General features: G+C 39.9%; 3 protein-coding genes and 3 long non-coding RNA genes across 8 annotated transcripts; all 6 read left to right on the top strand.

The window, feature by feature from the left end:
• Positions 1-38378: 38378 nt before the first annotated feature.
• LOC124255678 lies at positions 38379-39100 on the top strand. Its single transcript, XR_006892728.1, has 2 exons — positions 38379-38619; positions 39038-39100. It is a non-coding gene; the product is annotated as an uncharacterized LOC124255678 (long non-coding RNA).
• Positions 39101-40325: 1225 nt separating this feature from the next.
• Positions 40326-43294, top strand: LOC124255665. The gene has a single exon (XM_046689561.1). The coding sequence runs from the start codon at positions 40340-40342 to the stop codon at positions 43292-43294; it is 2955 nt and encodes a 984-aa protein (XP_046545517.1). The 5' UTR covers positions 40326-40339.
• A 993-nt stretch (positions 43295-44287) lies between these two features.
• LOC124255677 lies at positions 44288-45268 on the top strand. Its single transcript, XR_006892727.1, has 2 exons — positions 44288-44787; positions 45206-45268. It is a non-coding gene; the product is annotated as an uncharacterized LOC124255677 (long non-coding RNA).
• Positions 45269-51040: 5772 nt separating this feature from the next.
• Positions 51041-55783, top strand: LOC124255660 (lachesin-like). The gene is made up of 4 exons (XM_046689560.1): positions 51041-51106; positions 53467-53745; positions 54002-54298; positions 55610-55783. The coding sequence occupies exons 2-4, from the start codon at positions 53484-53486 to the stop codon at positions 55648-55650; spliced, it is 600 nt and encodes a 199-aa protein (XP_046545516.1). The 5' UTR covers positions 51041-51106; positions 53467-53483; the 3' UTR covers positions 55651-55783.
• Positions 55784-55795: 12 nt separating this feature from the next.
• Positions 55796-57971, top strand: LOC124255664. The gene is made up of 7 exons (XR_006892723.1): positions 55796-55907; positions 56412-56567; positions 56821-56842; positions 56988-57034; positions 57131-57223; positions 57543-57716; positions 57842-57971. It is a non-coding gene; the product is annotated as an uncharacterized LOC124255664 (long non-coding RNA).
• A 2884-nt stretch (positions 57972-60855) lies between these two features.
• LOC124255658 lies at positions 60856-71333 on the top strand. 3 transcript variants are annotated; one of them, XM_046689553.1, is made up of 12 exons: positions 60865-61032; positions 61774-61837; positions 62041-62379; positions 63600-63881; positions 66473-66565; positions 67010-67111; positions 68540-68677; positions 69375-69396; positions 69598-69641; positions 69928-70017; positions 70202-70291; positions 70629-71333. In XM_046689553.1, exons 1-12 carry the CDS (start codon positions 61027-61029, stop codon positions 70655-70657), a joined length of 1299 nt encoding a protein of 432 aa, XP_046545509.1. In that variant the 5' UTR covers positions 60865-61026; the 3' UTR covers positions 70658-71333. The 3 variants fall into 3 exon arrangements, with proteins under 3 accessions (XP_046545511.1, XP_046545509.1, XP_046545512.1); XM_046689555.1 differs by lacking the exon at positions 69928-70017 and having other exon boundaries at positions 60856-61032; XM_046689556.1 differs by lacking the exon at positions 67010-67111.
• Positions 71334-71742: the final 409 nt, after the last annotated feature.

The raw sequence follows: 71742 nt of genomic DNA, 5'->3' as shown, positions 1-71742 counted from the left end.
TCAAAACTGATTTTGCGAATTGTTTTCCAAGTTCTTTCAACCATTCTCATAATGGAGTCATCCTTTAATACGAACAAGAAACACAAATCGAATCAAGTGAACCAACAAGACACAGATAAGACTTTGTAACAGTGGCCAAACATGAATTGATATTCCATAACGACAAAGAAACATTATTGTTACTTGCTTACTGTCCTTACAATACTCCTAATACTTTCTGCCTGTTGGATGCTCATCAGTTTCACATGCAAGTAGGACATTGTGGTAGTGACAATCAGTCTGAGACATACAATGCTTTATTTACAGGAAGAAAACAGGTCCCGATCCGTTCGTAACTCAATAATTTATCGTAGGCTTACGAATGGCGTAGCGCTACGAATGCTTCGTGGATCGGAACCCAGGCTCCTAATGTAACACTACTCAATCGATCGCACAAGGACTCATGGAAGCTTATCTGATTGACAAGGCGTTCTGATAATCAATTAGTCATGCAGTTTGGATCGAGCAGTTACATTATCACTGTACATACTCCTCTCTATTTAACAATGCAAGGCTGTTCAATATATAGGTGTTGTGTCAGCAGAGAACCATTGATTCTGTATCAAAGTGTGACATTACTAAGTTAACATAATAGAATAAATGCGACAAACCCCTTTCACCACGCCAACAGATATCTGCACAGGAAGAGTCGCTTGTACGAATACGACAACAGAGAGAGTATTTAGTGAATCACTATGAAATTGTGACGATACCAGGTGTTCTCCTCAAGGCATCTATTCATAGAATGTTTAAGATTTTTCTGCAGTTATATTTTTTCCTTCTATTTAAAGAGGCATGCGGACGCAGGGAATCTAAATATATTAGGATGTCCTTCTGTGGTTGGATGAGTTTTGCAGTTTGGGTCAAACAGTTATATTGTTCATACCATCACCATTATAAAACAGTACACGGCAGTTTACTATAGATGTTGATGCAAGTGTTAGAAGAACAACCTTCCTATTCATTAACATCAAAGTGTTACATTAAGACAACCAGGGTGTGATTGATTCTTGTGGCAACATAGTTTGCCTAAGATATTTTACGAGAGTTTCTTTAGATTGCAATAAGGCTCTTGTAAAGATAGTGTTTAACCAGTATTTGTAATGATAGATTCGACTGTAACCAGAAGGCCGATACAACGTAACTCTCGAGTTTGTGCTCAGACCTGACAGAAGCCGCATCCTCACAATTACAGGTCGTTAAGGCCAGACGCTCTATCAGCGAGGTCACTGCTTCTCTCAGGTTAAGCTGCATCAGCCAAACCTCAGACGTGTTTGGCTTATTAATCACGCTGTCGATCATCAGTGGTTCTGAAAATCTTATTTTTAAGTAGTCAATTACATATATTGAAATATTCATACGCCCATGTGAGCCCTTCCAACACACAGCATTACCATAACGATAAACTGAACTAGATGCCCTGGTGTCTTTCAGTTCTAAACCTAAGACGCGCACGTACGACAGCTGTATTTGTAACCATGAATCATTGGTTTTTATTTGTAGATAGGTTGGTTGTTTAACGCCGCACTGAGCAATATTCCAGTTATATGGCGGTGGTCGGTAGATAATCGAGTCTAGGTCAGTCAATCCAGTGATCAACCGCATGAGCATCGATCTACATAACTGGATCGTTCCATGCAATGAAACAAAGAACAATGGAAATATAAGAAAATATATATAGAGAGAGAGCGAAGCACACTCGTTTATTTGCAAGCTTCCCTAATGGTACATGGAGCTATACATTTAGGTGATGAACACTGACTTGTTAGCCATTGTGAGGCAAGCACAAAGGTATACAAACATATGCACGACAAAACAATACAGTGTCTTTTGAGGACAAAACAGGTACGTGTTACAAAAATACTACCAATCAGTGGTGACACGAAGTGCCCGGGTTAAAGGAATCTTGAGATATCAGTTGCACAATCGCAGCATTATGTGATCAGGCAGTAGCAGTATTTAGCCAGGGATAAAACATTATTTTCACACACACTCTGGTCTGCACAAGTCGACATAGCTGTTCCAGATGATATACATATGTGGACAAATTCGTCGTCCATGCATACATAACAAGGTTTGACTATTGAAGTGGCATTTAGCAAAACCATCTACAAAAGCTTCAGAGACTGCAGACCACGGCAGTACTGCTCATCACTTGGTGCCCCAAGATGTTCCTCAAAATACTGCGTTGGCTACCTTGGAGACGGAGAAACCTGCTGCTGGTACATGTGCACCAATCACTCCCTGCATGGGGGTGGTGGGGTAGCCTCGATGTTAAAGCGTTTGCTCGTTCCGCCGAAGACCCAGGTTTGTGTCCCAACATGGGTGCAATGTGTGAGCCCATTTCTGGTGTCCCCCGCCATGATATTGCTGGAATATTGCTATTAACAGCGTAACACTAAACTCACCCACTCCCTGTATGGGCTTCTGTGTACCCGTAGGAACCTGCACGGTTTTTATCCAAAGGCATTTCATTCTCATTTCTGGTACGTTCTACATATGGGGGCCACCGGGTTCTCCATCTACCATGAAGCTTGCAGTATGTGTTCTTAATACCGATGAGACGTTTAATTTTAAACAACTCACTTTTACTTTCACTTTTAAAAGGTGTTTTAGAAAATGGACATGGACACCTTCTAGATGGGTTCAATTCCACATACATTGCATGATGTAAAAAGGTGCCATTGCTACAAGTCCTACAGTTTTCGCTTGTATACACTTCTTTTCTACCGGATTCTATTCAAACGAGACCAGAAGCGTCAACTTTAAATATTTTGTTAACCGTACGTTGTCCATAGTGTTCCCCATCCCGAGCCCTGATGGATATTGTCTTTTTTTCCGACGTGAAATAATCTACAGAAACTTATATCCTGATTGCGTTATGATTACTCTTTCTGGTGACCTCAGAAAAGATCAGGTCCGTTTGATCTTTTGCTATCTAATGTTAGAAAGCTTGTTTCCAAAGAAATTCGATCAATGTAGAAAAATCACCTGGGTTCTACTTCCACGTGATCTTGCTCCATTGCTGATTGAGTGACTGGTAGGTGAGCATAATGTTACGCCGCTTTTAGCAATATTCCAGTAAAATCACGGCGGAGGACATGGGCTTCACACATTGTACCCATGTGATGAGTGAACGCTCTAACCACTAGGCTACCCCAGTGCTCATTAAGGGTGACGTAAACACATCAAATGAAAATATCAATCCTTTCTACTTACAACGAGGAGAGGTCTTTGGATACACACCTTCTTTAATATTAATATGAGCGACGTTTCGGTGTAGCTACTAACACCGTTATCAAGCAAGTAATGTACAACGAACTAAAATTGTTCTGTTGTACAGGTGTTGTATTTTATAACACCCCACAATCATCAAAACTGATGCTGTCGGAAATGAGTAACTGTGCATAATATAACCTGGTGCAAATGTTTTCATCGGAAATGACAACGATAAACTATTTCAATATCCAGTTATTTCAGTCTTAGCAGATAATACAAACTGGTTTCAGTAACTGTTACATATCACCGACATGAGACTGCGTGGCCGGGTCCGCCGTGCCCAGGTCCTCATCACTGAAGGAAATCATGTTTCAGTACCACGTTACTGATTCCACTGGTCATTTACCTACAGGTGATGCCCACGTCTTCTCCGTGACCACAGTTGTGATCTCTCCATTGATTGTGACAACACTGGTCATTCACTCACACATGATGCCCACGTCTTCTCTGTGACCACAGTTGTGATCTCTCCATTTATTGTGACAACACTGGGACAGATATGTTTCATGTCCAACACACTTCACATTATCCAGTTGTATGGTGCCAGATCCCTGTCCATAGAAAGATGAATGCCGGACCAATGCGTTGGTTCTGGAAATATGTCAACGGATATTGTTAATGGCAGATTTGTTGAGGTGCAGCTTACTAGTGGATGATTGGAAGACACTTGTAGAAAGTACAGACTTCAGTTCAATATCTATTGATATTACTAACGGTTGTTGTACATTATATACGCCTGAGTGGTTCAGAGTTGCCTGTCGTGACGAACAAATATCAAAAGTTATCCGCAGAGCACTGATCAAACGTAAAGTATTCACAACAAATTTCAATTGGAAATTGACAATAGCTGTTGAATTAATTGAATATTTTTTTATGCACCCCTCCTCCTAATGTTTTCGTTGTTACATATGTATATATATACACCTGTTTGGCAACTGTTCAGGAGTCTGAATTGAAACTGAGCTCTCACAAAATCTTACATGTCGTTATCCATAATATTTGTTACGATTGTTCCCTCTGAATAAATGATCCAAAGTGGACATGATGGCTGTGTATGTGATGCAGCAACACAGGTAAGTCTTAGATAAGTTCAATATCAATAAACATAGTGTGACAGTTTATCATGTTGGGTAGTCTATTACACTCCAATCCAAGTTGTCTTCAGATAACGACTTTAATTCAGAAATAAATAGGTGAATTAGACATGGTCAATATTAATAAATACATAGTTAGCATGTTATACTTACGATGGCAATCCCAGTTGTCTGCAGACAATCCTGGCGTTTAGATTAGTACAACCGTCGTCACAGACCGTTCCCCATCCCCCGTAGTAAACCTCAAGACGACCATAGTGTGAGCCGCCAACAAGTCGAATTGACCTGCCATTGTGCTGTGTGGCTTTATCTGTAGAAAATATTTTTATTTCAAATATACGATCGTTTCAAAAACAAAACAGTTATATATAATATGATATAATGTAATGTAATGTAATGTAATGTAATGTAATATAATAATAATTCGTAATTATTGTCTCTGGTATATACCATGTATATCAATATCCCCTTCCAGAACCGAATCAGAAAACCGAATCTGGATAACTTTCGTTTACTCAAAGATCGTTTTGACCATAAAACATATCCAAGGATTGTTTAATACTAAACACTGGTGCTTTAATCTTAATGTTTCCTCCCCAGTGAAAAAGACATGACCTATCACAGTGGAAAACCCTAATCAACTTTCAGAGCAATTAGGATTAGGATTTACACTAGTTTATAAGGACATAAAACAGCCCAGGGCCGCGTTCACAAACCGATTGTAGCGCTACGACTGACGAAGTCTATGTTAAAGTATGGGAGTTACGATCATCTTTGTGTTACGATCGCTTTGTGGAACAGGGACCAGGGTGTTTTAGGACCTTTAGGTCCATATCAAACGTTAAAATAATTGTATATATACTAAAAGGCAAAAAGAAACGCAATTGTTTTAGGAAATTGTCAAAATTCAGTATTGGACATTTAGTATGAAATTAACATTGCGAATACATTCCCTGGGCTTACACGTATAATTTTGTGAATTATTCCATTAATATTACCTCATATCAGGTTACTAGTGACTTTTAAAACATATCGCTCAAACACACCATGCTACCGAGAAATCGAAGTTTCACGGTGAAATGAAAATGTACGTGCATTTGCTGTGCCTGAAATGGCTGTAAAATGGTACAGATTTTTGGTCTCTGTCACTATTCGATAGCCGACTTCAAGGTGCCAAGATTACATGCATGTCAAAGGGACCAAGCTATTGGTAGACTGAATGCAGGGAAAAGCGCGGATGACGTTTCCCGTCCATGTTACGACCATTTATCGGCATAAAAGTTGTTATGCAACCATGCAGACCACTGCTGACCGTCCAAGAAGTGGTGGGCCAAACGTGACAACGCACAGACAAGACCGGTTCATCTGACGTCAACATCAGACAGATCCATTCCTCTGTGCCAGTGAAACAGCCCAAAAGGACCATTAGAGCTCACCAACACCCCATTAGTGGCCGTACCGTACGACGTCGACTGAAGGCCAACAACCTGAAATGTCGCCGCCTCATTGTCCTATACTGACCCCACGTCATCGTCAGGTTTGTCTTCAGTGGGCAACACAACATCTGAACTTGCGTCAGAGACATTGAACCGTGTAATCTTCTCGGACGAGAGTCGATTCTGTCTTCCCCATGCTGACGGACGTGTCAGGATGTAGCGAAGACAAGGTCAACGTTATGCTAATCAGTGTGTGATGGAAAGGAACGCGTGGGGCGGCCCGAGTGTAATGGTATGGGCAAGTATTGGCCACAACCAAAGATGTGGGCCAGTTGTGTTTCAGAATATTGACCTGGGAGGGGGGATAGTGTGAATGTTCAGCGGTTCATTGATCAGGCTCTCCAACCCCATGTTGTGTCATTTTTTGCCAGACATTAGAACCGCATTTACCAGCATGACAATGCGAGACCGCATGTTGCAAGGGTAACACAACAACAACTGCAACATCACAACATTGCTGTTCTGCCCTGAGTCCCGACTTAAACCCAATTGGACATTTGTGGGACGAAACTCAAAGATGACTGAACCAACTTCGTCCAAGGCCAACAAATGCTATTGAACTTCGAGCAGCTACAGACAGTTAACAACATACCACTTAACTTAGTTAAGGATTCTCTCTCTTCTGTCTACATTTGGTAATTTATTTGTGATGAAAATGTACAGTTCGGACCTGTCATAATTGTTAAAGGCACACTGATCTAGAACAATAACCTTGGACCAGTTGTTGCTTTTGTTATTGTTTTCAAGCGACTACCTGGATGATATCCGAGAATTCTTGACTGGGTTGCGATCTATGCTGCGGTACCCGCAGGCCCTTCTGGTAGTATAAGGCGTATTCTCACATTACGCAGTCTTGTCTCGACATGGCTGAAGTACTTACAATGTGATTCTTATTTCCAGTTTTACCTCAACCAGTGAGTGAGTAAGTGAGTTAGAACTTAACCTCACCTCGGCAATGATTCAGCCATATAGTGACGAGAAATGTTGGGCATGCACAATAAATACAAGTAGGTAAATAACCAGTCATCGACGGACAGTAAAACAACTAGAGTATCACAGATATGGATATAAAACCAGCGTGGGAAATTAGAACATTTTAATTAAAGCAGACAATACAGTATAAAACACAGGCTATTGATCGCCAACAACTGAAGGAAGATCACCATACCATTTACCTCAACCAATATTTTGGTAATGAAAGGCTTACATGCATTTGTTATTTCAACCTGAAATTAGCACTATTTAAATGACTGTGGTTTAGGTCTGACTCTGCACCTGATCATCTAGTGATTGATGTCATCAGCATCTTTCTATGCAATTAGGATAGTATGACATGCATCAAAGAAATAAACGAGAACCACTGATAGGACGATAGACACATTTGAGAGATAATGAAGATGATTTGAAGATAATGACTGTCATGACGCCAATTATAAGCTACAACTAAATTATAATATATATTCTGACATCCATAAGTTCTACAATTAAAAGTAAAAACAAGAGGACATAGACTAAAACCACCTTTCACACTAAGGTATGTACTTGTTTCAAATATATCCACTAGATATACGGGTAAGAAAGACAGGATGTGTGCTACTGGGTTGATAGTAGTTTCGTGAGGCAATATGTTCAAGATCTGCTACAGAAAAAATAGACGGGCAACAGAACGCATGGGCAGACTTTGTCCATTTTTATAGGCCCGCAATTCGCGTTAATGGGTTAAAGTAATAGTTATAAAGTTGTACATACTTGACCTGAAATACATATTTTGTCGATTGCAGGTTGCAGATGTGTCATTGAAATCAACAAACAGTGTACACAATCCATTTTCAGCACTAAATGTAAATGCGGCACAGTTTTGGTCCGACTGACACTGGACACTGCACCCAGCAGTAGAGTTTTCTCCGGTTTCTCGGTGACGTGTCATGTAAACCTGTTCCACTAGTGTAAAACGTTCGTCTACACACAGTGAATTAGTTTGTACCAATCTACCAAGATGTAAGACAACGAAGATCCGTAAGAACATGGTCGAAATGTGCAGCGGTTCTTCCTGAGACCTAGTTCAAGGACATATGTCCAGCAACAGCCGGCAATTAGCTGATCAACACCAGTTCTGACACACTGAGTAACTTACATAACTGTAGCAACACGATTATTGGCTGTCAGTATTAATTGAAGTCCGTGGTTCTGCCTCACTCTTATTTAGGGGAGCTGATTGGAGTATTCTGACCAATCAAACACAACAACACAACAGCACGCTGATCTCATTGGTTATTGTGTTATCAGATGAGATGTCGATATAGAAGCATAAGCACCTACCCGAATGAGCAATTTGCATACAGCAAAACAAATTATCAATCAGCTCATAGGTAGTAACTAACGATCAAACAATTCCAACAAAATGTTTCTTGTTTCTTTAAAATAAGTACTCATCACATAAGTCCAATATAGATGTTTTGGTTCTTGTCCAACACACAGAAACACACCAACTCACAAACACTCTTCTTCACGTGTATTCCTCGGACGGACATTATCTGGTCATGATAAACAACGGAATGTTGGAAACAATTTAGCCGGAAGTCTGTTATGCACGACGGACAAGCAGTTCTACTACCCAACACTGTCAATAATGATATCAGTGCTTTAGTCAATATACTGTGCTCTTTGTGAATAGCTTTTGCAGTAGTCATGCTAGTAGTTTAGTTTAGTGTCGTTTCCGGACACACACATCTTGACTAGAGTGTCATTCGGGCATTTCCTGGCTTGTGATTCCCTATCCATGAGATTGGATATCACGTATCGCTGATGGCCCATGCCATTTTGTACACAATGAATTTACACACTTTTTGCATGCTTTTGACATCTGAAGTTCACACAGATGATATTGAAAATTGAAGAACGGTTGATTATTCTCAAGCCCCTGAATGTTGTAAAGTAATTCTTATCAATACGAGGTGGCAGAAAAGGGAGTAGATTGTTGGGCTCTCAATGTTAAGGAGTTATTATTCTGTATGGACTTTGGCTTGCATCGCTCAACGTCGATAGTTTGGTGGTAGACGCGTTCATGGGAGGCATCACATTTCATGGTCGAACACTAATGAGTACTATACGACTTTGCAGCCCTGTTCTTGTTAGTTATTGTTCTAAATCAGCGGGTTATTTGCAGAAAGTGTTCAATATCCAGATCATTCAATGCACGAATCTGTATCGAATCGTTGCTCATTCTTAACGCCAGCCTACATCAAATATGCTGTGGTAGTTTTTGTAGAAGTATCTAAATACACTCAAATGGTTAGTGGCCGTACATTCCATAAATGGTAATAGAAGAGACGCAGGAGTTTGGTTACAGCAATCCAATCAACACATACTAACCACAATTATGAATTAGTAATGTTACACTTTCTGCAAATAACCCGCTGATTTAGAACAATGACTGTCAGTGATATTGCTGAGGGGTTAAACAGTGTGGTCGTCACCCCCAAAGCGCAGCATCGATTGACCACGATCTGACAGTGATGGGATCCCGATAATAGTTTTGTAAAACAATACTCGTAGGCTGAATGGAATATTCTCAATGTGCAGGGCTGCAAAGTCGTGTAGCACTGAATGGAATATTCTCAATGTGCAGGGCTGCAAAGTCGTGTAGTACTCATTAGCTCCGGGTTAATGGCTACATGTGGAGGTAGGCGGCATCACTCAGCCCGATATTTCTGTGTACACTGACTACGGCATGTCACCTGTGAAGATCCGGGTTAGAATCGATGTTCAGTAACCCATGCTTGTCGTAAGAGGCGACTGAAGGCATCGTATCCCAATTGCGCAAATTGATGCTTATGCTCTTGATCACTGGATCGTGTGGTCAAGACTTTATTATATACAGAAAGCCTCCATATAGCTGGAATAGTGATGATTGCGGCGTAAAGCAACAACCAAACCAAACAAACTAGCTACGGGACGTCATCAGGACTCAGTGAGTTAAAACTGTCCCCAATACCACCATAAGAGAAAGGAGCTTTTAGACCTCTGCAATGCTAAGTTTGTAGATTTTACCCATCTTTGTGATACTGATAAAGTAGGTCTTATACCCTCACATCCGGTCGTTTAACATACTGCTGCCAAAACCTGCCATGCTATTTTATCCAAGCGTTCCAGTTTCTTATACACCTGATTATTTTTAACATATTGTATAAAAGTTTTTTTGTTTTAATCTTTTAACCATACTTATTTGTAAACTTTTTTTGGCCTGTGTTTTTTTTATCTGCAATTTAGTCTCTCATAGCCCCATAGTGGGTGGATCGATATATTTTACCTGTATATTTTATTATTGTATATATTCAATATTGATATGTGTCAAGGTGAGACTTAAATACAAAATCTGTCTGTGTGTGTCTGCCATCAGTGTCATTCCAACCTCACAGAGACACGTTTAAACATATACACAAAGGAATCGCAACACAACGTTAAATTCAAAATCCGTTTTGTTACTGACATTCAAAAAATCAAAATATAATTTTTACAGTTGTTTGTATCACGTGTTATTAACAAACATATGTTGGTTTTAATACATACTGATAACGTCGTTTGTATTGACTTTAAGACTACTGAGTCTTGTTTTTCATGACCACGGGTGTCACTAATACTGCATTTGACTTCATCCCTAGTGTGAGAGAAAGTTGAAAGTGAGTTTAAAGTCACTTCCGCAGTATTCCAGCCGTATCGTGACTATAAGAGTTCAGAGCATGCTTAAAAGATTGTTTTCAATGTAGATCACCTTACTGTGGAGACTATGGAGACATATAGAACCTTTGCTTGATGTTTTGGCTCCATCATGGGGCTTCAATTACTAATGACTGTTGGCAAATTCTGTCTTCTCAATAGAACACATATGCTACGAGTGAGTGAGTGAGTGAGTTGAAATTTACAGTCACATCGGCAATATTTCAGCCATATCGTGACAAAAAAAGTATTAGATTCACCATAAATACATATGAATATGTAAAAGGCCGGTCAATAAAGGAGAGTTAAATCAACTAGAATATCACAGATATGAATATGTATCTAGTATGTAAATACAAAACAGTTTAACTATAGAAGACGATGGAATATAAAAACAGGCTATAGATTGCTAACAACTGAAGGAAGATCACCATACTAGGGACCATGAAGACCTACAGTAGATTTGCTACCTGAGTTGACCCTAGCTGGATTTACACCAGCCCTTCAGCTGGCAGCTTGTTAAGACAAATTAGCAATAAATTAAAATAACATATATTCTACGGTTAAAAATAATGATAGGTTTAAATTTACTTTGAATGTTTTGAGACTTACGTCCCCCAACAGAAAGACAATAATTTTCAGTCCCCTGTGTGGATACAGCCACTCACAATCTCAGCTGCTCAATTAAACAGCCAATTTTAAAATACTTATTTATTTACAAATCATCTATCCAACTTTCTGTAACAAGTCCATTTCTTTTTAAAATGCAATCCCTTACTGTTTTTGACATTAAAATACTTATCCCTTGTGATTGAAAATCAATACAGTCAAGCAGGACATGCTTGACCGTGATTCTTTTATGACTAGGGCTGCAAAACGGAGGATATTCACCTTTTAATAACTATTCATGTGTATACCTTGTATGGCCAATGCGACATTATCGCATAATGACCTTCTCAAATCTATACTGACAACCCAAGTATGTGTAACCGATACTTGTCCCACTTCTTTTGCATTAGATCGCGGATATATGATCTAATCACGGCTTTATACTCAAAGTATGGAATAAGAAGTGGTGTCACAGTTTTATTCAGTGCTGCCTTAGCAGCAGCAGCCATCGTGTTACAATTGGTTCCAGCATTTCTGCGTAGCCATCAAAAGACGATGTCGAAATGGCAAGTGGCAGGATCATTATATAATTCAATAATTTCCATTAAAAATGGATGTCGAGAGCAAAACTTGTTAATAAGCTGAAGGCAAGAAAGAAAGTCTGAAAATATTATGTATTGGTTATATTTAGAATGTGTATTAATATATTGAAGAGCTGATAAAGTAGCGTTAGCTTCTCCTTTGAAAATAGAACTGTTGCTAAGTAATCACATATTCTACGATTAAAACCGTGGTAGGAATAAATATACTTTAAGTGATATGGCTTTACATACCAACTCCGGAGTACATACGATCTTACGCTACTCCAACAACCTCCAAATGTATTAGCCACTAACAATCAAATTTATTCTACCAGATATAAAAAGGAATTAGCAAATATCAATGTGTTATGACAATATGACACATACCCGATTCGATTCCTGACTATTGATATAACACAGTGTACAACTAATTATAAGTCATGTGATATTACATTACTTGTTATACGGCACTTTCCGATCACAACCAAGCCTGTAAAAAGGACCTTACAATGCTCTTACAAACAACAACATTGATCTAACAAATAACAAGATTGACCTTACGAACAACAAGATTGACCTTGAAAACAATAAGATTGACCTTACGAACAACAAGATTGTCCTTAAAACCAACAAGATTGACCTTACGAACAAGATTGACCTTAAAAACAAGATTGACCTTACGAACAACAAGATTGATCTAACAAACAAGAAGATTGGCCTTACAAACAACATGCAATCATCTGCCAATAACTTCAGTTCGAATTACTTTTGGCGTTGAATCTAATTGTGTGCACATGCAAGGAATACAGTTGGAAAACTGATACAATGGAGTCGATGTGTTTGTTATTTCAAGTTTGATGAATCGAATCATGTCCGTTGGATTTAAAACTGAACTGTAAGTTTCGAAAGACCAAAGGCAGGTGACTTGTCTTAGCTTTGAGTAGTAGAGGCAGTGTGTTGAGTGTCACGTCTTTTAGACGTATGAGGAAGAATATATAAGTACTCGTCTCTTCTATATTGTAAGTTGACTGAATGAAGATGCTCAGATATGCCAAACGTGGGCTTTCAAATGACTACATTTTTTAAAGTGTTTCAAAAAAATATCATACTATAGACAAGGTAAGATAAGAGCTTTAGTAAAGAGGTCCGTGACCTTTTGTCTGACTGGGAATGTATGTCTTCGACGTTACTAGATGATGTGTCGAAGAGATATTTTTAAACTAGCATTTAACTTAAAATGATAGCACTATTCGGGACAATGCAATCTATAAAGGGGCTTTAGATTGCCAGCAATCTTCTTTAGCTACCTGCATTGACCCTAGCTGGATTTCCATCCACCCGTTTAGTCGCTGGCGTTAGTTTAGCCAAGCTTAAGCCCAAATTACAATTACAAATATTTCTTGAATGAGATGAACTTACGATGACCCACCAGGGTTACACTCATTTCACAGTGCTTCAACCCTTTCAAAGGTACAGGGCCTGACAAGAAAGGTGTAACGTTTACTGGAGTGTAAGTGATAAGCGTCTGAAGGCGTAACAAAAAATGTGTACCATTTATTTGAGTATAACACACACGACGCACGCACACACAGTATCAATGTTGAAATTCTGTAAACGAGGCACCCTAAATAATATGAATAAATTTCAAAATTTTCACAATGTGTGCAAAACGCAAGTCTTCTGAGACTGAAAGCATAAATTTACCTACCCATAATTTCCCCAGGCTCTGTACATTCGTTCGTTTTTCTATCGGTTCAGTTGTCCTATCATAATGTCGTATCTTTGAATGGTTAATGATGCGGACAATACTTTTTGTACAAACCTTTTAGTGCAACGTGGATTAAAATAGCTTGTAAAGTTCATTCACATGAACAAACTGGGGAGGAGAGCACTTCTTCGAGATCCGTAGGTATACTGTAACATGGAAGACATATATGCTGCAGACATTTTGTTGTTAAAAAAGTGACGTACTGTCCTCATGTTTAAAAATATCTAATTCATTTTCATCTTGAAGTGTAATTTGTTTCTTGGTGGGACTCCTTGACAATTCGATAACCATCGTTTACGATCGAATACTTTCTTTTTCAGCAATCTTGATTTACAGGAAATTCGTTTCCATGTATTTTCTATTTCAAATAGCCTTTTGGTCGGTCTTTAGACAAAGGATGTATATTTGCTGCAGAGGGTGAAAGGAAACATTCCTTGTAATTCTCAAGAAAACGTTGGAGTGTGAGTAGTTTCTCAAGTTTCGTTCTCCTCTGTGACGTTTCAATCGTTTCAGGGGGCGGTGGGGTAGCCTAGCGGTTAAAGCGTTCGCTCGTCACGCTGAAGCCCCAGGTTCGATTCCCCACATGGGTACAATATGTGAAGCCCATTTGTGGTGTTCCCCGGCCGTGATACTGCTGGAATATTGCTAAAAGCGGCGTTAACCTAAACTCACTCAGTCACTCACTCAATCATTCAATAAGCTTGATTTATTAGGCACATCATTGTTATTGAATGGACACATTACAGAGACGTGGTCTCGCGGGGAAATCGCACTTTAAGGGAAAGAAATCACTGTCCTAATTGTCGATTGGAGCCACGGGGTCGGCAATACGAAGATTAACAGCATGTTTAAACAATGTATGTTAAATCAGTTCAACCAGAATGGTACACACTAAGCCTGCTTCTATTTGAAATGCCACGTTGTGTCATGTGATATATTTGCTCCTTGTTGCTGCATTTATGTCCTCAAGTACCAAATTAAAAGTTGGTTGCTTATAAACAGTTGGGAGAACTGAAATTGACTGTAAGCTTATTTACCACTCTTACACCAAATTAAGAATTTATTCAAATGTCAGTGGCCTTTGCGCTTCAGATTGCAACCTAGTTGAAAACATAACGATGCGTGACGTTATATCATTCACGAGAGATTCACGATAAGAGAGAGGCAGTTAGCTTAAGCCTCTGCGTTTACGATGAATATTATTTACACGCCCAGTTATCATAGGCTTATCGACTTATTACCGATACCAATTTGCAAAAGTGTATTGTTTGTATTTTAATTGAATTGACGCATTATACAAATATGCCTCGCAGGTAAGTTGCACATTTACAGAAAGATACCATTTTCATATTTATACATTGAGCGAAGGGGTTGGAAATTCGTAGGTTAACATTATGTTTGAGAAGGATTGAGACTGCAACCTTGTGGAAAAGCTAATATCACTGCTTTCTTAGCCGAAAGTGAGGTTATATGATTCATCAAAGTGAAATAGAATTGTTCCTTTTAGCCAAATGTCACATGCATGTTGATTATAGATCATACATCTGCTACAATCAAATGCTTTCAACAATATGTAATTATTTGCTTGTAGCAACATCAACGTAGAGAGAGATGGATCCTACCAGAGGATCTCACAACACACTTATAATAGTTCGCGCAGTTTTCATCATGGTGGTTGGTGCAACATTTGACCAAGAGAGACAACCAGTCGGACCAGAAATGTGCAAACACCATTGTGGCCAATTCGGTGGATGCATACTTTGCATGTTTCTAGAAAAAAGACTTGCCTGCATTGCTACAATGTCCAAATATTCTCCACAGACCAAGGGAGAAGAGGCAGTCTATCTAAATTTCACCAAGGTATCAGATTTTAATGTGACGTACATTGATGGGGAGACATTAGTGTTGCCATTTATGATCCACAGTTAAATGGAGTGGCCCCGTGGATCCGGGGTTTAAACAAAATTTGGACGGCATTCAATTTCTACCAATAGGAAACGAGTTCAGTCTGCGTATTTTAGCTTCTGCCAGAAGACACTGGTGTCAGCAACAGATGTAATTCAACAGCTATTGGGCGCCAGTTATATGTAATACGAATACACAGTGACATTTAGAAAGTGGTCAAACATATGCTATATTTGGCATTACACTTTCTCAGTAAAGTACAGATTCTAGTAGTAGTCGCGTTGGCTGAGCGGATTAGACGGCTGACTTTGTGTGAGGTGCCTGACTCTGAGGGATTGGGTTCGAATCCCGGATGGGAATCAACCTAATACAAGTACTAGAATCTGTTAAATATGTAATAGGTATGAAACTATGACTTTATTCAAATATTTATGCGTCTATCCAAAGGAAAGACCGGGATCAATTTCACAAAGAAAGGACAGAAAATCAAGGATTCTTCCTACCAGATCAAAAGGCTTCCGATGTATAAAACGTAAGTGTTCATTCATTATTTGAAGAGTAACTACATTGCAATGATTAATCAAGTTTGCAATAGTAATCAACTACTAAGGTACTAGAATCTGTACTTGTGTAATCCCAAATATAACACATGTTAAAACTGCTAAGGTAGTTTAATACGTGATATATTATATATAAATGGACGAAGCTATGTTTTTTTCAGTTATGTATTGTCTACTAAGCTAGGGTAGTATTTGCACTTTCTGTAGTACTCATATTTTATTATATTATTACACAATGTTTATATAGCGCACATATATACGCAACTAGTACATGCTCAAGGCGCTGGAGTGTTCACCTGATCAACAGATGTCATTTTCTTACATTCTTTCACCCAACTCAACTCCCTAGGGAGTATTCAACTCGTGCAGCCTGTTAGGCGCAACGAGTTATCACACATACTCATCCTCACAAGCAGCTTGCAGCTTGCAGCTGGGTGGGACACATAGACACAGCACGTTACTATACCTGCAACTAGGTTTGTTTGTCCACCATCTGGTCACCTACCATATGATGAGTGGGTTCTTGAGTGAGTGAGTGAGTTAATATTTAACGTCACATCGGCAATATTTCAGCCATATCGTGACGAGAACATTCCATTCATAAAATATTTATCTATTTACAAATCATTTAACAAACCTAATTCTTTTTAAAAAAGTGAGTTCTTGAAAGTGCACAGGGTTGTGTACTGCACACTAGGGTTGTGACAAGACTGATAGGTTTACACACCCGGTCACAAGTAGGGATCGATCCGGGCACATTTCGCTTACTAGCGAGGCGCCTTAGACAGGTCACCCACCTTGTCCATCAAGGGCTTCTATAGCTACTAAGCTGATTGTATTGTCTAGTTTCCCAGTCTGTAGGTCTACCATATCATACATCATGAATTTCACTCTATAAATCATGTCCTCTTGTAGCCTGACTGAGCGAGCTTGAGTGTCAGGGTGAGCTACCCTTGTCAAACAAAGCGCCGACGCCGACCTGGCTGTCATTAGTGTGTGCAAATGAAGCAAAATATTGTTATATGTAAGGCGAAAAAACAATATCTGTATATCAGTAGTCAATATACACATTCCTATTATTACAGTGATTACAGAGGAAAACACACGGCTCTTGGTCTCATGCAGCAAAGCAGGTTCGAAGACACCATTACGTGCGTTCAGCCTTCTGGACCGCTCCATTACAACATATCGCCATATAGATACACAATATGTCACTGCCGTTGCATATGTACAAACATTGCGACAACTTTTGGTGGCTACTTACAGACCGAGATACATCCGAGCCTTCTCATTACATACAAATGTCAGTGTTACTGTAAGGAGTAATATTTACACCCATGCAATGGTAGTGGACAACGCTCAGCAGCTTGTGTTCCTATCTACAGGATATCCTTACTATGACGTTCGTAGTATGACACCTGATGGGAGATATTTCAAGAACATCACCTGTCAGATTACAGCATTCGTTCTTTGTCTTGATACAAGACGAGAAATCGTGTATGTTGCTGGCCCTAAATCTATCAACTCGTTCACATATGATGGGCAGGATGGGCAGTTGATAACCGAAGCACGTGATGTCCACGGTCTGACTCTGGGTGAAAATGGAGACGTGATGTATTACAACGTCTACTCCACTGTCATGAAATTGGAGTTGTTCAAAAACGGAACGGGAAGGAGGATAACCGGATCCCAGAATCAGGTTTCACGTATTCTCTATAATAAAGGTTGTTTATATATCAGTTTCATGGAGCACGAGTACATCCATGTGTGGCATGGGTCAAAGCTTTCACGTGTAAAGGGAGGTAGTCCAGCTGGTGGGGCTAGATATTTGATAGCTCTGATTCCAGAAAGTGCCTGATTTATTATTATTTTTTTTGCATGTACATTATTAGGCTCACATGAATTATATGAGTTTAGAAATTAGTTTTAATGTACGTAACCTTCTGTTCACCAGGGCGTTCCAATGAAATACTTATCATGACGTATCTGACATCATCTTCCTCGTCATATTCGGACACACTAGATGTTTAAACAATCATTACACTTTCCAGATGCTTTGAATAAAGGATCACAAGTGTCAGTTTATATCTTGTGGGGCATTTTCCGTGAATCCGTCATGAGTGAACCAATGTTATAAAGTGTCGCGATTTCAGGGCTACATCACATCAAATGTATTTATACTGTAATATTCGTGTGGCAATAAAGAAACAAGGCATAATTGACATGTTTTGTTGTTGTGTATTACCAAACAAGATGTCTGTATTACAGATAGACAGACAGACAAGTTTATTCAGTAAAAGGACACAGGCTCATCATACAGTCATTTGCATATGATATGATTTTTTTAGAGGAAAAATTATAAAGCGCTGAAGTACAAGATACAAAAAATAATAACACCTTATATGATACAGTCATTATTTGATTTCACAATGTTGATATAATTGGCATTTGATCAAAATAAATGGATCAATGTTTTATTGTTGTTCATTAAAAAGCATAATGCCTGTATTACATAAGCAAACGGAAACATGTTTAATGAACCGTTTTGTGTTCTCTACATCAGTTTGACACCACAACCTAATACGTGTCTCACGCAATTGATCCCCAGTGTTGTCGAATATGGTACACCTTTGTTATGTGTCTCCAGTTAAAAGTTACAACCCAAATGCACTACACGTTAAAACAGAAATTAGCACAGATCCATTTTGAAAATGAAATGCATGTCAAATACCCTTTATAATAAAACAATTTGTGAACTTGTTTCAGCTCCCAATTTTAGCCAGTCGAAATTGTTTGATTATTTCCTCTTGAAAACATGGCTGCAATTCCATGGCCTGCAAACAACTCGACTTTCAATGCAGTTCAATACAAATCCCTTCAATGTCCCACCCTTTGTGTAGTATGTACCGAATTCCAGTGACGTTCAATAAGAAATGCATTCAATATCGCTTTTTGATTAATGTGTACTAAATTCTAACCTTCCACAGTCAGTTATCAGAAACATAATATACTGGGCAAATAAAGAAACTGTGCATACAAATATTTAAAATCTAAATTTATCAAACCGGTGTAGACACATACGGATTTAAACTCAGAGATTAGTGACATGTATCCGACATGCATGCACGTGCCACGTTCCGTGACGTCAGTGGGTTCGTCCTTGAGCCGTGCAATACGTTGGTGCACGTGCATTCCGGGAAAGAGAAACAGAGCAAATGAATGCCACACAATACTGTTACTTTGGAAAGCTCAACCCCTGCCCTTGCGATCATTCAAAAAATTAAACGGCTTTGAAACGCATAGCATGCCAAGGCTCACGTGCACAACGTCATGAGGCTATTGGGATGGTCGTGGGGGAAAGTCTCAACGACAAGTGGCTGCACATTTCCACTGCCACCGGAACACCATTTCTGCACTGGTGAGACGCTACCAGAACACAAATGACGTCATCGAGCGGCCACGTTCTGGACGTCCACGTGTAACAACGCCAAGACAGGACAGATGGATAAGGGTGACCCATCTTCGCCACAGGTTTCAGACTGCAGTGATGACTGCCCGAACCATCCCATAACTTCGCCGTATCCACCCCAACACAGTTCGACAACGTTTACGTCATCACGGGATCAGACTACGATGTCCCGCCATACGGCCTATCCTGACACAACGTCATCGACAAGCTCGCCGAGTGTGGTGCCGAAATCATGTCCGCAGACCATTATTATGGTGGAGAAATGTTGTTTTTACAGATGAGTCCAGGTTTAACATTTCCCATAGTGATGGACGTCAACGTGCCTATAGACGCGTGGGAGAACGTTATGCACAGGCCGGTGTCTTGGAGAGGAATCGCTTGGGTGGTGGTTCCGTGATGATTTGGTGTGGAATAACAGCACGCCAAAGAACTCCTTTGGTGATTGTTCAGGGCAACTTAACTGGGCTTCAGGGATCAGATTCTTCGACCTGTGGCAATTCCTTTTCTGCAACGTCATGGCCCTGGGTTAACATTCCAACAGGACAATGCCCGCCCTCATACGGCAAGGGTTGCTATGGATTTCTTGCAACACCACAACGTTGACTTACTGCCTTGGCCTGAAAATTCACCGTATCTCTCCCCGATAGAGCATGTTTGGGACGAGATGGATCGACGTCTACGCCGTCTTCCTCATCCTCCAGATAACGTCCTTGACCTTGCAACAGAACTTGAGAGAATCTGGCGTGACATCCCACAAGCCTTCCTTGCACGTTTGATAGGCTCTATGCCACAGGCCCCCACTGCGGGTCAGAAAATCGATAAACTAGGCCCCGGTTTAGTATCAACACCCCCTACTATATAATACATAAAGGTTCATCACTGAAATACGGCGACATGATCGAAAACCGGACAATTACGCACACATCAATCAATATATCCTATTTTAAAGGCCTCACCGGGATCAAAAGCTTTTGTCCATATTTCCTATGTGTGTCGGAGGCATATACACGTGCTCTCCGTGGGGGTGCATTTGTTGGAGGTTTTTTAATTGCCAAAGACCGAGTTGCTGTGCCGGAAGTATACCAAACTAGGTCGTCAGCGCCGGGCTTTACGTCCTCCGGCGATCTGATTGGCTAACACTTTTGTACACAATACACACGCCATTTTTTTCACCCACGTGTTGACAATGTCGACGAGATGCTTGTTTTGTCTTCAGATCAGCTGAAAGCGTATGGTGGTATTGAAACGGGACACAACTTAGTTGTGTTAGGGCAGGCAGGCACAGAAACAAGTGTTCTTATCAAGGAAACAACGGAGAGACTAAGAAGTAGGGGAGTATGTGTATCAGTGATCGCTAGCACTGGTATCGCTTCGTCCCACATAGGAGGCAATGCGCTTCATTCCTGGGCTGGTCTTTTAGATGGAAGATACAACAATGACGAACTTGTTGAACTGTTTGCTACACCTGGATATTCTCAGACAGCAAGGAGGATCAGTGACACGCACACACTCATTATTGACGAGACGAGCATGGTCAGTGCCCGGACTTTCGAGCAGGTATGTTGTTGTTGATATCGTCAGACAGAGATGGAGGAAAGCTGTATTTGTGCTTCTATAACTTTTGAATATGTCACAAGTGAAGGTTTATTGTTTACTTGCCGAAATACCCTGACATTACACTTGACTTATCCAATTATTTTGATAATGAGAATAAGGATTAAGGTTAATGTCATTGTCACCCTCTCTATGGAGAGAAAAATAAACATTGTTTTTAGCCCTTAGATGAGCAGAACTATGTTGTGATACATGAAGTATGAAATCTATGATTAACTGTCAGTATAATACAGGTCTAAAGTTATTTATGACATTTACTGTAACTGCATAAAAATATAATGATAAACTTATAAAATTACTGCAAGTTTATCAGAGTGAAAGTGTCTTTATTATTTAATGACATCCACATATAAATTTATCTGAATGAACTATAATTCATGAGAAATCTATGTCACACACTCAAATTGTCGTGAATGACCTTGACATTAATTAACACTGAGGTTATGTACAGTGTGTTTCATAGTTCTGGCTTTACATTGTGACACACATCTTTCTCAGTGAAAAAGGGAGATAACTGTTTTTTAAGTTAATAATAATAATAAGGGGACATTTGTAATGCGCTGAAGTCCACACAACGGAGGGGCATGCTCAAAACACTGCAATCTGATTATTATTACCCCGTATAACCCAAGCTGCCTCTTAGGCAGCTACAAGGTTATAGTCACATGACTTTATCTTTACGCACAGGACCACACACCACCACACAGACATTCTAGTTACAATTACGATTTATGTTCACTTATTATGCATGCATAAAAATGCTATTGATTTATAAGGCGTTTAGCTTTATAGGTTGTGTCTTATTACAGTGTCAATGTCAAATTACTTTTCTTTTCCTGATAATTATGTATGGGTTTTTATTGTATTATGGAAATCATAGATTGATGTCCTTTCTTTCTTTTGCAGTTGGAATTTGTTGTGCGGCATGTTAAGAAGAAACCACTGGTGTTCGGGGGTTTGCAAATTGTGGCAGTTGGGGACTGGTGGCAACTTTCTCCGGTTCCAAATATGGAGATAAAGGATGACGGAAAACATTGCTTTCTCTCCGATGTCTTCAAAAGGACATTCAAGCACAAACAGACCCTTTCCAAAGTTTTGAGGCAGTCTGAAGTCCAGCTCAGAAAATCAATAAATGAACTGGAGCGAGGATGTGCATCTCAAGAGACATATGACTTTATCCAATCTTTATCACGACCATTTGTGCCTAAGCATGGAAGTTCTACATTCCTTTTTGGAACAAACTTTGAGGTGGACTGGCACAATGCCAACAAGCTTTCTGAACTGCCAGGAGACATCAAACGGTACCACTCTGAAGATAGTGGAAATGGCGACAAACTTAAGAGAATCACAGCCAAACAAATCTTATGCCTAAAAGAAAATGCTCCTGTATTACTGTTAAAAATTTTAGGTAAGGGTGGGTTTGTCAATGGGTTGATTGGTCATGTGCAATTCCTTGAGGCAGATGGACCCACAGTCAAGTTTCCAAATGGCACCTTGAAGCTTAGGAAAGAGACATTTGGTGTCTATTGTGGTACAACCAACGGAAACATTGCAGAGAGGATTCAATTCCCCCTTACCCTGGCATTTGCCATGACCATTCACAAAGCACAGGGAATGACATTGCCCAATCTGGTGATAAATTGTCGCAACATCTTCAACCCGGGACAGTGCGGTGTTGCACTCGGTAGAGCGGTTTCCTCCGAAACTGTTCAAGTTGTGGGCTTCTCTAAGGAATGCATCAAGAAGCACCCAGCAGAAGTTGAAGGGTTTTACAAGGAGGCAGGAGACGCTGTACAGGACGATTTGACTTGTTGCCAGCATGTAAGTACAACCTGAACCTTCATTATTCACTTTATTTGCAATATTTATTTTATTTACATTGTCTTTGTTATAAAGGACATGAGGGAAAATGACCATGAGATTATATGTGCAATAAGACTTCATTTTCAATAAAATCAACACATCCAACCATCTTTTACAAACCTCTTCATTAAGTTTTAACTCAATCCCCAAATTCATACATTACCACTTACCTTATACCCGGGACATTTTTGGTTAGATGTGAACATTCATAGCATATGAAGACATCACTTGCATAACCGCACTGCCACAATGAGTAGTTAAGTGGATATTTCCAGTATTCTTGCTGCAGGAACAAATGGCACTCTAATGCAACATTGAATGTCAATATTGTTTCTTTTCCAGCTTACATTTTTACACAGGGTAGATGGGAGGACCGAGGAAACGTTTCAGTTCGATGACTCGGACGACTCTGACTTTGATGAGGTGGTGCTGAAAGAAATAGATCGCATCGAAACTTCGAACAATCCCAAACATATGGTATGTGGCATATCACATTTTCAATGTGACATTGATTCACAAAAGTTAGGGCTCAATCACCTACCATTATCTGTTGTATTAACTATTTTCATGAAAAGCATTGTAGTGACAGTTTGGCTCATCTGAGGACTACTATAAAACTTAGCAGGTAGAATCACAACATGCATTTAACAATGACATGAGGAAATACCAAGTGTTTTTGTTGTTAAAGTTTATAAAATAATGCCTGTTTGAACACCTCTTACCTGGTTACTTTTGCTGTATGGTCAATTCAATTACTATATGAAATAGAACTATGAACTGAAAAGCCTTGTTGGGGAATTATTTAGTACTTGGCCATATTGTGTATATGTGTGTAGCTTTCATTGGCAGCAGCTCTGACAACAAATTTAAGTGTCATATTGTTTTCCAGGACACACCAGCTGCAGAGGATGGGGAGGACACTGGGGGCCATTTCACAGTGAAAGACACATGTTCCATTCTTCAATCTTTGAAGAATTCCGAAGTATTCACCCAGGAACAGACAAACTTCAACAAGGCAGTGGATCATGTGATAACCACACCACACAGATTAAGAAGCTTCTTCAATGAACAGTTTCATATCCTACGCAACATGTTATGTGAAGATGATTCCTCTGCAGTGCGAAAGATGACAAGCTTCCTCACCAAGTACCATCACCATGTGTCATCTGTGGGGTTTACAACCGCATGTAAAACACTGTTCTCTCCTGCACCCCCTAACAAACTCTTGTGTGCCTCCATGGCTTCTACAATTCGGAAAAAGGTTGTAGAATTAGTGCAGCTGGAGAAAGTAGAGTCTGAACAGTCTGTATCAGCACCTGTTGAGATATCTCAATCAGGATATAGCAAGGTGAGATATGTGGCAGGCTTCACTGTTGCCAAAGTAAAGCATCACAACATGAATCTCGTGAGAAATGGACTCTCATCCAAAAGCTATGTGATGGATACAGTAGCCAAAACAAAAGTTGATTTGCTACAGTCTGTGATAGTGCAGCAAAGTGACATTCTCACCACATCCAAATATCCAGACAGTTTGACAGACATTTCACGAAAACAGAACCTAAATTTTGGACTTACAAATATTTCAGATGATGTATTTAAATTCTTCTTGAAATTGGAAAAGAAGAGGTTGCCCTTATACTCTTCAAAGAACTTGAAATGCCACGGTTCTACTTTACTAGATATGATTCATTCAACACTGAAGAAAGATGAAGCTCTTGATGTATTGAATATATCAACAGCTGGATCAGCTGACTATGCAACAGAAACCTATGGTATGTCAGAAGAGGCAGATCACAACATCAAGAAGCAGCTGTTTGAAAGTGTTGTTGACAGATACTTGAATGTCACTGATGCAGAATTCAGGCGTAAATTGCTGAGTGAAAAGCGGAAGAGGTCTATGGAACACCGCAAGCAAGTTCTTGTGAGCAAACAAAGTTCTTCAGGCACACCAGCTTCTTTAAATGTGAAAGGAAAAAGTTTAAAGTTGACAGTGGCCTCCATAAGAGAAGACAAAACTCACATCAAAGAATGTTCCCATCATCTACTCAAAGGCAGTATCATGCACAGCAATAAGTCCGAGTTGAACGCTTTTACGAAAGTAGAACTCATGATCATAGGATCTGCTTATGGTCTCTCCCTTCAGAAACACATGAAGAAAGATCTCATGACAACAAAATTGTCAGAGAAGATACTGTCATCTGATGGCATGGTTAATGTGTCCACTTTTGAAACTGATGCTGGTGAAGGGAAGACACAAGACACTCGGACTGAAGAAGAGGAAGTCGTTGGCAAGAAGAGTGGGAAGGATAAAAGAAAAGGAAGGGGAAAAGGTAAAGCCAAAGGCCAAGGAAATGTAATGCCAAAACAAAGGAGAACAGAATCTTCCAAGGATGATGAAGACCAATGTAGGGTCTGTGATGGGGTATTTGGTGATAACGAAGATGAGCCCTGGGTCTGCTGTACATTTTGTGACAACTGGTATCATAGATCGTGTGGAGGCATTAAAGGATCCAAAGAATGGGAACAAGCTTCTGGAGAAGGGGCATCCTGGTTGTGTCCGATGTGTTCTTAGGTTACCTCAGATTTGGACAAGTATGCACAAAGCTCAATAGGGTAATAATGATCCAAGGGTCTTAAGAGAAAGTAAGCGTTCAGCCATTACTGAAACTCGTAAACATTGGACATGGCTAAAATACAAATATTTCTACCTGAGATGATCATTATAAGCTATGATTACTTCGAGCAAGTTGGTCCATGATTCATCATGACAACATATGACTTTAAGTTTTGAACTTACCTGAATTTGTTACAGAGATGTGTGAAAGGTTGTGCACCCATGTTACTGGTTTTCCTTTTTCTAGCTGTGTTAGACTTGAGAGAGATAACATTCTGGCCCAGTATTATGCTGTTGGTAGCACTTTGGTACTGATAGTAATTGGGGTTCGCACCCGCTCCATTGTACAACCCACGTTGTTGGGAAAAATGGTTTTCCACTATGTCGCTGTCGACATATAATGGTGTTACTGTGACCTTCAGATTCTTGGTGACAACATCTACTAATTTCATGAAGCCAGTTAGCAGAAAGCCAACATCTTCTCTTGTCACCCATGACATGAGGTGATTTTGCGTTTCACTTTTCTCCCAAGCAACGAACCAGGAGTGAATGTTCCGCAGTTCAGATATATGGCAGTCCGACAAAAATATATCAATGAGCTTACTGGTTTGTTCAAGCAGTGAGATTGCACCCTGGAGAACTGAACCAGATTCTTCCAAATTCTTCTGGTATTGCCTCATCAAATTGAGCATGTCAGAGTCCAAAACTTCTTCAGCAAGATGATTGCGCATCTTTTCTGCTGAATTAGGCCTAATGTGCTCATTTGTTAATTTGTGATGAAGAGACAACCCATGTTGCTTATCCCACTCATGACTGTCACTCCACATTTTCCAAGAAATGAGTTTGCCATCAATCATGAGGTGTCTTGTGTGATACTTCTCGATCCCACTTTTTAGCAGATTGTTCCTGATTTTTTTGAACAAGTGTGATGGGTCAGCTATGAATGTCATAAGGCTACCGGAACACGGGTTGAAAGTGGACATTTGAGAGTCCACTGGTGATCCTTCAATATGCATTTTAATGAATGCCCGATTTGTGGCAGCTCCATCAATGGAGCAATATAGGACATGAAAGCCCCACTGCTCTAGCTTTTCAATGACATCCCAAAAGGATGTATACAACTGAGGTGCATTCGCTTGATTTGTTGGGTAGTGAGCTATGGGAAAGCGAAACCCTGTTAGACCATTGAAAACAAATTGGAGTACATGATTGGCCAAAGGAATGTCATCATCATGTTTTTTTGACTTTGAAGCTTCCCACTCAACACCATTTTCACTCAAACCAATTAATTTGACCTCCCCATTCCTTCTAACGATCTAAATATCTTCTTGTATGGACATTTCATCGAGCACGATTCCACCGTAATACCCATGTTTTGGCAGATCTCTGCTTTTGGCCTCAAGAAACATCCATTTAAAGGCATCATTGTTAACACCTGCATCCTGTTTAACCGAGTTTTTGTACCTTGACAGTGTAACAGCGCTCGGCAGAAGGAGGCAACCACTCGATATAAGCTGCTCATATGATTGGGGACTTCTTGTCCAAAGTGACAGACAAAGCTTTATTATTTCAGGGTCCAACCTTCTACAGTGTTTGTCAGATACACTTGCATTTGTAAACTGGGCAAAGATCATGGAAAACTGATTTTCACTGAGATATGGTGCAGTAGTTCTAAGCATCTGAATCATTTGTTCTGGACTTGGTGGTGTTTGGTCTGACTCTGTGCTAGTTTGTGTGACTTCAGTGTCAGTGTTGTCTGACTGTGTTTCAGGCTCTTGTTTTGGTCTCCATGCTTTTCGACAGGTTGTACATGTTGATTTAGTCTTAAATGACTTGAATGGGATAACTTTTTGACATGATACAGAGTACATGGCATACTTTTGGTCACTGTTTAGCTGGAGAAGGACATTTTCCTTGATGGCATCTGGAATATTGTGAGCAGAACCCACCACTACTCCTTGACAATACCTCAAACTGTTGATTGAGGAAATTAGAAATGACACAGATTGCTTATTCATCTCAATTATTGTGTGAAAGTCCTGTGTGTTGGCCAACTTGTCTTCCAGAAATACACATTTGAACATCTCCAAAATTAGAAATTGTTACCTCGAGGAGTATTTTATTGCCATAACATGTTAAGCCTGTTGGTTTTGAAAATGTTAGATGCTGATCATCTCTACAGAGTATAAAGTACTCTGTTGGCACGATGGATGTGATATCTTTCAAGGAAAGGTTACTGGTTGTATTGGATATGCCAGTATTCAGACATATTCCTCTGTAATAATGACTTCGTTTGGCCCAGTTATCATTGTCCCGAAGTACAACATTTTTCACTAAAGGAAAGATGGTTCTCATATATCTTCCTATGGTCTTGATGTCTTTTATATGTGGAAAATTACTTGTAAAATTCTCTCTGACATCATTCACAGGAATTTGGTTTGATGCATCTTCACGGTAGTTGCTTTGGAACCTGTAATTTCATATCATGATTGATTAAAAAGCAAATTTACTATTTGTTCAAATTCATACAGTCAGTATCCGTCCAATGCAGCTCGCTACATAGATTATGGAGTAATTTTACCATAAGGTCATGTAACACTCTGATGTATGTATTGACAATTTTTATCCTCATTTGGTGCCAAAGTATTTCAACACAGAATTCCATGTTCTGTAGAAAAGATTTTTTTTATGTTTTGTTATGTTGATGTCATGTAATTTCTTGTTTATTTTCATGTCATCGAAAATTCACCTATTCATTACAGATGTATGTGCTGTTTCTGTTTCATTACCAAAGAACCTGTTTCTAGTTAAACTGTGCTTAATTAATACTGATGTCATGATCACTTTGATACTACCTGTATATATGTTCAAATATGTTGAATAGTGTGTTCACACATCAAAAAGCCACAACCCTATGTTATATTTTGACTCCATTTTACAATTTTGTTTAATAAATTTTATAATCAAACTGTTGTTTTTGTGTTTTGCATTATTCTAACAACATGAAAGTGATGAGCAGTCTTTAAATGATAATTATTCTGGATGAAATAAACCAGAGACCACATGAGTTGTTTCAATATTCATATTCATAACCAATTCCTACATAATAATCACCATTTGGAATCAATGATGAACTGCTCGATCCCTAGTTTACTCTGTCCAGTAAACAAAGATACACAAGAATAAACAATAATTTGGTAATGGAATAAGTTCTGGGTATTGGAAATTGGCACAAAACTCATTTGTTATATCAAATGCTCGTGTTGAAAGGCCACTGCATAAAATTGCAGATCTCAAATTAACTTTGTAAAGTAAAAGTAAAAGGTAAAATATTGGAATGTTTTAAACACTTTTGTGGTTTGAAATTATGCTGAAAACTAGCAATTCAAATTGACCATGTGTCAAAACAGAGAAGGATATATTTTCAACATATAATTATTTCATCCAATACCTAGATATATTACAACAACAAAAATGGTCACCAATTATATTCTTTTTTACATTGTCAAATTTCACACTGAAATATAATTATGTTAATATTCTATGGCAAAACACATTACACTCACTGAATGGATTTTTATGTGTGTGATTTTTTAAAATAATTTTACTCGTTTTTAAAATTATTCTTACCAAGATAAAACATCACACTGTGACATCTTGTCAAAACTTTATGCATTAAAGACGTTTGAATTTCCCTCTCATTTTTGCACGTGTATTTGTAGTTTTTATTATTAGCCAATCAGATCGCCGGAGGACGTAAAGCCCGGCGCTGACGGCCTAGTTTGGTATACTTCCGGCACAGCAACTCGGTCTTTGGCAATTAAAAAACCTCCAACAAATGCACCCCCACGGAGAGCACGTGTATATGCCTCCTACACACATAGGAAATATGGACAAAAGCTTTTGATCCCGGTGAGGCCTTTAAAATAGGATATATTGATTGATGTGTGCGTAATTGTCCGGTTTTCGATCATGTCGCCGTATTTCCGTGATGAACCTTTATGTATTATATAGTAGGGGGTGTTGATACTAAACCGGGGCCTAGTTTATCGATTTTCTGACCCGCAGTGGGGGCCTGTGCTCTATGCGTCGTCGATGCACTGCTGTTTTCAATGCCGATGGTGGACATACCCGTTATTGAGCTTGTGACATGGTCGTTTGACCCTGTCCCGCTTGTGGACTCGTGATGTCATTGTGATTGACTTTTCAATTGAAATTCTCCCGAATTGTTATGGTCTCATGATCCCTCCATTAAAGTTTAAATGTACCTTTGACATTGTTATCGTACTTATCAACTGGGATAATATTTTGACAATGCAGTTTCTTTATGTGGCTAATACATTAGCGTATTACCTTCACAGTGAAACTGATCTTCATTTTAATCTGAAATATTCCATGAAAATTCCAGTAAATGTTGTATACAAAGTTGATAACATAAATTGTGTCTTGTAATGAAAATGAATCATCATATATGTAAAGTTGTGTTGCTAAACTTAACAAAGTTCACAAATCACGACAAAGTAACTACAACGACAGTTCAAAACAGTGTGACAATACAACTTCAATGACAAAGCAACTTCTCAAACACACACAAAAGCGCACGCGCATACAAACACAAACAACCACACTGTTGAATACTAATTTCCGGCTTTGGCGTTGACCAGTCAATGTTAAACGCTTCTTCCCTTAAAGCATATATGTTTTGCATCCTTGCGAATTTAGATCCATGCACGCCATCGCATGCACTGGAGTAACGCTCGTTATTGTGGTAGGTACAACGTCAGATATTACTTGAAAGCATAGAAATATTGTATATTGGATATTCAGATACACAGACGCCATAGTATTCAAAGAAGAAAACATTGATATTCTTGTAGAGAGAAATTGAGATGATTCCCTAATAGAATATACGCACAAAGTGTCCATACATCATAGCAGGTACGTGGAGTAAATCTGGTGTTTAAACATAGAAGACAAGAGGCTTTTCACTTAAAGCATGTAACACAAACATACTTAACACAAAACCATTTGAAATAACACTTCAACAGATCCCAGATATTCTATAGTTTTCATTACAGGAATAGTCGTAACAAAGTGTTAGAAAAATATACACCATCTCTCAGACACATGTTGCCCTGAGAGACAGGCAGCAGAAATCAGTTGGAAAAGGCATTTTAAAGAACAGTGTAGAATCCGCCAATATTCACCCAGTCAGTACGACGATGTGTATTATCATGCCGGGGCCACTCAGAGGACATATACGATATTATGCAGTTGGAAATCCCGGAAAGAGTTCCTTACGTACCCCCCACCTATTTTAAGATTTTATTTTTTTATAAAAAGGGCGCTTTCAGTTTTGTACCTAATTTAGGTCACATCTGCATCCCGTCTTATTGTGAACACTGTCTTACATTCACGCTGACATCGAGATCGATCCCAGGTATGTGAAAAAGTTGTATCTCATTTTCAGTTTGTTTTCGACTTTATGGACCTCTCCCATGTTATTAAGGTACTTTTCATTACTTGTATATCATTTTTTTGTAATTTATTTTGTTGAAAAAATTAGGTGGGGGGGTACGTGAGGATCTCTAACCAAAATTCGCAAAAGAACAACATATGGATCTCTACAATAAACCTTAAATCTATATCTTTGTTTTTCCGGATCTCTCACAGATAGCGGTTTATTGTTCGATTTACTGTTTACATAATCAAGTATAAAACATTAAGTCTCTGTTGTGTAGATTAACCGATGCATATTTTTCACAGACTCGGGTACTTTCTGAAAACAAACAAGCCACCATATGTCATAGGAAAATACATTTCGCAACATATACGTTTATGAATGTTATTTCTGATGTACACACCCACTTATCATATTCTTGTCGACGTATTTCAGATACTGACTTGTAAAGGTTTCATTTTTTGCATTGTAATTTAATTGGCATACCATGGAAATGTGCTCACAACTGTATGTGGCACTTTTTGAGAAATGTATCATTCTCCTTTATTCACATGTTGAACAAAGGTGTCGGAACGATGTTTAAACCATGCACGAGAAACCGATATGATCAAGATTGAAACTGCATTGATTGGAAGTGCTACTCATTGCCATTTACATATTTGCTTATTGTCGCTGTTTGAGATCTCATCATGATTTATTTATACAAACCTTTTAGTGCGACGATTGATTGGATTTGAAATTCATTCCTACGAACAAAGTGCGACGAAAGAACACTTCATAAAAAATGTAGGTATATAGTAACATGGAAAGTGTGAACTATGCAGATTGTTTGTAGTTGCATGAACAACAGGGACTTATTTTCCTTGTGTTTTAAGAATCTCTTACTTCTTTTTCACAATGCAATGTAACTGGTCACATCATGAAATGTATTACTTTCTACGAAATTCGGTAACCCCCGAATAGGTTAGAATGTAATTTGTTTGTAAAGAACCTCTGATTTCAGGCAAAATTTTATTCTGGTGGTTTCATTCGAGCACTGGTTTATATTTGTATGTATTACATTTACATTACATTCATCAAATTCTTGTTTACACTGTAATTGACTGGTTTTTTACTTCATATATGTTCGATCTACTTCTGGTTTCACCAATTGCGAAAGTGAAGAGAGATGGCGAAAGATTGTATTATACAGATCCCCACAAAGAGGATCAAACACAGTTGTATGAAACGTTGGAGTAAAGGAATAGTTTTGTAGCATATTTCAAAGAGAGTTTGACTCGGCATTGGTTAAGAAAAGGTTCTTATGCCTCAATGGCTCAATGTGTTCAAAAAGTAACTCATAAGAACTCCTTTACACCATTGATGGCTGCGATATTTAATACCAGCATAGGGTCCTTTCATGGCTTATATTTTCTGCAGAAATGTACACAAAATATAGAAATTTTATACCCATTTTCATGTGACTATTTGTGAATTTTATTGATGCTCATCTGTATATTTTGTTTGTTTGTTTGATGTTTGGTTAATTGGTTTGTTTGTTGTTCAACGCCACACTAGTCAATTTTCCAGCTATGCGGTGGCGTTTCACATTTTAAACCCGAACCTCAGAGGCGTGTTTTCTCCTATACTTAGTGTCATGAGAGGTGGTGTTATAGATAGGGCCAGACGTGGTGGAAATACTACTAGTGCCAGTAGTGGCGGTTTTCTCGATAGACCAAGAGGTGCTGGAAGTATTAGAACCAGGAGCGGTGGTGGGAATATCAGTGCCAAGAGAGGTGGTTGTATAGATAGAGCCAGTAGTGATAGGAATATTAGAGCCAGGAGCGGTGGTGGAGTCAGTGGGGCTGTATATATACAGCCAGTGGTGGTTATATAGATAGAGTCAGCTGTGGTTATACAGATTTTGCCAGTTGTGGTTCTACAGATAAAACCAGTGGTGGTGGCGCATCAGTGCGCCAGGACCACTCCAGGCAGGAGAAACCTCCCTTTGTACGTCAATGAGTATGACATCAAGGGTTGGTGTAGTAGTTGTGGTTATACAGATTTTGCCAGGCCATTGGGTGTTCCCAGCTAGCTCAAAACTGAAATTCAAGGGTATTAAGGGGATTAGGGCTGGGGGATTATAGTCTGTATCTGAACTGTGTTCACCAGGTACATATGAATTTTGTTCACTTTGTGATTTTAAGTTCTGAAATGTTTTTTTAACTCTTGTTTCAATTGTTTGATTTGACGAATTGTGTTCACATTGTTTTTATGTGGAGTAAATGTCAGTATAAAGTATTTGGGACATCATTCACCATGGCTGATGCTAACGTTCAGGTCAAGTTTGTATCTCATCCTAAAGGTGGACGTATATTACTCCATGCTGGTTATGAGTACACCATGAAGAACAGTTACAAGGAGACGATATACTGGAGATGTAAGGAACATGTGTTTTTTTCGAAGCATTATAAAAAGATGCTTTCAACTACTTTAGCATTTTCTTATCTGAACATTGAGATTTATTTTTGGCCACAAACTAAGGTCGAAAAATGTAGATATGTTTTTCAAATTCTGTAACATGGAAAGTAGGAAAGATAAAGTACTTTTTTGTTAAGAGACGTTCAAGAGACGTCGTTCCTAGTGTCGGGGGATTAAGATTTGGCCGTGTGACATGTATCTGAGAGTCATGTTTGTAAGTTTGAACATTTAGAATGTTTTGTTGTGTCAACGGATTATCGACACAAATCCAAACCAAATGGGCAGACAGTCTTCAATGTGCGTTTTGTTCTACCTACGTGATTGTAGAGATATTGTTTTTATTCATTTAGGTAGAACATGAAGCTGTACTCGTTAGGCAATACCGCAAAATACTCCAATATTTGTATTCAAGTACTTATTTCATGTCGTTAATTTTGAAATAACATGTTTTGAACATATTTTATTTCAAGAGAAAGAAAAGGGATTGGCAAACCAGATCAGTGAGCTTATATAAATGCCTCTCCCGAACATATTTACGGAAGCTATTTACAGAAAATCAATAGCCAATGAAATATTAACATGTATTGGTACCACACGTTTGCTCGTTCAGTAAAATGTGTTTTTTATTTGTTGAACTGTTTTAGTAATTTCTTAAGTCATGTTAAATCTTCTTGAAAACTGGATGCAATGGTGAACAGAGGAAATCAACTTTTTTGTTAGTTTCAGAGTCTACACTAACATTACCATATATTACCGAATGTATGTCGTATCCATGGTGATAAAAGTACATTGAAATACGTAGGTCATTATGCAACGGACAGGTGAAGAAGTAGAGTGCAGTTGCTATTATGTGATTTAGACGGGATTAAGTTTTGCAAGTAAGTCGGAGTTTCATTATGTACAATTTTGTGCATCAGTTTTAGTTTTTGAATAGACCTTCTTTCATCCAAAGGGTAAAAACTGGTTTCAAAATAAATTTCCTCATGACCGGTGCCGCGTACAGCACCACATATTGTGCGTAGAGCATCTAGGGGTAATTTTTCAAGGGAGTGACTTTGCTCTTTACTGCACTTGTCCCATATATGAGAACAGTAGTCAAAGAGAGGAAGAATAAATTGTTTGTAATAGTGTCTAGGCTCTTACGTGATAATCTATATTTCAAGGACCTAAAGCAGTCGATCATCGGGGATACTTTCCTTTTTGGCTGTTCTCACATTACTAACAGTAGAATTTCTTAGTTGTCTAAATTTTACCCAATCATTGGGATTATTTGTTTGTTTAGCTCTTCTATGTTGTCTATTTCTTTTTCGAATCAGTTTTCTAATGTTATTAGTTATCCATAGTTTGTCATTTTTTCTGATAGTTACTACTTTATTAGGAATATAAGTTTGGTTTAAATCTGTCAGCAAATTAATGAAATGAGTAACCTTGTTAACATCTTCAGATTGGAGGAGCAACTGCCAATCTTGGGACATTATACGTCTATTCAAGCTGTCTTCGTCCATTAAGTTATAGTTAAAAATTCGTCTTTTCTGACATTGTTGTTTTTGCTTGGAATATTGAACATTAACGTACACTGGACAGTGGTCACTACAAATAGGATCAAGGATTCCTGAACAGCTGACACTTGATGGACTAGAAACAAGTATAAGTTTTATGTTAAATTCACCCACAATAATAGTATCCATATTAAGATCGATAGCATTATCAATTGATTCCTCGATCAAATTCCAATAAAAAGCAGTCTTGTCAGCTCGATAAAATCATCCTATTAATAATGTATTATTTTTGCTATTTAACTGAATCAGAATGGCCTCAAGTCCGGGTTAGGAGAGGTCATCTAAGACTTTAGCAACTAAATAGTCTCTAACGTAAATGACAGCCCACCACCACGTGTGGGTCTGTCATTCCTAAAAGGAGAGAAAATCCAGGAATATGTAGAACGTCATTATGAATATCATTGCTAAGCAATGTTTCAGAAAGACATATAACATCATAAAGTGTAAGTACTGCAGTAATTATGTCAATCTTACCCTTTAAGCTACGAACATTTAAATGAGTAATGTTTAATGTTGTTGTATTCAGAGGTCCTGGAAAAGGGTGTACATCTCCGCTGCATATTAATAAATACAAGATAGTTAACCCTATTTGAACAGAGGTATCGTATATGCACAGTCTCACTAAAGATCTGGCAGTACAGTAGAATGCGATGAAGAAATTGGAAGATATGTGCAACACAAATAACCCCACCACACACCTGTGCTGAACTACATCAACTGGCATCAACAAACATGTAAAAACAATCAAATGTAGAGAGGTGGTGGCGGAAGCCTTCTAAGGTTAGACAAATGAGCAAAGAGTTGTTTTGAGATTCAGATTTACAAGTTGATAGCAAACGTGTAGTAAACCAAGCTACAATGAAGAAGAAAGAGTAAAATAAAGTAAGAAAGCACGACATGAGGTCGTCAAGTACACTGAAGGACAGACAAGTCAAAAGAAGTAAACATGCAACCTGTAGATGTTCACAAGTACATAACAACATCCATGTTATGAAATGCTTGTTATGCGAAGGAGTTATCAACACCTGGGGACTATCCCACTAGTTGACATAACACCATCCATGGTATGAAAGGCTTGTTGTGCGAGGGAGTTATCAACACCTGGGGACTCTCCCACTAGTTGACATAATAACACCATCCATGGTATGAAAGGCTTGTTGTGCGAGGTAGTTATCAACACCTGGGGACTCTCCCACTAGTTGACATAACACCATCCATGTTATGAAATGCTTGTTGTGCGAGGGAGTTATCAACACCTGGGGACTCTCCCACTAGTTGACATAACACCATCCATGTTAAGAAAAGCTTGTTGTGCGAGGGAGGTATCAACACCTGGGGACTCTCCCACTAGTTGAGAATAATATGGTTATATGCAGACAAACAAGTCAAAAGAAGTAAACATACAACCTGTAGATGTTCACAAGTACATAACAGCCTCCATGTTATGAAATACTTGTTGTGCGAGGGAGTTATCAACACCTGTAGACTCTCCCACTAGTTTATAATAATGTGGTTATATGCAACCAAACAAGTCAAAAGAAGTAAACATACAACCTGAAATAACATGTCTTGAAAGTATTAGTGTGTTAACCTTTCCCGTCTTTAACTGACACAAACATGTCACTCCTTTTTACACATCAGTGTTCATGTAAATTGGAGAAGGAGGGGCAGAATCGGTCCGGCCTATAGTATGTTTTTACTAGTCTATCTTATTTACATGCTCTCTTATCATTAGGTCGTAAATTCATTTATGAATAACAATTTGAAAAGAATTGTATTATAACTGACTTTTGAGAGAAATGTGATTTCACACTGGGGAAATGGCACCGTGCGTTCCAGAAACACTGTGCTGATTTTTCCATCACAAGGGATATATATTTCAATGTAAAAACAGTCAAGGATCTTTTTAGCCATGTTGATATTTAATTTTGAAGTATTAAAAGAAAAAGAACTGTTTATAAGTGTTAAGAAAGATATGTTATAGACCGATATATTATAGTTCCGAAAGTGTTGGGATAATCGTTCACTAGTTTTTGGTGGTCAAGATGCTGTTTTTTCCTCCCCTCCTGTAATGCTTACGTCTTCTTCTTCTTCTTCATCGGGGGCATCACAGAAACTACCTGGATATTTATCCCAGTATTATCTTGTAATACCTGTGGTATCTGCAGTATCTGCATAAATTAGTATAGATTTGGATACCACTTCTGGATATTATGTGTTCGCGTCGACCAAATCATCAGTGACATGTTACTGTTTTTCGTGACAAAGCTGTCTTTTTGTAATTGGTGGTTGGGTTCCTGTTTAGGAACATTCCAAGTATTTAAAGTTTGATGTCTCGTGTTTATCATCAGAATGTATCCGACAAAAATCAAGCTTATCCCTTTTAGACTTGGGGTAAAATGTAAATCAGTTTGTGTGCATTAAAACCATCTGAAGCGTGCAGGCAAGATTCTAACTAAGATATAGTTTGTATGTGTGTGTAAGAGCGTGTCAAGCAATGACACATGACATCTGTTATTTATCTTGAATGCGACCTTCTGGTTTGGAAAAGAAATTACACGATTGTAGGAAAATGCCTACTTACAGGCATGTACATAGACATATGGGAGAGATTGTAATCCGCATGAAGATGTCAACATTATTTATTTTGATGTTTTAAAGATTAAAGATGAAAATGCAGCAGAGAAGGTTCGGGTGATCCTTGCATCCTCACCAGCTCAGGGCCTCTACACGCAGCCCAGACAGCAAATGGGACTTCTCCCAGGAAAATACTGCCTAGTCGAACCCACCAAGAACACTGCAGCCTTCTGCATTACCCAGAGTGTCAGAAGGGCTGTGCTCCCAGTGGAGAACCCGGGCACTCTCCTGATCTGCGCCAAGAGATCAGGGGGTACCAAACCAAGGACACCGAGAACAATGGGGAGCCTGACGACAGTGTACTTGGGATGCAAGCGAGAAAATTCTAAGGCGTATTATTATTATTGGATATTAATACATACAGTACATATCCACGCACTAGTGCATGCTCAAGGCGCTGGTATTTTTTGAAGATGTCAACATACTGTTAAAGTGTAGGAATTATGCGCTGTAATCTCCTTACATTTATGCATGCTTGAACTGGGAGGTTCTGACGGACGACTGAGGTCCCCGAGTTCCACCATCATCTCAGTAGCAGTATACGTATCGGGTTACCGAGTTAAATCTACGAGAAACACTGGCCAAATACATCAAATCTGTGCTATAAAATGATCTTTTTCTTTCATGTTTTCCCTTTAGTTATAAGTAACTGTCAAGATCACATGTGGTTGAGCTGTATATACGTTGGATGTTTCTTATAGTGTGGTTGAACTGTATGTGTCGGTTGAGTGAGTGTACGTGCAGTTGGGCTGTGTGCGAAGTGAGATTGCACGTGAAAAGCAGGCAGTTTCTGCGACTTAGTCATAAAAGTGGACGGTTTGATGTGACGGGTGCAGTCGTGATATGATAGAGCGGAGCGACGGTGTGAAAGCTGAGCCAGGAAAATTATCATGGCGTGAGTAAATTTTGCATTTAATTATGGAAATTGTTAGATTGTATTTTTATGTCCATAATGTTGAATTGAATAGCACAGTGTCGGTCATAGGTTGATATTTAAACATCACTCAGGCGAAATGTAAACATGGCAATTGTTGGTCACTGTAGTGAGTATGTATAGGCATAATCACTTGTCTGTGTTGAATAACACGTGTATGTTATTCTAAGTGTAATTATGCTGACATTGCTCTGTGTATTATCATTCTGAGTATTTAATACTCTGTATTGTGTTGAATGATTGTGTATTGAGTATATTACACTCGAGTAGTAAGTGTGTATAATCATTCGAATTGTGAATTGAATGATTAGTGTACATTGAGTATGTGACGCTCAAGACGTAAACAAGTGTGTGTAACAAGTACTTTGTCTTTGTGTAGTGTCGGGGCCGTATTGGCTTGACGGCCTGTGTGCTGGCTAGTTGAGTGTGGCGGGTCAACACCAAGTATGCTGACCAGCGAAGTAATGCCTCTCACCAGTGCCTCTCACCAGTGTTGTGACCGGACGTTGTCCAGTGCCAAGTATGGAGGGCAGGGTAGCCTCAAGGTATTGCCGGTTGAGTGTGGCGGGTCAACTCCAAGTATGCTGACCAGCTAAGCGATGCCTCTCACCAGTGCCTCTCACCAGTGTTGTGACCGGACGTTGTCCAGTGACAAGTATGGAGGGCAGGGTAGCCTCAGGGTATCGTCAGACAGGGTGTGACCGTGTTCGTGAGGACGTGAACTGTACATACCATTAATCTGTGCAACCTCCTGTATAGGAGCCGATCGTCAAATAGATATGGACTGGAATATTACATTTTGTAAATGTTTCATTTGTATGCCTATATTTGATTTGTGTATTGTGTATAGGAGTATGAGTGTATTGGGTACCGCTGGTGTAATGGAGTACTGAGTGTGTATTTGAGTGATGTACTGAAGGTGTATTTGAGTGATATATGACTGAGATGTTTGGATGAATGTATTTGAGGTGAGAAAGGGGTGTGCAAGCTGAATATTTGAACTTTTCTTGATTTTCCATTTCATTTTGTTTTGAAATAAATTATATTTATTTCAACACCACCTTTGTTTTATCTCGCATTGTGACATTTTGGTGGCAGCGGTGGGATTTGTTTTTTTGTCACATGTGAGATATGTAGGTCCATTTAGTAATTTCCAAATTACTTTTCGTATGAGTGTGGTACGCTCGTATATTGGGTGTCGTGCGCCTGGTTTCCTTCACATTTTTTCATTGCTTGGTACTAGTGGCTGTAGGGTGCTGAGGTATAACGGGTCCCTTTGTTCAAACCTTACCTTGTATTAGATAGTATACATTTTTACCTGTAGATACTTTGCTTAGTTTCACTATGGATTTAGTGGGCATATGTAAATTGGGCAAGGAGTTAGGTTATACAGGGGAGAATTTACAGCAGTTTGTAAGGGAACAGACAGATTTAGAGAGGGAGAGGGAGAAGGATAGATTAGAACGGGATGACCGGGAAAGGGTTCGGGAGATGAAGAAACTAGAGATAGAGAAACTTAGATTGGAGAATGAGGATAAGGAAAAGGAAAGGGTTATGAGGTTAGAGAGCATGAAGTTAGACTTAGAGGAGAAGAAGCTGCAGTTAGAGGGGGGAGAAGGGTACTGTAGGTGAAGGTATAAAGCAGGAAGGTAAGCCTCCATCTGTTACTTATGTGCCTAAGATGCCACCTTTTGATGACCAGAGAGATAACATCGATGCTTATTTACAAAGGTTTGAGCGTGTAGCCAAGTCACAGGCATGGCCAGAGGTTCGGTGGGCAACCTTTCTCAGCACCTTATTGAAGGGTAAGGCACTTGACGTTTACTCTCGATTAGACCCCGACAAGGTGGAGGTCTACAAGGAGGTAAAGCAAGCATTGCTGAAGCGGTATGAGATGACTGAGGAAGGGTTCCGACAGAAGTTCAGGACAGTTCGGATAGAGATGGGTGAGACTTTTACTCAGTTCTTAGTTAGAGTTGGGAATTATTTTGATAGGTGGGTAGATCTTAGTGGCAGTGCTAGGACTTGGGAGGGAATTAGAGATTTGTTGTTGAGGGAGCAGCTTTTGCATGGTGTTAGTACAGGCCTTTGTATTTTCTTGAAGGAGAGGAAGCCAGAGTCTGTTGGGGAAATGGCTAGGTTAGCAGAACATTTTGTGGAGGCTAGGGAAGGTGTTACGGGTAGATCTGTTCATCCAGTTAGTCAGGGTGGTGATAGGTTCAAGAAGGGCTCAGATAGTCAGGTGAAGAAGTCAGTACAGAGTGAGAAGAGGGATTCCAGAACGTTTGTGCCGATGCATGAGCGGAAATGTTATGGCTGTGGTGATTTGGGACATATGGCATCTTCTTGTTCTAAGTGGAAGTCCAAACTTAAGGGCAATACAGGTGCTGGTAGTGTTGTCATTGAGAGTGTCAGTGATGTGTCCGGTGAGCCAGTTGTAGAAGTAGGAGAGAAGAGTGAGATAGATTCTCAAGGTGTGGAAGGAAGTGATACTAGTGTTACAGATCATTCAGGTGAGGATGACGCTCTAGTGACGTCAGGTACAACGTCAGGTACGATGTGTGGTATGTGTGGGACTATGCCAGTGCGTGTTGGTAAATTGTGTGGCCATTCAGTGAATGTCTTGCGTGATTCTGGCTGTAATGGAGTTGTTGTCAAGAGATCTCTTGTGGATGAGGATTGCTTTGTGGAAGGTGAGCTTCATAACTGTACCATGGGTGATGGTAGGGTTTGTACTGTACCAGTAGCATGGGTTCCTATAGATTCACCATTTTACAAGGGCACAGTTAAGGCAGCATGTTTGGAGACTCCTTTGTTTGATGTTATGTTAGGGAATATTCCAGGTGCAAGGGCTCCTGAGGATCCATTACCTGAAGAGGAAGTAGTAGAGGTTGTTGAAGCTGTTGGTGCTGTAGAGACTAGGCGTCAGAGGAAGGTTAGGGAGCAAGGTATGAAACCAATGAAAACATTTCAGTCTGTTGGCATTTCCTTGAGTAGGCTAGAGTTTATTCAGAAACAGAAGGAGGATTCTGGGTTAGACAAAGTCCGGAAGTTGGTGCAAGATGGTAGACAGAAGATGACGGAGAAGGGTGTGTCACGATATTTCAGTGAGAATGAGATGTTGTATCGTGAGTATGTGAGTCATGATGGTTTGGCTGTTGTTCAGGCTGTTGTTCCTACAGAGTTGAGGTCAGAGGTTATGAAAGTGTGTCATGAATCTTTGATGGGTGGTCACATGGGTGTGAAGAAAACGCTGGACAGGGTTATTTCACAATTTTATTGGCCAGGTGTGCAAGGTGATGTTAGGAGGCACTGTTTGTCTTGTGATGTTTGTCAGCGTACGATTCCAAAGGGGAAGGTTGGCAAGGTTCCTTTAGGTCAGATGCCATTAATTTCTACACCTTTCGAAAGGATAGCCGTAGACTTGATTGGTCCTTTATATCCAGTAACTGATAGAGGCAATCGGTACATCCTAACAGTTGTTGACTATGCGACTAGGTATCCTGAAGCTGTAGCTCTTCCGAGGATAGAAACTGAGTATGTTGCAGAGGCTCTTTTGGAGATATTTAGTCGGGTAGGTGTCCCCAAGGAGATGTTGTCTGATATGGGTGCTCAATTTACGTCATCAGTCATGAAGGAGGTTAGTAGATTGTTGTCCCTCAAGCAGTTGACCACCACTCCATACCATCCTATGTGTAATGGGTTAGTTGAGAGGTTTAATGGCACTCTGAAGTTGATGTTAAAGCGGCTAAGTGCTGAGAAACCAACTGATTGGGATCGTTATTTATCAGCTTTGCTTTTTGCTTACAGGGAAGTACCTCAGGAAAGTCTAGGATTTTCTCCATTCGAGTTGTTGTATGGCAGGAAAGTGAGAGGGCCTGTTCAGGTGTTGAGGGAATTGTGGACAAAAGATATTCCAGATCCAGAGACTAGGACAACCTATGAGTATGTGTTGGACTTACAGAATAGGTTAGAGGAGACAATTGAGGTAGCTCATCAATCTTTGGTTAAGGCATCAGGCAGGTACAGGAAGCATTTCAATCATAAGGTGAAGGTACGCCAGATGAAAGCGGGTGATAAGGTGTTAATTCTGTTACCTACCAATCACAACAAGTTATTGTTACAATGGAAAGGTCCTTTTGTGATAGAGGAGAGTTTTGGTTCTGACAATTATCGCGTTAGAGTTGGGGATAAGTTGAAGACTTATCATGCTAACTTACTCAAGAAGTATATTGACAGGGAATCTAGTAGCTGTAGTACAGTGGTCAGTGATGTGAGTGTGAGTTTACCACAGTATGTTTGTACAGGCATTGTTGATGTGGGAGATGACAATGTGGAGTCAGATGTAGAAGGGGATTTGCCTGAGATTGTTTCTCCACCTTTGAAGGCTAAGGAAACTTATCTTGATGTGAACATTTCTCAAGATTTGTCGGATGTGCAGAAGACAGACGTTAGGGAGTTGTTGGCAGAATTTTCAGATGTTTTGACAGATTTGCCGGGGAGGACCAACTGTATGGAATATAAGGTCAGGTTGACTTCTTCAGATCCAGTTAGGTCACGTCCTTATCCAATACCTCATCATATGAGAGACCGTTGCAGTAGAGATACAGACTATGTTGGACTTAGGTGTTATTGAACCTTCAGATTCACCTTATGCTTCTCCAATTGTGCTAGTGAAGAAACCAGATGGTAGTTACAGATTTTGTTCAGATTACAGAGCCATTAATGGTATCACGGTTTTTGATTCAGAACCAGTCACTTTGGCAGAAAGTCTCTTTGCAAGGCTTAGTAAGTGTCAGTATCTGTCTAAGTTTGATATCAGTAAAGCTTATTGGCAGATTCCGATGGAGGAGGAAAGTAAGGCATATACAGCGTTTATCACTCCAGATGGGCTATATCAGTGGACAGTTATGCCGTTTGGTATGGTTAATGCTTCAGCAGTCTTCACAAGGTTAATGAGGAAAGTCCTTAGAGGGGTAGATCATGTAGACAGTTACATTGATGATGTGATTGAAGGAACTGATAGATGGGCAGATCACATGGTAAGTTTGAGAGCTATTTTCAGTCGTTTACGTCAGTACAATATCACTGCCAGACCCTCAAAAGTGATGATTGGGTACCATACTATACCATTCCTGGGACATATTGTCGGTCAAGGTAATATTTCTCCTGACAGTAAGAAGTTAGCAGCAATCTTGGAATTGTCACGACCAACCACAAAGAAACAGGTGAGATCTTTGATTGGTTTAACTGGTTACTACAGGCGGTTTATTCCAAACTTTGCAGCCATTGCAGTTCCACTGACAGATTTGACAAAGTAGGGTAAGCCTAATGTTGTTGTTTGGACTGATAGTCAGGAACAGGCATTCCAGACGTTGAAGAAGCTCATGGCAAGTGCACCAATTCTAAAGTTGCCGGATTTGGAAAAGACATTTCTGTTGCGGACAGATGCATCAGATGTTGGCATTGGAGCAGTGCTATTACAAGAACATGAGGGTGAGAAGTTTCCATTATGTATGTCAGTCGGAAGTTGCTGGACCGAGAGAAGGCATATTCTACCATTGAGAAAGAGTGTTTGGCTATTGTGTGGGGTGTACAGAAATTGAGCCGGTTTTGTATGGGAGGAATTTCTGTTAGAGACAGATCACCAGCCTCTAGTGTGGATGACCAAGGCTAAGTTGGCAAACGGGCGAGTTATGAGGTGGGCCTTAGCTTTGCAGCCGTACAGATTCTGTATCAGAGCGGTGAAGGGTGTGGAGAATGTCGGGGCCGATCTCATGAGCCGGTGTCCACCGTGAGTTTATTTTCCTGTATTCAAAACTCCAATGTGATCTGTCCTAGCGTATATAATTATTTTGCAAATAATTATCAAGGATGGGAGGTGTGTCAAGATCACATGTGGTTGAGCTGTATATACGTTGGATGTTTCTTATAGTGTGGTTGAACTGTATGTGTCGGTTGAGTGAGTGTACGTGCAGTTGGGCTGTGTGCGAAGTGAGATTGCACGTGAAAAGCAGGCAGTTTCTGCGACTTAGTCATAAAAGTGGACGGTTTGATGTGACGGGTGCAGTCGTGATATGATAGAGCGGAGCGACGGTGTGAAAGCTGAGCCAGGAAAATTATCATGGCGTGAGTAAATTTTGCATTTAATTATGGAAATTGTTAGATTGTATTTTTATGTCCATAATGTTGAATTGAATAGCACAGTGTCGGTCATAGGTTGATATTTAAACATCACTCAGGCGAAATGTAAACATGGCAATTGTTGGTCACTGTAGTGAGTATGTATAGGCATAATCACTTGTCTGTGTTGAATAACACGTGTATGTTATTCTAAGTGTAATTATGCTGACATTGCTCTGTGTGTTATCATTCTGAGTATTTAATACTCTGTATTGTGTTGAATGATTGTGTATTGAGTATATTACACTCGAGTAGTAAGTGTGTATAATCATTCGAATTGTGAATTGAATGATTAGTGTACATTGAGTATGTGACGCTCAAGACGTAAACAAGTGTGTGTAACAAGTACTTTGTCTTTGTGTAGTGTCGGGGCCGTATTGGCTTGACGGCCTGTGTGCTGGCTAGTTGAGTGTGGCGGGTCAACACCAAGTATGCTGACCAGCGAAGTAATGCCTCTCACCAGTGCCTCTCACCAGTGTTGTGACCGGACGTTGTCCAGTGCCAAGTATGGAGGGCAGGGTAGCCTCAAGGTATTGCCGGTTGAGTGTGGCGGGTCAACTCCAAGTATGCTGACCAGCTAAGCGATGCCTCTCACCAGTGCCTCTCACCAGTGTTGTGACAGGACGTTGTCCAGTGACAAGTATGGAGGGCAGGGTAGCCTCAGGGTATCGTCAGACAGGGTGTGACCGTGTTCGTGAGGACGTGAACTGTACATACCATTAATCTGTGCAACCTCCTGTATAGGAGCCGATCGTCAAATAGATATGGACTGGAATATTACATTTTTTGTAAAGGTTTCATTTGTATGCCTATATTTGATTTGTGTATTGTGTATAGGAGTATGAGTGTATTGGGTACCGCTGGTGTAATGGAGTACTGAGTGTGTATTTGAGTGATGTACTGAAGGTGTATTTGAGTGATATATGACTGAGATGTTTGGATGAATGTATTTGAGGTGAGAAAGGGGTGTGCAAGCTGAATATTTGAACTTTTCTTGATTTTCCATTTCATTTTGTTTTGAAATAAATTATATTTATTTCAACACCACCTTTGTTTTATCTCGCATTGTGACAGTAACTGCACATCTGCACTTAAAAAATGTCAACGAAACAAATAAAAAACTAATAATTTAATGTACGTAAATGTGTGTGTAAATAAGCTGTTGTGTGGACTTTCTGACTGGTGCCACTACAGGGCAGGAGAATAAACGTCCCTCGTCAGTCCACAAAACAGTCACGTAGTCCTTCATTCAATAGCGTGAGTGACGGGAACTACATCTACTGTTACCTACTCAGTCACCCGACACTCGGTGGAGGTATATTTCATTATATTAAGAAACTACTGAACTACATATTTGTAAGCAACATGTTACTTCCGTGTTGAGCTACCAGGGTACACGGGACGACAAACTGAAATCTCAGCAGGTATGTACAATGTATATACTCGTCACAAAACATCTAATGTGTCCACGTTTTCTTCTTTCACCATGTTGAACATGTCAACTGTGAACGCCCATTCTACATGCCAGTGTTTAGGAGTAACCCACAATATCTTCATCTATACTCGTATACATTGACCCTGTTTCTGCTGTTACTTGGCTTCCACTGATACATATATATGTATTCATCTACTTTGACCCACCGGTACACGTGCATATGTCACAGGTGTACAAATTATCTGGACGTGATGGATTAATTAAACACATACCATCCGAGGTATTGTTACTAGCTGAAACTGGGGGGACTGGGATTGTTCATTGGTGTAACAGCAATGCAGAGTTGTGTCCCTTGGTCCACACAAGTCGCCAGCTTCTGTTTACACCAGTATTGGAACTACATAAAACATAGAACACATAGTCGTGTGTGTGTGTGTGTGTGTGTGTTGTGTGTGTGTGTGTGTGTGTGTGTGTGTGTGTGTGTGTGTGTGTGTGTGTGTGTGTGTGTGTGTGTGTGTGTGTGTGTGTGTGTGTGTGTGTGTGTGTGTGTGTGTGTGTGTATGTGTGTGTGTGTGTGTGTGTGTGTGTGTGTGTGTGTGTGTGTGTGTGTGTGTGTGTGTGTGTGTGTGTGTGTGTGTGTGTGTGTGTGTGTGTGTGTGTGTGTGTGTGTGTGTGTGTGTGTGTGTGTGTGTGTGTGTGTGTGTGTGTGTGTGTGTGTGTGTGTGTGTGTGTGTGTGTGTGTGTGTGTGTGTGTGTGTGTGTGTGTGTGTGTGTGTGTGTGTGTGTGTGTGTGTGTGTGTGTGTGTGTGTGTGTGTGTGTGTGTGTGTGTGTGTGTGTGTGTGTGTGTGTGTGTGTGTGTGTGTGTGTGTGTGTGTGTGTGTGTGTGTGTGTGTGTGTGTGTGTGTGTGTGTGTGTGTGTGTGTGTGTGTGTGTGTGTGTGTGTGTGCGTATAAACATATATAAACAAAGCACACATGCTGAGTGAGAAACAAATAGTCCCAAGCAACATAATTTCAGTTTGTCAGATGATTGCCGCACAGAATATTTGTGTTTGTGTGTGCATGAAACTCCGAGTTACAAATATGAAATACTCTTGTGCATTAAACATACATAAATACATCAGAAAACAGAAAATGACCCACTTGAAGTCAAACAACTCCAGTGGGCTTTCTATGAAAACACCTTTTGATAAGCATGTAAAGGTAGCTTATGTGAAAGGAGACGCATGCGATTTGTTGGCAAGGGATGAATGTGTAATACCCCTGTACACAAAACACGAGGCAAAGACGAGCAAACAATGCAGGGTAAACTGGGTCGCATTGTGCAGACTGTATCATATAACATGTCATTGTCAAATGCGTGCATTAAAACCATCTGAAGCGTTGAAGCCAGATTCTAACTACCGATACCCATGCAAGGACCCAAAAGGTGTCTTGCTTGTGAACGTGCCATCTGTTGTGTATCTTGAACGTGTCCACTGTTTCAAGATGGACACAGGTGTAGGAGTTTTGTTGTTCTGCATTTTTGCAGGTGCTTCGATCGTCCTGTGTATTGTATAATCATTGTTAGTTCTAATCATTACTGAAGACAGTAACTTCTGTCACAAGGTCACAAGGACAGCCAGAGTGTTATCCATTAAACGTGTATATTGCATTTACGCACACAGAAGCATATCAGATATATCAGAAAGAGAGACCATTTTGCAAAAGTTACAAGGTGATTTATTTACTCGGACAGCTGATTATGTTGTAAATGTGAAAGTATTAGTGATCCCCATGTGTTGTAACCAGAGATATTGAGTCCCAAGTCCACCATTTTGTTTTTCTTTTATGATGCACCTGATCTATAGTTGTTCAAACACCTGGATGACCTCATTGTGTGTGTGTGTGTGTGTGTGTGTGTGTGTGTGTGTGTGTGTGTGTGTGTGTGTGTGTGTGATCTTGTACTTACCTCGTGACGCAGGTGTGTCACCTCATTACGCAACAACTTCGGCAGGCTATAACATCACACCAGGGCTAGTTTCTGTCTATAGCATTTGGAAACACAATTGAATGTGTATTATGTAGTAATTATTGCATACAATAATTTTTTTTTTATCTGAGTGTATAAATTTACCTGACCCCCTCCACCTCCTCCTACACTGTGACAGAACACCAGGCTCTTCCATCAATCACATGCCCCGCCCTCTGTAGACCCGGGTGTAGCTATAGGTGGTTACTCAATGAAACAGTCTTCAGCAGTGGAGCCGTGCTTCAGGGACAAGCTGACAGATACAAGACAGGCTCCTACAGATGTCAGACTAATAATACTTACGGGAGTAGTGACAGTGTTACAGTTAGTATTGATGTTCAGTGTAAGTACCAGGTCTACACTGGTGACAGTGTTACTGTCAGTGTTGATGTTCACTTTAAGTATATAGTCTACACTGGTGACAGTGTTACAGTCAGTGTTGATGTTCACTTTAAAGGTCACATGCAACCAAAAAATCAAACATAATTAAAACACAATTATCACTTATTCATGACATATAATATACATTGCTGGTTATGAAAAAACATATAAACAAAATTATAAGCGTACAATCGCAAATCAAAAGTGCAATATTGTGTACTTCGGTTTACTTCCCAAGAAACGAAGCAGCCGGGATACCGAACCCAGTCAGAGCGGGTGGGTGTGCACTCAAGTGTAACGGCTGGTTCATTTGCAGATGCCCTCACGGGTCATTGTGTGTGTATATATAGAGATGTTGGGTTTTGTAAATACATGCTCATTTTTTGTGTATAACATTTTGCAATCAACAGAAATCATAACATGTCATGTGTTCAAGTATCACACCTGCCTGTCTGTGTAATTACATAATGTGACAGAGACCGAACTCGGGCCATAAATCAATGCATTTTGTTTATGGTGTACAGCCTGATTGGTGTTAAGTTCAAATTGCATGTGGTCAGTGATAGCAGCTGTGTATTGAATATTGTCATTAGCAGACAGGCAGGCAGACACACAGGTGTCAATAAAACAAGACATTGAGTTTAGTCTGTGACAACGACATATCTATATCACAGTTGGAAATTCTGTCAACGCTAAATAATGGCATTGCTTTTAAGTATCGAACTGAGAAAGTGACTCGGTAAGAAGAACGTGTGGTGAAATAGACAAATGAAATTATATAAACAGTTAATTTACTGTCATAACATATAAAAAGCTCGCGCCTGTGAGATATCAACAAAACATTAGAAAAATAGCTCACACCAAAGCCTTCACCGAGTATTCACCGGACAACCGCTTCCAAGCTGCGCGAACCTACTTCACTGCGCACGTGCTATAAGCGCAGCCCAGCTGTTGAAACCCGTTTTCCCCAGAAAAGTCTGGGGGAAATTAGTGAAACGTTTGAACTCCGATTTCGCGCGGTTTTTTTCATCGCGTTATTTTTCAACTTTATAAGTTGAATTTGCATTTTTGACGATTTGTTTCGGTAAGTCCATACCTAAAGGTATCAGAATCTGCAAAGTTTTGTTTTACGTTGCATGTGACCTTTAAGTATGGAGTCTACACTGGTGACAGTGTTACAGTCAGTGTTGATGTTCAGTGTAAGTATATAGTCTACACTGGTGACAGTGTTACAGTCAGTGTTGATGTTCAGAGTAAGTATATAGTCTACACTGGTGACAGTGTTACAGTCAGTGTTGATGTTCAGTGTAAGTATGTAGTCTACACTGGTGACAGTGTTACAGTTAATGGTGATGTTCAGTGTAAATATATAGTTTACACTGGTGACAGTGTCACAGTAAATGTTGATGTTCAGTGTAAGTATATAGTTTGCACTGGTGACAGTGTCACAGTAAATGTTGATGTTCAGTGTAAGTATATAGTTTACACTGGTGAAAGTGTCACAGTAAATGTTGATGTTCAGTGTAAGTATGTAGTCTACACTGGTGACAGTGTTACAGTCAGTGTTGATGTTCAGTGTAAGTATATAGTTTGCACTGGTGACAGTGTTACAGTAAATGTTGATGTTCAGTGTAAGTATATAGTTTACACTGGTGACAGTGTTACAGTAAATGTTGATGTTCAGTGTAAGTATGTAGTCTACACTTGTATGTTGCTGCACAGTTGTTCTTTTTCCTAATGAAAGAGGGCATGTTTGTCTGTCGAACATCGGTATTTATGCCATATTCATGCACGTGCATTGGGACCACAATGACGTGTTTCACGTTTTGAAAAGTGTCCGAGTCATACGAAGTTTCCGGACAGCTGCGTTGTTACCGGGACCATGTTCGTTTTGGCGAATGTTTCTGCTTGAGTTCAAACCTGTACCACTGTGTTTGTTAAACAATTATTTTTGTCCGATAGTGTATTACCTTTCGCCTTCTGTGTAAATAGGGCAATGAAATCATTTCCTATTTTCTGTCGCAGACGGTCCTTCTGTGTCTGTTGCTGCCCCCACTCAGACTGTTACAGAGGGACAGACTCTGACTGCGACCTGCTCTGTCAACTCTAAATCTGCAATATTTGTGACTTGGACAAGGAAAGATGACAGCAGCTTTACTCCTCAGACTGGATCTACACTGGCCATCAGTAACATACAGAGATCACAGGCAGGGACATATGTGTGTACAGCTACCAACACCCTCAGTCCTTGTGTTAGGGGGACAGCTGTCCTTGTGGTACCACATCCTGACTCTGTGGAGGTGACAGCGGATATTTAGTGTATGTGTCATTGTTAGAATACTGGACATATGTGTGTACAGCTACCAGCACCCTCAGTCCTTGTGGGGGGACATCTGTAGTGAGATCTGACTCTGTGGAGGTGACAGCGGATGTACAGTGTAAGTATCATTGTTAGAATACTGGACATATGTGTGTACAGCTACCAACACCCTCAGTCCTTGTTTTGGGACATCTGTAGTGAGATCTGACTCTGTGGAGATGACAGCGGATGAACAGTGTAAGCGTCATTGTTAGAATACTGGACATATGTGTGTACAGCTACCAACACCCTCAGACATCTGTAGTGAGATCTGACTCTGTGGAGGTGACAGCGGATGAACAGTGTAAGCGTCATTGTTAGAATACTGGACATATGTGTGTACAGCTACCAACACCCTCAGTCCTTAACGTAGTGCCATTTGGGTTGTCTTTATCATTTTTGATCATAACTGATTCATCAGTGGCTTGAGTATCGCTATGTTGTTTAGGTTCGTATCCGAGAAGAAACTGCCCTTGCTATTCTTTTCTGAGAGCCATTTCCATTATTGTGAACGACAGGAGTGTGATTTACAATGATCAATTTTACTGATTTGTCGATCACTTCCTTGTTATTAGAGGGTGTTAGATGTGGGCCTACATTTTACCAGAGAACTTTCTGAATCACAGAGTATTATCTGATGTTGAAGTAACGCATATGTGAGACAAGAAATAAGGTCATTTATCTGTTCCTATTTGTTGATATACAGCAGTTACTACATACGATACCACCAACCATACCGAAAGCATCAAAGTGAAAAGAAAAATGATGGTCCACTTAATTTTAAGTCTGTAGTTTTATGAGTTTTGAAACCATAAATGTCAGCATTTTTAAAAACATCTGTTAACTGTAGTTATGCAAAAGATCGGAACATGACCTCTCCAACAAAGCTGTAGACAGGCAGCAAAGTAGTTAGAAATGTAGTCCCACATTAAAGATTTCCCTTCTCTTCTTGTCAGATGGGCCCACGCATCTAAAACTGAGTAAATCTTCCCTTCTTACATTTCCAAAAATACAAATGAAAAGCCTACAAAGAAAGAAAACACACATTCTGAAAATTATGTTTATACGAAACAAAGCAAAAACACGCATGGGAACAGTATCGTATTCACACTGAAGTTGACATGGCTCTTCATACACAAATACACAATTCTAAAAGTCTCATCCAATAACTTCAAAGATATCGCCTGAAACCGTTCCACAAAAGGAATATACTTTCATGAATATTAATGAATCTACATCGTAGTTAGGTGGGGCAAGTGGGCCTGTCTTTTGCTTTACAATTTGTTTTACTTTATTGGGACTCTTATTGCAGTCTGTATAAATGAGTGACTGTAAGAAGATACAGGTTCTCTGTTTTCAGGTCTGCGGTCCTTTATCGTTGATTTAAAAACCGAACGCGGTTAGCTGAATCTTCACTCTAGCATGACTGACAAACGTTCTAAAACCGGACTCTTTGGCGCAAGAACACAAGGCGTAAAGGGGCCTTCTTCCTAGAAATTGCTTTGAATCATCCAGTGGAGGGACAGGTTGTGAACATCATAAGACATTTTCAACAGCATAAATGCTTTATTGTAGGAACCAATATCCTTTTACTTGTAACAAGAAGCATAAATAGATAAAAATACAGTTTACAGCGAAATATTAATCTCCCCAACTGTATGACAATCGACTCGCCCCAATTCAAGCCATGAACTCCCTAAGTTTAGTCGCCGCCAACTTTATGCACGGAAGTAATTGACAACCACGATACTATCCCGAATTTGGAAAAGACCCGATATGCCAGCTTTTATGTGGGAAACATCGACAGTGGAAACGGAAGGTCTGCGCATTACGGCCGGGACGTGTGGGCTGAATTTGTCTTGTCGAAGTCTTGCCCGCTAGATCTAGACCTGGTTTGAAGTATGGCGGAATACTGCCGCTTTTGCGCTGCTGACGAGTTTTCCTGCTTTGAAGTTGCTTCAATGGGATTAGGCTCAAGAAATTCTGCGTCAAACCTTTCGCTTTTTACTTCAAAAAACATCAATGATGTTGCCGAGGTAGAAATCACAGATGTCCGACATGTTTGTTTACAAATAAAAGGTTCCACGAGTTCATTGTATTCATACGCGGTGAATCGGTCACTTTAATAAGCGGTCCTTAGACTGCCATTTAAGTAATTTATTTTAAGTTCCCAGCCAATCAGAATCGAGTATCACACCATGTCGTACTAGAATTCATGTTTAGAACATTCGCCCGTACGATATAGTCAGGGAGAGTAACTTCCTTTGAACTTATGACAATGCCTCTCAAAGAGGCACTGACAATGCGGTTTCACCATATCATAATGCGTTAAATAAAACACACATAGCAAATGATACGTCCTAATAACAACATTAACCTGGCCTTGTTGTGGGGTCTACAAACAATGCAATGCAGCCTTTTTTATCCTATTTTTTTTAGATCAAGCGAACATAAGCATGTTCACCGCCAATTTACGAAGTGGCTCAGTGACAGTTAACGAGTCTGATGCAGTGGCATTCCGATGCCAGACTGACAGTAACCCAAGGTCAGTCATCACGCTACTGAATGGATCTGATGAGCTGATAAGGACAGATAACTCCCTGACGACAGAATATAGACTGAAGTCTGCAGAATGTAGACAAAGAGGGAACTACTTCTGTACTGCCACTAACAACATCAGGGCACCTGTCACCCAGATGTTAGAGTTGCTGGTACGATGTGAGTACATGCTATTGTAAGATACTTTACTCTTTCATCCTCATATTACTATTGTAACACTTACTAAGTCAACGTCTTTTTTTCATTTATTATTTAAACACAGTTCTTGACCAACCACAGAAGACGATTAACACATGTGACTCAATGGATCCTTGGTTTTCATTCTTTGAGTCATTGCCTAATGTTTTGCATAAGGTTCTCCTTGACAAGGTGAGCTCTCAACACATTTATAATGAATTTCCATTCACTTCGTTAGGTTCTCCACGACTTGATGTCTCAGAGTCCCAGCCACTCAAGTTCGCTGCTACACTGGGTGGTGACGTGTCTGTGTCTGTGTCAGTCCTAGCCTACCCCCTTCCTACATTCACCTGGAGGAGATCCATCAGCACCAGCCAGGACCTCACTGGTTCCTCCAGCCCTGTCTCAGACATCTCAGTCACTGCCAGACTACACCTTACTAACCTCCAGCAGCAGGACTTCGGGGACTACAGTCTGACAGTTGACAATGGAGTGGGCGGGTTAGTGACATACGGAGTCAGCGTAGTGCGAGCAGGTGAGTGGCTTACATGTGATACCGCTTTAACGATTCACCCTTTACAACCAACTTCCCCAGCCTTGCGTCATTCGGGGTGATATATTGATATATAAAAGCATAGGCCACTTTGGGGCAATACAGTAAGGGAAGATACTGGCACTGAATTAATTTTAGAGCTGGATAGTGCATGATGACGTGAAAGTGATTTTGCATCTGTTCGAACACTGTTGTCTCTTCATCACCAAGATGGAAGTAAGATGGGAGCATAACCAAACATATATTAAACTCTCCACATAAATTAACTAAAAACTGAATTCTGTATTGGACACGTGTGTACGTGTGTGTGCGTGTGTGTGTGTGTGTGTGTGTGTGTGTGTGTGTGTGTGTGTGTGTGTGTGTGTGTGTGTGTGTGTGTGCGTGCGTGCGTGCGTGCGTGTGTGTGTGTGTGTGTGTGTACGATGTCCACGTTTATAATGCATTCCACTGTTTTGTACATGCAGCTTGCTGATGAAAGTGGTCCATAATGCGAAGGATAGGTATAGTTTCGTTCAGTTTTTGGTATGATAGCATCATGCTACTTAAATACGATAATGTTCGATAGTTTTCAAAAGCAAGATTCTGGTAACTGTTTCAGCAATTGATAATGCATTCAAATATATCCATGTACTATGCATGTGAACATTAGTTATTTAGTTAATTAGTTGCTAATGGCTGTACCTTCAAGCGATGTTGTAGCTTTAATTATGTGTCCCTCTCAGCCTCCATTTTCTTTTTTCAGCGTCCATTATTTTTCAGTTGTAGTATTTGTGTTCATGTTAGCTACTCGCATAAGTTTAACACCCATCAGTGCAAGAGGGATGGTGTAAATCCTGAAGTTAGAGTACCATCAAAATGGCTAAAGTATTCTTAAGTCCTCATAGTTCCTTTTGTGATGTCCTAACTCCACTTTCTGGTGGACTGCTGCCCGTATGCATTATGCATTGGTTTGAATAGCGATTTGAAGTATATTGACGGAATACCATATTTGTTGTCCCGTCTTGATAATGCTGGATTAGTGCTAAAAGCGGCTTCACTGCTAGTGTTAAATCTATATCCGTGATAGTCCTGTCGTGTTACTATCGTTTGTCCAGAGGTTTCATAATGTACGTTTTTTGAACTGGCAATGTTTGAGTCACGATGTGACTTAAATACTGCCGATGTGACTGCAATTTAAAACTCAGTCATTCATTTAGGAATCACCTATTTTGTTCATTATATCCATTAAACTTAACATGAAAATAAAAACATTCTCAGATTATAACATTCGATTTGTTATTGATTTGTTGTAAGGGCCACCGATGATGCCTACACAATTTTCGAGATCTGGATAATGCAACAACGTCGTCGGTGTGGTTGTCGTGGCTGCCTGGGTTCAATGGTGGACGCACTCAGACGTTTCTAATTGAGTATCGTCAGTTTGCTACAAGAACGTGGACTGTTAATAAATCGTATGATGACCTAGGCGAGATGATGGTCGTGGAAGTGACCGGGCTTACACCAGGAAAGATTTACACATTCCGACTACTTTCTAAGAATGACTTTGGGGATTCTGACAGATATGTCCTTGTAGAAACTACGACTGCAGGGGGTATGTGTCACTCAAAAAGAACCCAACAAATTACTTCATCTAGTTGTCAGTCAGATCAAACTTGTCCGCTCCAGCACCAAACTGATGTCTTACAACAACGCATGTTCTCTCTGGGTCGATACTACGCCATATCCTCACACTGATAAGCCATCTCATTTATATCAGAGTAATTTCGACTAACTAGTATAGTCAGTGTATTTTAATTAATACTAAACGGAACTGATTTTACATATCTTGGTGCAACACAGCATCGTGTATCATGTGGTGATTATAGGTCTGTGTATAAATAGTCGAAACCTATTACTGTATCTAATGCTATGTTCTAGGAGACCATATCAATGGATTAGCATTATCAGTTTGACTAAAACCAAGACACAGCTTTACTCGTTGAATACATGTTATATTGGTGATTCGACAGAAGTAATAAGTAGTAACTGGGTGTCACCAGTGTACAGTGACGTACGGTAAGCACTGTTCCGTTATGATGTCCCTGTTATATTGTAGATCCACCAACCCAGCACCGGCTCCAAGTTCCAACTTTTAGTACTGAAGTGACAGCAGTAACGGCAGGAGGCGGCATACTCCTCACCCTGGTCATCGTGGGAATTGTTCTCATGGTACTCCACAGAATCGGGTAGAGATTCGGAAAACAACCCAAAGGTATAATAGATACATTTCCGTTGTCAAAGGATCGAATATTATTTCGAGTCAATAATAATATATTTTATTGAGTGATGTGTTTGAGAGAACGATTTCTTATTAGGATGTTACCACCATTATGTTTCCAGAAATGGACATATATTGCACCAACAGAAAGTATGTTAAACGTTACCAATTCTCTGTGGATTTCATTTACGATTGACGTGACTGTCTCCATTTGTGATGTGTGTTGTACACGATCTTTGTTTTACAGGAACTGGAACAACGGAAATAAGGTAGTCAATATTTCAATATCAAATACAATGTATGGACAACTTTAAATAAGATAAAGGGATATATACGTATTACATAATGATGTTTGTCGCACGTTTATCCATCATGGTCTGTCAGAAACCGATCTTGTAATTGTTTTACCACCAGGAATTCTGAAACTGTGGAAATGGAAAACAGAGAATATTCATCATTAAGTAAGTATGTGGTTTTCGTTTTGTTGATATCGCCAATATCGAATTATCTGTTCAGCGCTGAGACAATTATAATGTTTTCATATGCGTTTGCTTCAGATCGACATCATGGCCCAGCTCGGTATCCCAGTTTGGAAGAGGAATCAGAAGATCAACAATACACACGGTTGAAGATCTATGCGAATACAAAAGGTATTTGTAGATGTTGGTATTTCCCTCAAAACATTACAAGTGAGTATGAATGGCGTCACATGTAACGTTGCATTGGCATTATTTCAGCCATATTGTGATCAGACCAAGTAAACACACGTAGACAAGTTTCTAAATGCAAGGTTAAAAGCACTTTCTTCATATACATACATATTTGTTTATAGACATGCAAAGATACAATTTATTATACAGTCCTGTTTCTTTTAAACAGTTAATGATGAGATCCCCGCTCCCACGTAACAGTAAAATGGATTTGTAGTTCAAATTCGTTCTTGAAAATATGTAATGAACATCTTCTCAGCAGATGCTGCAGCAGATGCAAGTACCTATGAAGGCGTGACAGAGACTCCCCCTGTGACATTTGAGTCCAACACTGCATTGCCATACCAGAACACTGGGGCACATTCCCAAGGTAACCAAACCATGAACCACTCCTGGTGATTCTAATCGCGTTACACCGTCATGGATGAACTAGGTCAGAGTATAGTTCGATAACATCTAACTAAAACATATCCTTTATCTCCTGTTCCGTTGGAATACATTTTTCATTATTCTGATCACATTGCTATGTTTAATGACATCTACTTTTGTACTTTTCAGGTCCTGACAATCAAAATAACTAAAGATGGGTAGTTATCGTGTCATCAGTTTCAGTCACAGACCAAGAGACATTTTCAGAGCATTATATGTCTTTGCTCTGCTCATAACGTCTTTATTACTTTCATCTTTTTGGGGGCGGTGGGGTAGCCTAGTGGTTAAAGCGTTGGCTTTTCACGCCGAAGACCCGGGTTCGAATCCCTACATGGGTACAATGTGTGAAGCCCATTTCTGGTGTCCCCCGCCGTGATGTTGCTGGAATATTGCAAAAAGCGGCGTAAAACCAAACTCACTCAGTCAGTCAGTCATCATGTTTTATTCACCTTAGCTTATGCTTGCCAGACATAGTAATCAAGCGATGCATACATACACAATCACTGTTAGACACCCAAACAGTCGCAGAGGTGAAATCATGTTGGTTATGTTCATGTCTGTTTTCATAGTTTACATACCAAAAATTAAAATATAATTTTCAGAAACAATATTCAGACCTTTTTTTGTGATCGTGTATACATGATGGCGGCAAGGTTCCAACTTAACCATATGCAACGACTGTGACTATAACTCATAGCTAGTCAGAGATCAGACTGAGATGCGAGGTGAAAAGGTATTTCACGTTGCATACAAAATTATTCCCCCTGTAGGTCGAACAACCGGCCTTTGCCATGTGGCACTAAAGCCGCTGACCAAGAGGTGTATAAACAAGTACCATCTGCTAACATCGTTTGACCTCCAGTACTTTCCACCAATGAATCAAGATGTTGTCTAGACTTCAGTGGTCGCCCTGCGAGAGTCGCTCCAAAGGTTCAATATTTCATGATTCAAACGTAATTAACATGACCATTATGAAGGTACCTCAAGGATGATTTGGGGCAAAATAAGGAGAGCTTGAAGAACAGATCTCGGGTTTTTTGAACTGATGCACATACTTCATTGCATTACATTTAGTCATCAGCAATATTTCTTTAAGAAGTATATGCAACTGCCCTGAAATGAATACACAGGGGTTATCAAATTTAACAGGTGTACCATCACAAATCCATAACCTTCTTCCACTGCTCACACTGATATCAATCACCTTATATGCCTGATCCATTTTCGGGAATGATATCAAGAAAGTAGCCAAGGCTATGAAGCCTGTTTATTTCAACAGATGTTCATTAAAAAAAAAAACATCATTTGACCAATAAAAATAAATACCATCATGGCGTGATACACACATAAAGAACAATAACACTTTTCTACAATACCGACCCAAGTAGTTATTTCTTACCACTTAAAAGGTTATTAAAAACCCAAGCGCAGGAAACATGTTACATACACGACCACAAACACAGTTTGCCAGTTTGTACTGGTCAAGCAGAAGCTTTAGAATCAGGAGATTGTGTGAAGTATTCTTCCATTCAATGCATTTGGAAAACTCCACAAATATCAACCTAAACAAACACAAAGATGAAGGTGTGCATGCCAATCTCCATAGCAAATAAAACAGTATTTTGACAAATGTATGCTCGCTTGAATTGGGTCGATTATTCTGATGGTCATCTGGAGTCCCCGAGTTTTGATGTGATAACAGCTTCAACGACTGGTATCTGATCATAGCAAAGCAAATCTGCAGATAACAGTACAATACAGATGGCATTGCTCAGGATAACTCACGTCCTGTCTACTCTGTTATCTGCTAGTCAGGTTGGCGTGTACTATAGCTTGTTGTGGTGTCAGAAATGATTTGTCCCCAGTAAGGCTATAGTGTTGATCACAAACAAATGTGTTCAAGTGAAAATGCATCGAAATTCTATGTTCTTTGTCTGAATCAGTTGACATTCGCTGTATTCCCTTTTCACCACAAACAGACCGCTGGGTTGGGACTATTACTTCCCAGCGATAGCTATCGACAACGCTGACGGATAGGGCGGTGAGTCGTGGCGTTGACTAAGGCCGTCGTCTCACCAACGACTTCGTCGACGATGAAAAATCGACTTCCGGCTTATTCTAAGTGACAAGGAGCGGGTGTCCACTCTGGGAAAATTGGGCACTCAGAACCGGTGTGCGCTCTGTCAAGTGTTCAACAACATTTATCTTTCCAACGGCAATTTCTCATCAATATCCACTGCATCTGTCATCTTATACTTCATCCCTGAAGTATATCCTCCCGTACGTCCCTCAACTACCACCAGCAGGTGCAAAAACAGGCTCTTGGACAAATACACAATTGTCAATCAATATCAGCTGAATATATGCATGACATGCCCCAGCGTTTTGGCTTCCCGTCGGATATAAACGAATCATGCACGGAAAATCCAGATTTGTTTTTTTCATTTAAATCATGTTCATAGTCGCCTGAAGTATATTTACACTGTACTCAAGCACCAATATATATTACGTGTGACATACCTGTAGTTCCACACACACATGTAGTTCCACACACTACCAGGGCTGTCTAAGGCGCAGCGCTAGTAAAAGAAAGGTGCCTGCATCGATCCCCACTTGTGACAATTGTGACACTTGTGGACACCTAGTTGCAGTTATAGTAACGTATCATTGAACAAAATACCGTGACTACGTGTCCCAGTTCACCTAGCTACAAATAGGTGCCTTGTGAGGACGAGGCTGAGTGATAACCCGCTTCGTTTAACTGGCTGCATAAGTCGAATGCTCCCCATGGAGTTGAGTTGGTTGAAAAAAAGGAATACCATAAAAATCGACATCCGTTGATTAAGGGAACACTCCGTCGCCTTGAGCATGTACTAGTTGCGTGGATATGTGCGCTTTATAAATACCCATTACTAATAATATCAACATGTCCACACTGCAGCCTCGTGTTATCTTCACAGTTGGGACATTTCTTAGAAGCAAGTCGTTGGTACGTACCTCGTACATGCAGGACCTTTAAAGGCTCTGGTTGCTGTTGTAATAACGCAACACGTCTGATAGCTTCTCGACCCACTCCCAACAGATATAACCACCTAAAATAGAACCAGGAAGTAGATAACGCGTATCTGTGGGTGGGTAGGACAGGTCAGTAGCTAGACACCTCTGAACGTTGATAACGTACACACAGTGCAATAGCGGCATGACAATGAAGAAAGAATAGAAGCATATAACCTCGATAGCAGACACCTGACTTTTGAGCAAACCAAAAACATGTGGTTTTGTCATCTCCTATATTGATCTTCCTGTGAAATCGGATGGCGGTAAGTCTGTTGATATGTGGACCTAGTTTAACTTTGGTTTAATACAATAAATTATTACAGAATAGACGTGAATTCAACGATCACAGATTTGCTAGGCTATGCTGGGATAAGCTATTCCTAACGTTTTCCATAAATACAGCAGGGTTCCTCTCAGAATGATAGTCATGGAAATCCGAGCCTAGATTTGATCCAGCATGCTGCATGATAAGACGCCACCTTTCCACTAATGTGTATCCTGCGTCTTTGACCATGAACTAAATGCTGCAATAACCCACGATTCATCCAGCCATACCATCATGACATTATCTGGAATACATTCAGGGGGTGCACGCATTATGTCACAGTATTGCCATAGTGTTATGAACCTCATCACTTCATCACATGTCACACAAGTCGCCGTGCGCTTCACGCCTCTAACAGCTCTATTCACCAAGAGTTGTTAGTGCAGCAGTTGAGGTCAGCGTAAGTGCATATCGGATATAAACTATGCTTCCTCTTTGTTTGATGGCCTCTCGACGCCATCCATGTTGGACCATTGATGATGATATTTAGACAGAATGGAAGCTGACAATTTGACTTAACCTGTGTCTGCAACTAACAGAGGCTGACGAAAGTGACAGAAAGTTAGAATATAGTTGTAGTTGTGAAGGGGGTGTTATGATTCTGATAATTCAGTCATTACTCATGATTACTCTCCTATCTAAATATGAACGTGATCTCTTCCATTGAACTTGATTTCAGATATCACGGACGGGCCTCGTAACAAACATGTTGTATTATGCTGTCATCCTGTCTGTGATTGCAAGTAAGTCTGCAAAGAAGGAGAAACCTGTCGCATTTGAATCAACATCTCTTTGAAAACAATTACACATAACATATTACTGGACATCTATTTTGGTGTTGAGATTACATTACATCAGGCAAGACAACTATTTTGGTGTTGAGATTTACATTACATCGGGCAAGGTGGCATGGAATGGCATGATGTTGGAGACACATATGTTGCAGGTGGTTCTTCAGGTGGACCAGTTGTCAGGCCAGTGCTGACTAAGGTGTCGGAGACTGCCAGGTTCAGCTGGGAGATTCCACCCGGAAGTCTGGGGCCTGGGACTGTTTACTTCACCGTCAATCCTGCTGGGATTGGTGTTTTCATATTGACGAGTTCTGGCCTGTTAATCCCATATGAATCTTACGGCAATAGACTGGGGTTTCAGGGAAACAGAACATCTAGGAACGTCACCTTCACCATGAGCAACATCCAGACATCTGATGCAGGGACATACACGTGTGGGGCTGGGGCTGTATACAATGTTATACACAACTGTGGACAGAAACTTGTTGTACTGGGTAAGTCGATATTGAATTTATATAGATTATATTTAAGCAGCACCAACTGTCGGTATGTACTCAACCCAGATAGCAATTCGATACATAAAGGTTAGTTACGTATGTGCATGTATGGATGTCAGAGTCAATAAATATTATGGAGAGACATGTATATTACTTCTCTCCATATTGTTGACATTACTATGAATAAATCACTATTTCAGTACAATATATATGATGTATGACCTATCATTCAGCATGTGTAACCTAATGTGAATCTGGTCACACACAGAGGCAGCTGCTAACTGTCTCGCGGAAGAATATATTTCCTCGTGGACACGAAAAGGAATTTTTTGAAGTGAATTACGTCCTTGGTGTTGATAATGAAGTAATGGAACTATACTTCACTGTTCATCAGAGAGTTTTGTGTTCATCATTTGTTAGTTTTTGAAAATTGAAGGTGAAACTATACTGGTATTTTCCATCAGACGAGAAGCCGGCCACTCAGTAGCCAAACTGATGCTCGTAGGCATATTAGTGACATACTTGAGATTGACATTGACATTTTGGGAACCAAAGGGAATGCGGAAATTGGGTCTGTTTGATTCAGGCATATTTAGCTTAATCTTCAATTTGATTACAGTGGGGAACAAATACTTTTATCGTGTTGCCTATTTGGGCGTCATGTATTTCTGCATTCTAACTGAATGATTCGGATGTAGCTCCTGGCAGTCATGTACTGGGATTTTTAGACAGTGATTACCACATGAGTGTCAATCAAATACCATTTACCTTACAAAGATAAGAAAGCAAATTGGATACATTTTAAGACAACGAGTTGTAATATACATGGTGTCTGCTCCACGTTAGAAACAAATCACTGCATATTTCGTGTTTTCGTATCGCAGAGGCGCATTGATGCATAATACAACGTCACTCAGCTTACTGATTTCTATTCATACGTGGTGTGGCAGTTCAAAAAGTGGCAGTGAATTCTGAGCAGGTTAAGGCGATAACGATGATGCAAACAAATAAGGTCAAAGAACAGTTATCAAGGAACCCTGAAAACACGAAGTTACAATTAAGCTGAGTTCTCATTGAATATATTTACAGTCGTTGTAATGTGAGGGTTGTTTGGAATTCGTAGTACATAGGGGATCTGCACTTGTTAACATGGTTATGGTGACCGTCCCCACATAGACTGGAGACGTTAAACTCAAAGACATTTATCGCTGTAAAAGGTAAACCCACAACACCTGGTCGTCCAGTGTCAACAACACCTGTCTACAACCAGCAAGTGACCTTGACCTGCAACTCCACCTCTACCTCTGTCCCAGCTGACCATGGTCTGGTCTTGACTTACACTTGGCAGCGTGACAACGATAGCATCACAGTTAATACCATTGGTCCAACCTATACATTCACCGTGAGTTCCCGGGACAGTCACAACTACAGATGTAGAGCGAGAGAAAGTCAGGGCCTGGAGTCAGATTGGAGCCAGATGTACAACATGGAGCCTCAGTGTGAGTACTGGAAGCACAAGTCTCATTCCTACCATACTCATCTAAATCTCCAGTCAGTTTGAACAGACGCGTATGTAACTGTCAAAAAGAATGTATATATCAGATGGGAAATCAGTACCAAATAATGATGACTTGACATGTCACCACGAGCTTCCTGTTACAATGACGTGAAGTACCTAGTTTGAATTATTCCCTTTTACTGGTTTTATCTTTGATGGAGGATAATGCTCGGATATGATCAGAAGTATCTATTTAACAATCTGTACAAAGCAGAAAAGTGCAAATCGGATGCTGACTGTAAATGACGTGTGGACAAAACGAATGAATTTATTTATTTCTATTTTCGAATCTTCTTTGAAATTATTTATGTTTGACAAATCATCGTCTGGCAGGATAGCTTGACACCTTCACTCTAATACATGTAGGTCACAGAGGAGAAAGCCCCTGAAAGTAACTGAATCTAACATCTACAAATAGTAGCGGACCAAGTTTCCAAAGTGTTTGTGTTTTCAATTCCAGTTCATTTTCCAACTACATCAGATCGGTTGGGTATGGAAAGAACAACTTACAAACACTCTGAGATGTGTAAATGTGTAAAGTCGGGGTTGCATTCTTTAAACGTATTAAATGTAATAAGAAATATATGTTAATGATATATTTAAAAATGCATTTACGTCGCAGACCGATCATCCAAAGGCAAATGAGCTACTATTTCTGTTGATTAGGGCATGGAACACATAAAAGCATTCATCTTGCACTAGCTATCCTCACCGCCTTTCGTCTAATATTGTACAAGTTACACTTCACAGTCCTGACTGTCCGCTGCAATCTCTCTTGGATGTATATGTATACAGGTTACATGCATGAGCAATAGCAAAGCTAGTTTCATGCTGGACAAATAAAGGAATACGAGGGGCGTTCAAAAAGTATATTCTCAAAGTCGGATGTTTGAAAAGCTTCCACTATATTTTGAAGGAAATCATTAGCAAAGCCATATCCAACATTTCACATTTGTGAGTAATGTGGATAACGAGATATTAGTCATCACAACATATTGAGGTATAATACTTCTTTATACAAATGCAGAAAATGAAAATCGATCTGTGTGGTACCACTTGGATGATGGTATCCCCTCAGATAATATCATATGAAATATGTTCAGTATAGTACTATCCGTCATAATCAACATTCAAAGATTTGGATTGCTTGATATATATTTAGACTGGGACTGGTTTGTTTGTTTTTTTTATCTTTGTATAGGACACGCCAAATTTAATCATTCAAAAACATTCTCTCCAAATATTCAAGATGGCACTGTTTGTGTTTACAACATATTGAGAGCTGACACTTGTGTGACCATTCAGCATTTAGTATGAACCTTTGGAATCATTTATGAATAAGTGAAAACATTAGAATAAGGTATGGCCTTGTGATTACGTCATCTGAAAGGGGGATGGGTTGGTAGTGTCTCTAAAACAAGTAATTTCTCAGTAAACATGAAGGAGGGAGTCACTTCAACAAGCGATTGTTAAGCTTCAAATTGCTTCTCTTAAAAACTCTAAGTTTGATTCTAGTGGACTTCTGCCTATCTCAAACACACAAAATGTTTCTTGCATATTTGTTTCCTGAAGTTTGTGATGCATTTATTGTAGATGTTGCGTTTTGGGGGGGTACCAAGATAAAAAAGTCAACTAAAATGGGATCATGAGGCTGGAACATAGGACGTAGAAAAATAAAACATAAAAACAGCTGCATTTGTATCATTTTCTAGGTGAGGCTGACAAATCAATATGAATACCACACTTGTTTCTTGATGAAAGTTTTGACAAATGTTATCAAGGACATTTCAAGTTTTCACTTCAATCGTTGTATTTGGTTAGAGGCACTATTACTCCTAGTAGGTATATGGTTTGGTTTCAAAAGAGAATTACATATGTGCCAATACTGCCGTAGTTATATCATGGTAGTGAACGCTGTGTGGTAGCTCATATTTATCACACCTACACGTGTGGGTGGTTGCACTCACTGCTGACCTGTCCTCCTTTAAGTCCTCGTGCCATGTGAATACACGTGTGGGTGGTTGCACTCACTGCTGGCTGTCCTTTTTTAAGTCCCCGTGCCTCGTGAATACACGTGTTGGTGGTTGCACTCCTGATCAGCTGTCCTCCTCTAAATCCTCGTGCCTTGTGGATGGTTGAATAGTGTCTTGTCTTTAAAGTACAACAGCTACAGCTGTACACCATCAGTGTGGTGGGACATCTGCGGTGAGACATAGTGGCTCTGAGGAGGTGTCATTTTAATAAAACAACATGAGATGTGTCAGACACGAAATTGTAATAGTGGTGCATTTACTGCTTCCTGTGATGACTGCATTAGACATTAACTTCTCCAGATACTGTCTCAAGGTGTTTTAACTTAATATCGCTGCCGTGTACTGATACCATACCTACGTGAATGACTTACTATTGCTGAACGCCGTATCATCAAATTTGCAGCTAGCCGCGGTGAGAAGTGTCATGAACGTCATTTTAGATTTCCCCCTCTGTGTAGCAAGCAAAGTATAGCTTAGAGCGTAATTGTTTTTATGTCAGACGGCCCTTCTGTATCTGCTGCTACCAACACCCTCAATCCAGGTGCGGGGATACCTGTATCGAGGTCTGTAGAGACGACAGTGGATGTACAGTGTAAGTATCATTATTAATATTCTGGACATATGTGTGTACAGCTACCAACCTCAGTCCTTGTTTGGGGACATCTGTGTTGAGATCTGAGATACATTTTTTGCGGAGGTGTCATTTTATAGAAAATGGGCGGTATGTAATTCACGAAACTGCAATAGTGTCTTTGTGCTGTTACCATTGATGACTAAATTTAAAGGTCAACTGTAAAAATGTGGTTAAACACATTTGGAGTAAAGATTATCAAACTTCGCCAGATATTACCTATATCTAATTTCACTTAATATTGCTGCCGTGCACGGACACCATACGTTGAATAACTATTGCTGAACACCGGATGAACAATTTTGCAGCGAGTCGCGGTGAGAATAGTCACAGAAAAGCCATATTAGGTTGTTCCTTCAGTGTAGCAAGCAAAGGAAAGGTCAATGCATATTTTTTGTATGCCAGACGGTACTTCTGTGTCTGTTGCGGCCACTAACACCCTCGGTCCTAAAGTAGGGACAGCTGTAGTGACATCTTCCTCTGTAGAGACGACAGTGGATGTACAGTGTAAGTACCATATTGGTAGCATACTGGACTTATGTGTGTACAGCTATTGACAGCTTCAGTCCTTGTTTGGGGACATCTGTAGTGAGATCTGACTCTGTAAAGACGACAGTGGTTGTACAATGTAAATACCATATTGTTAGAATACTGGACTTATGTGTGTACAGCTATCGACAACTTCAGTCCTTGTGTGGGGACATCTGTAGTGAGATCTGCCTCTATGGAGGTGTCAGTGGATGTACAGTGTAAGTATCATTGTTAGAATACTGGGTGTGTGTACAGCTATTGACAACTTCAGTCCTTGTGTGTGTAGATATCTGACTCTGTGCATGTGACAGTGGATGTACAGTGTAAGTACCATATTGGTAGCATACTGGACTTATGTGTGTACAGCTATCGACAACTTCAGTCCTTGTGTGTGTAGATATCTGACGCTGTGCAGGTGACAGTGGATGTACAGTGTAAGTATCATTGTTAAAATACTGGATGTGTGTACAGCTATCGACACCTTCAGTCCTTGTGTGGGGACATCTGTGGTGACATATAGTGTTGTGGAGGTGTAACTTCAGAGAAATGCAATTGTGTTTTTGTGCTCTTACCTTCGATGACTAAATGAAAGTGTCAGCTGTCAAAATGTGTTTAAACACATTTGGTGTAGAAATCATCAAGCGTCGACAGATATTAGCTAATTAAAACTAAATCTAATTTAACCTAATATAACCATACCTAAGTGAATGTGTTAACATTGCATCAACAATCTTGCAGCTAGCTGTGGTGTGAAATGGTTTTCATTTTATGCTTACTGACATACACTATGACACTGAAAGTTAACCTCTCAGAACGTTCGGCATGGATGTTATCATAAAATCGTTTTGCTTACTGGCTTTGGATGCCAAAAGCAGGATTTTGACCTTTGGACAATAAGGAATGTGTGTAAAACCTCCCTTGGCTTTATAGTTGTCACTGATGTCACCATGGCGGGGCAGCTAACAAATCACGAAACCTCGAGAACACTTGAGAATATGCCACAGGTGCCAAGCATCTCAAGCATGTTGAGTGAGGTGACTTAATTGAAGACAAGACATTATTTACTTTCTGATATAGATCCAACTGTAGATGGAATATTGCTGAGTACGACAACATGAACAATTGGCCATTCACCTTAATTGCATCTTGATGTCATCAGGCCGGTTATGGAGAAGTAGTTCCTAACTGAATTTGCCACACAACAGAATGTAAATGATACGCATGAAAATACGACCATTGAAGCCCAATACGTTCGACCCATACATTGTGCGAGCAGATATTTAGAGTAAAGAGTGTACTTTTCAAACACCCTACTATATTTTCTTTTACTCCAAACGATGTCTGTGTGCATTACGCACTCCTTGTTGTGTAACGTTGTGGAAACGTGAGGTATTTCTGTTTTAGCTCGGTCGCCCCCTTCACAAACTGGATTTATCGCTGAAGTGGCAGGTGGTGTGTTGTTTGTGGTTGTCGTTGTTGTGGTCGTCGTTGTCGTATTGATGAAGACGAGATGCGAATGTGCATGTGCATTGCAGAGTACAGGTAGGTATAATGTATGCTGTGCAAAAGGCTAGCGTAAAATTATTGTCCTCCTGAGAGGGTACGTAAGTCCCAAAACCTTTCAAAGTAATTTTTTTACGTCCTGTGTTTTTAAACGTAGTATTCTTGTCATTTTAATTTGTGGCTAAATTTTCCTACAATCGCCAACAGCTGAAGGGATGGTGTAAATCCAGCTAGGGTCCATGCAGGGAGAAAAAGTAATGTAAGTCCCCATGGTTCCTAGTATGGTGATCTACCTTCAGTTGTTGGCGATCTATAGCCTGTTTTTATATTGTATTGTCTTCGTAAATAAAATAGTTTTACATGTTCATGCTAGTTTTAGACTTCATCTGTGATACTCTAGTTATTTTACAGTCCTTCGATGACTGATTATTTAGCAACTTTAATTATTGTTTATGTAAAACATTTCTCGTCACAATATGGCTGAAATATTGCCGAGGTGACGTTAAATTCTAACTCACTCACTCACTCACTGTGCAAAAGGCAACATAATTATGCACAGCAATGTAATTCAGCACGTTATGCAGCAATGTTGCCTCTTCGCGATACGGTAACAGTAACGTACTGGTGTACTTTTTTGTTAGGCACTATACGTGAGTAAACAGCAAACTTGCACTGCTAAGATATTTAACTTCTATCGACAAAGTTTGACATGACGTCATCTTTGGTATCTCCACAGGCACAACAGACATGCCGAATACGTAAGTTTCCTTTCATAGTTGTACTTGTAAGCGGTTATAGCTAAACACAGCTTTTGCCATTTAACCTAATTCTCTGTCTCCTTATATGCACACATGTGTGTGTGTGTGCGTGTATGCTTGTGTGTGACACTTTTTGCGACTGCAAGCGTATGTGTGTGTGAATTGCATGCCCTCTTGACATTATTGACGTTTCTGCTGAAGGTCGCGGATCCAAGATAAGCGAGACCAAGAGCCGTATTACCAAGGTACATGAGTTTTCCAAATAAAGCATATGATAAAGAGAAAAGATTGCGAGCTCAGAGATTTGCATCTTCAATGTCAGATAATGTGATATTGATGTCTCCCATAAGCTCTATCTTTGTCGAATTTCTAAAGAAAATGCCTGTTTAGTTGGGATTATCTTCTATGTTTATTGCTGGAAGTATACATTGTTGATGTTCGTCGACACTGCTCACCCTTGATGCCTCGATTGTCTCTGATTGTTTATCTGCAGTCCTGCATTCACTATGTAAACGTTATTACACTTTCCAGACATTGACAACACCTACGACGAGATTGCGGACAGATCAAGACCCTACAGACTTCACCAACTTGGCATGTATGTGAATGCTCATGGCAGAGGTATGGCTAATGCAGAATCGTTTACAAGAACAACAAAATACAAAACATGAACTAGCTCTCTAAACCTAACGGCTGAACTTTTACCATGATTCTCTTCTATGTTTATTGCTGGAAGTAAACATTGTTGATGTTCTTCGACACTGCTCACCCTCGATTGTCTTTGAAAAGTTATTATACTTTCCAGACATTGGCAACACCTACGACGAGATTGCAGAGAGATCAAGACCCTACAGACTTCACCAACTTGGCATGTATGTGGATGCTGATGGCAGAGGTATGGCTAATGCAGAATCGTGTACAAGAGCAACAAAATACAAAACATGAACTTCTCACAGTAGAAATCCTAAACTGAATAGGTTCCCTCTGTCCTCAGTTCTGCGTTAGCGTAACACTATTAGTGACAATATGCTGCTGCCTCTTATCACAGCCTGGTGGACACTGTCTTATGTCCTGTCGTCACACCCTGAAGACATATCCTTAACCAGACTAAATGCTTCACATAAACCATAGTGAGAAAACTGGAAGCTAGAACACTTTTGATGTAAACCATTCAGCCATTATCAGGATAGAGTCCCGTGCTGTGTATGAATATAGTGCTACTTTTGTTTCAGATTTGACTTATGACTACATACGGAACTGATCGAAATTGCTGACACGAATAAAACGTGATGTACTTTACGCACTTAATGAGGGTGCACATCTGACGTTCTCTATAAAGGAGGGTGTTGCTTCAGTACCTAAGTTTGTTTAAATGGACACTGAATACATTCTCAACGTTCCTCGTGTATGTTTATGGATATACACCAGGTAAGAACTAATGATGAACAAGTGCATTTACTAGACAAGTAATGAGTAAGCGAATAGAAAATATGTGCATTGTCAGTTATTCAGACTCCTTTTGAACTTGTGTTAGATACTTAAGTAACATAAAAGAGACATGTTTGATTTGCAGGTGTCTTAGATGCCGCAGTCGTACGATCTTAATGTGTCCTAAACACTGGATATATGTTAGAAAAAACATGTTATTGCACTATGTTCTTATTGGTTCGACACCAGTTTCAGCTCCAGACATAACACGTCAATGTGTACCTTGGTCATTTATGTGTTGTATATGCAGTTGTGTGGGCACAGAGTGGAGCGTAGACCTCATTGAGTTGAACGTGGCAGTGTTTGTAGGCACTTTTTGTAAACAAACTTGTGCTATACAAATGTATATATCTACATGTATGTTATATCATGTATATTTCAGTTAATGCTGAAACTAAGTGCAAATTAGGCAAGCTCAAATAAAACTTTCACCTCTTTTCGTGCATGCATGTATCTTGTTTCGTTCTTATTTCTGACAAAAAACTTCGTGGGTTGATAATAACGCTTTAGTTAAGAGACTGCTTGTGCATGGTTCTTCAGTTGAAAGAGCGCAATCGGGATTTTTTAGATTAGGTGCTAATGTAATGGATAGAGGTAACAGTAAAGTCAAATCGTGTGTAATATTGTATGATATTCAGATAATATAGCATTCAAACAGGGCTCTACATTGGGCAACAGAACTGTACATACTGACAGATGACGTTATTGCTCTGAAGACAGCAATATGGTGGATTCCTGTGGGTTCCTTTCTTTACGGGTTTCATTTCCAGCACGACCGTACGCACATTAGAAACATGGAGCTTACAACATACCAGTGGGACAAACTGTCAATGGTATTAATGTTTCGTTGTTTACAGA

The sequence above is a fragment of the Haliotis rubra genome, unplaced genomic scaffold (genome assembly GCF_003918875.1).
Source record: "Haliotis rubra isolate DU_JTF1 unplaced genomic scaffold, ASM391887v1 Scf605, whole genome shotgun sequence".
In the NCBI taxonomy this organism is placed as follows: domain Eukaryota; kingdom Metazoa; phylum Mollusca; class Gastropoda; order Lepetellida; family Haliotidae; genus Haliotis; species Haliotis rubra.
The sequence above is the reverse complement of the archived record's forward strand: the minus strand, read 5'-3'. Positions and strand labels throughout refer to the sequence as shown.

Excerpts from the sequence above, each read along its gene's own strand:
- LOC124255660 (XM_046689560.1), top strand. The coding sequence starts at position 53,484 with ATGTTCACCGCCAATTTACGAAGTGGCTCAGTGACAGTTAACGAGTCT. Across the intron at positions 53,746-54,001 it reads GTTAGAGTTGCTGGTACGAT|GTTCTCCACGACTTGATGTC; the intron begins GTGAGTACATGC and ends TCACTTCGTTAG. Across the intron at positions 54,299-55,609 it reads AGTCAGCGTAGTGCGAGCAG|GGCCACCGATGATGCCTACA; the intron begins GTGAGTGGCTTA and ends ATTTGTTGTAAG.
- LOC124255665 (XM_046689561.1), top strand. The coding sequence starts at position 40,340 with ATGCCACCTTTTGATGACCAGAGAGATAACATCGATGCTTATTTACAA.
- LOC124255658 (XM_046689553.1), top strand. Across the intron at positions 69,397-69,597 it reads ACAACAGACATGCCGAATAC|GTCGCGGATCCAAGATAAGC; the intron begins GTAAGTTTCCTT and ends TTTCTGCTGAAG. Across the intron at positions 69,642-69,927 it reads CCAAGAGCCGTATTACCAAG|ACATTGACAACACCTACGAC; the intron begins GTACATGAGTTT and ends TACACTTTCCAG.